This window comes from Aquarana catesbeiana, linkage group LG01, assembly GCF_042186555.1.
Source record: "Aquarana catesbeiana isolate 2022-GZ linkage group LG01, ASM4218655v1, whole genome shotgun sequence".
NCBI classification, from domain to species: domain Eukaryota; kingdom Metazoa; phylum Chordata; class Amphibia; order Anura; family Ranidae; genus Aquarana; species Aquarana catesbeiana.
Genome location: NC_133324.1, coordinates 414,181,420 through 414,253,508, shown reverse-complemented (window position 1 = coordinate 414,253,508; position 72,089 = coordinate 414,181,420).

Here is a 72,089-nt window from a genome sequence, read left to right as displayed (position 1 = left end):
TTTTTCGCCATCCAGATAGCCAGACTCACATCGGCTACAGTACTAATACTCACTGCCAGATCCTGTCCTCCCTCCGTGTTCATTTTGTTTTTACAAACCTTTACAAGCAATTACTTGCATAGTCTCAGGTAGGTGATCAATTGATCATCCGAATCTCTTATCTAAGATTATTCTAGGTTTTACTAACCTCCTGACCCTCTCTCCCTTTCATCCCCTCCCCAATTAGCCTAGATGAAACTCTCTCTCTCTCAATCTTGCCCCTGAAGAAGGATTGTACAGATACTTAGTACCCCGAAACGCGTCGGGCTTGAGAAGAGTCTTTTTGCCATTTATTGTGTTTTGTTTGTTCATCATGGCTACTACGTAGTTTTACTGTGTTATTGTATACATTCGTTTTTATCCAATGTACTTTTCAATACTAATAAAACTAAATCTTTTTTATTACATACTTAAACGTCCTTTACACTTTCTTATACACCCCACCCGTATTGTCCTTGCAAGTGCCTGAAAAGTCCATCCAGGGGAACCCTTTTGTCTTGTTTCTTATTTTGTACAGTAAACGTTTATGGGGAACTGTGTCAAATGCTTTTGCAAAATCCAGATACACCACGTCTACGGGCCTTCCTTTATCTAGATGGCAACTCACCTCCTCATAGAAGGTTAATAGATTGGTTTGGCAAGAACGATTCTTCATGAATCCATGCTGATTACTGCTAATGATATCATTCTTATTACTAAAATCTTGTATATAGTCCCTTATCATCCCCTCCAAGAGTTTACATACTATCGATGTTAGGCTAACTGGTCTGTAATTCCCAGGGATGTTTTTTGGGCCCTTTTTAAATATTGGTGCTCCATTGGCTTTTCTCCAATCAGCTGGTACCATTCCAGTCAATAGACTGTCTGCAAAAATTAGGAACAACGGTCAGGCAATCACCTGACTGAGTTCCATAAGTACCCTCGGATGAAAGCCATCTGGTCCCGGTGATTTATTAATGTTAAGTTTCTCAAGTCTAATTTTAATTCTGTCCTCTGTTAACCATGTAGGTGCTTCCTGTGTTGTGTCATGAGGATAAACACTGCAGTTTTGGTTATTGAACCCCCCCCCGATTCACTCGTGAAGACTGAGGAGAAGAATAAATTCAATACCTTTGCCATCTCCCCATCCTTTGTAACCAGATGTCCTTCCTCATTCTTTATGGGGCCGATATGGTCTGTCCCCCCTTTTTTACTGTTTACATACTTAAAGAATTTCTTGGGATTTTTTTGCTCTCCTCCGCTATGTGTCTTTCATGTTCTGTCTTAGCCGTCCTAATTGCACCCTTACATTTCTTATTGCATTCTTTATAAATTCTGAATGCTGAGGATGATCCCTCAACCTTGTATTTTTTGAAGGCCTTCTCCTTTGCTTTTATATGCATTTTTACATTGGAGTTAAGCCATCCAGGATGTTTGTTTGCTCTTTTAAATTTATTACCCAATGGGATACATTGGCTAATGCCCTTATTTAATATGCTCTTAAAGCAAACCCATCTCTCCTCCGTATTCTTTGTTCCTAATATTTTATCCCAATTTATGCCTTTTAGCAAGGTTTGTAGTTTAGGGAAGTTGGCTTTTTTGAAATTCAGTGTCTTTGTGTTCCCTTCATGTTTCCTATTTGTGTGATTTATACTGAAACTAATTGACCTGTGATCGCTGTTACCTAAATTGCCCCGTATTTCCACATCTGTGATCAGGTCTGTATTGTTGGTAATCAGTAGATCTAGTAATGTTTATATTTCTAGTTGGTGCGTCTACCATCTGACCCATAAAATTGTCCTGCAAGACATTAAGGAACTTGCGAGCCTTAAATGAATGCGCGGTTCCCTCCGCCCAGTCTATGTCTGGATAATTAAAATCCCCCATTATGATAACACTTCCCATCCTTGCTGCTAATCCAATTTGTGATGGGAGATCCGTCTCCACTTCCTCCCTCAGGTTAGGGGGCCTATAGCATACTCCCAGTATTATTTTCCCCTTAGCTTCATCCCTTTGGAGCTCTACCCATAAAGATTCCACCTCCTCCCTAGCCCCCTCAGTGATGTCATCTCTCACATTCACTTGTACATTATTCTTGATATATAGGCATACCCCTCCCCCTTTTTTACCCTCTCTATCCTTGCGGTATAGGGTATACCCTTGAATGTTTGCCAGCCAATCATGAGAGCTGTTGAATCAGGTCTCTGAAATTCCCACAAAATCCAAATCCTCCTCGTACAACAGTATCTCTAGTTCACCCATCTTGTCCGCCATGCTCCTGGCATTAGTGAACATGCCACATAGTTTAGACCGGTCGCATGTTGTCCTCGTATTGGGTGTTTCAAGATTGCAACTAGGACTTGCTACTATATTCACCTTGTGTTTTTGTGCTTTGGTTAACCTACCACTAATGCCCCCAATACTACCCTCTGGAATATCTTCCGCGCTGGCTATCACTGTCTCTGGACCCTCCCCCCCATCGCCTAGTTTAAAAACCCCTCTAACTTTTTGGCCATCTTCATTCCCAGCAGATCTGCACCCTCCTCATTTAGGTGCAGTCCGTCCCTTCTATAGTACCGGTTACCGACTGAGAAGTCGGCCCAGTCCTCCAGGAACCCAAACCCCTCCTTACTACACCAGCTCTTCAGCCACTTGTTTACTTCCCTAATCTCCCTCTGCCTTTCTGGTGTGGCTCGATGTACCGGTAGTATTCCTGAGAACACTACCTTGGAGGTCCTTTTCCTCAATTTAGCTCCTAAGTCCCTAAAATTGTTCTTTAGGACACTCCATCTGCCTCTGACATTGTCATTGGTGCCAACATGCACCATGACAGCCGGGTCTTCCCCAGCCCCTCCCAGTAATCTGTCCACAAGATCCGTGATGTGCCGAACCCGAGCGCCCGGTAGACAACATACTGTTCGGCGCTTCAGGTCTTGGTTACAGATTGCCCTCTCTGTCCTTCTAATAATTGAGTCCCCTACCACCAGAATCTGTCTTTCCTTTCCCTTTGCTGCCCCCACTCTCACTGGAGGAGTTCTTCCCGTGGCAGCTAGGAGAGTCCCTCATCTCCAGCAGTGCTGGTCCCTGACTGGTTTCACCAATGTCACTCAATGGAGTGTACTTATTAGGATGCTCCAGTCCTGGATCGGCCTCTCTGGCACTTCCCCCTCTACCCCTCCTGACTGTCACCCATCTACTCTTTGCTAGTGCCTGCACCTCTTTGTCTCCACCCGCCTCTGTGCTGGCCCCTGCCGGCACCTGCCGTGTACGTTCCTGGCTCACCTTTAGTATGGAGGGACTTCTCAGTGCTGACAGTTGCTTCCCCAGATTCAGAACCTGGGCTTCCAGGGAAACAATGTGCTTACATTTTGCACAGCAGTATTCGCCCTCGATCGGATGATCAAGGAACGCATACATGCGGCAAGATGTACAAAGAGTCACCTCTCCACACCCGCCAGGCATCGTATCTATTAAATTTAGTGAGGATTTGGTGATTTTACCCTGTCCAAATTACCTAACAGCTATCTTCCTGGCACTAATACTCAAGACAATACATTTTTAATTATATGTTTAGTAAATGATGAGGACTTTCTAGACAAACATTTCATGAGCACTCTTCCTAGTGTAGCCAACCAAGTATTCCTAGTAAACCGTGCACACATGTCATTTTATAGCACTTCAATGGTCAATTACAGTACTCACGTGAGTACAAACAAAATCTGCATGCTAATAGACTGCAAAAACAAAAGCTGATGTTCATATATTATTTAAATGGCACTGAGAGCATTTAGCAAGTGTGCACATATTTATATTATATACTGCATAAACTATAGGAACAATTAAAAAAAAACTGCAACATTTAAAAATAATTGCCTTAAAATATGAAAACATTAAAAAAAGTGGTCTAAGCTTGAGCGTTTGAATGTCAATAGGCAAGAAGAGATGACTAAATTGATCTACCAAGTTTTACATTCAACTTGGGTCAAACATACTTGTTTGTTTGGTGATCTTACACCATTGCAACATCGTGCCCTTGCAGTACCCGCATACTGTATATACTCCCCCTGTTTCACATCCTATTTGTTGGTATTGTGTCAAAAACACAATCCACTCATTTGCACACTTTACAGATATAAAAATATAGTGGCTGTGGTACACAGACAGATTACTGAGATGTTGACAGTGAACCAAAAATGATAGCCCATGTTTGTTATTAATCAAATTATTAGCAATGATGTAGCAGTTACAATGATGAGACGAATCTGCAGATAAACATTTACCTTTTAGGAGGTAGCAGGGATCTAGAATTATTTTAAAACTCATCTCCGAGTAAATATTGTGCTAATCCGCCCTACCCTCCACTCAATTAAAACATTTTTTGTTTTTACAAAAATGCCCTCAGGAGGCGCATGCACGGTGGCTCCCGAGATGGCGGCCCTCCATGCACACCAGTAAGTGCCCTTATCCTCCCCACAGCCTCTCCTGCATCCATGGAGTCACTTCTGGGCAGATCATTTAATGAGCTCCTGGGATCACCAATTAATAGTCCTGCAGGCCTAACTACACTGCAACAGGCTACTCCCCTCACCCAGGCCAGCTCCCAGACATCACTCAGATCCTCACCAAATTCTCTGAAATGCTGGCAAATGGTTTATCCCAAACTGCAGCACAAATAACTAACTCCATTAAAATGGATCTACAGAGTCTAGGCACACACATAGAAGCCATTGAACAGACTGTAGACCAAACAGTTCTGTGGGCGAACCAGAACACTGCTTGTATTCAAACACTGCAGGAACAACTGGACACAGGGTTGTCTAAAATTGATGACCTAGAAAATAGAAGCAGACGCTATAACTTTCGTTTAACGGGTCTTGATCTTGATATTTAACTGACTTAAATGTCTTTCCAAGACCAGATTTATTATATTTTCTCTGCCTCAAACTTGACTGAAGGGCCTTAGATTCATTCAAAAAGTCTGTATTAGTGCAATTGCATTTGATCCTTAAATGCTGGGTATATGGTATGCTAAAAATAAATGAGGTAGGATGGGAGAAGGTAACATGCAGGATTGTGTTACCCATAGATGGCTTTCAGACTGCTGAACTACAGATTTACACTGGTAAGGCTGTCAATGCTTTTCCTTTTTTTTTTTCCGAGCCTATCCTTAATTTGGGGTACCCATTAAAAATTGTTTTGTTCAATCCAGCGGGCTGAATTAAAAGTACAGATCGCCGTAATAACACAAACGATGTTAGTGCACTGATCTCCCTCCACTGAGACTGCCCCCCCACCAGAACACACTGATTGGATACTGGTTTCCAGAGTGCCCCTTTGCCAGAAGCCAGTCATGAGACTGGCTTCTTTCGCACATGGAGTTGTACACAACAGGCACAAGTCAGCCGGTTCCTGCCGAACTGACCATTTTCGGACAGTTTTGGCCTGTGTTTACCCAGCCTAAACAATGTATGTTGTACCACAAAGTAGCTGTTAATGTAATATGTTGCATTACCAGTGTCATGTGGAGGCATAGATATGTGATCAATATACATTTTTAATTGTATGTTTAGTAGATGATGAGGACTTTCTAGACAAACATTTCATGAGCTCTCTTCCTAGTGGAGCCAACCAAGTATTCCTAGTAAACTGTGCACACATGTCATTTTATAGCACTTCAATTGTCAATTACAGTACTCACGTGAATACAAGGCCTTATATGACACTGTTAAATGATGCTTTTGCAGTACAGTATGTAAAGTTTGACAAGTTTGACCCTGAAGGGTCTGGTATGGAATTTAGGGGGAACCCCACGTCATTTTTTTTTTTAAATTTTGGCCGGGGTTCCCCTTAATATCCATACCAGACCTGAAGGGCCTGGTATGGAATTTAGGGGGACTCCCACGTCATTTTTTTTTTTTATTTTGGTTCGGGGTTCCCCTTTGGGGAATTCCCATGCCGTTTTTATCAATAAACTTCTCTGTGTATTGTCGGCAATGCAATAGCCGCGGGTAGTTTTAAATGAGTTTTTTCCTTCAAAATGTCATTTTGCTGTCAGACTGTTCTAAACACAGAAAACATGCGCCCCTTTACAGGCATACTATAGACACCCCCCAGGTACAAAATTTAAAGGGATATTACACTTTTATTGTTTGACTTTAAGCATTATTAAAATCACTGCTCCTGAAAAAACGGCCGTTTTTAAAACATTTTTTTGCATTGATCCATGTCCCCTGGGGCAGGACCCAGGTCCCCAAACACTTTTTATGACAATAACTTGCATATTAGCCTTTAAAATTAGCACTTTTGATTATTCATGTTCGTGTCCCATAGACTTTAACGGTGTTCGCGTGTTCGAAAGAACTTTTTTCCTGTTTGCATGTTCTGGTGCGAACCGAACAGGGGGGGGTTCGGCTCATCCCTATTTCTGGTGATATATACAGGCCACAGGCCTGTATATATTATAATTTAATATAATATATACATGTTTTCCCCACAGTAATGGTACTTGTGTTCAAAATATTGCTGATCAAACAAAAATTTTTTTTCAAATTTGTACTAGTTTTTCCCCTTAAAATGCAAATAAATTCATAAAATTCTCAGAAGACCTTAAGATCACAAGAAATCCCTGTTTGTCCCCCAAAAATATATAAGTATCAATTCCGTATCATAAGTAATTACAAAGTTATAATAGACTCATGAACAGACACTATAGCTGAAATGTGAAAATATGGCCTGGTCCATAGGGGATAAACAGGTGTGAGAGCTGAAGTGGTTGAATCAGTAACATATGCAAATATGAATGCCACAATTGAGAAATAGCAATCATCGAACCCTTACAAAATGTAGAATCGTATAACAATCAGAAAATAATTAAAATAAAAAGTGGCTCCAATAGAAACAGTTTAAAACTGATTGCTTTATTCAATACAGGTAATCTAGTTGCTTGAAAGAGATAGATCCATTTGGTTTCAAGCAATATCTTGTCTACATCCCCACCCCGCTCAAGGAGAGGTACATGTTTTAAGGGAAAAAAATGTATTTAGGCGAGATCGAAATTGTGGTAAAAGCCCCACATGGCAGTTGGGGTCTCCATATTATTTTTTTAAATTAAAGACACTTAATCCTGAATGCGCAGGAAAGATGCCACATTGGCATTTCACGAGGTATACAATCCCAATGGTCTGGGAATTGGCACTAAATTTGGGTTTGTATATTTGACTGTTATATAGAATTACATGACAATCATACAACATGTACCAACCTATTGATATAATGACTCCATACCCGCTTTTTCCTTATGAGATGTAGATTTCCTTAATGTGATTTCTGGTCATTGCTTAATATATTTAGAAACCACATCATCAGCTAAAAGCAGTGACCAGTATTTACTGAGGATATCTTGAATATACAGTACTTGTGCTGCCCGTAATAACGTATAATTAGTCTAATCGTTTGAGAGTCAGATTTTCTTTTAGGTTTGTAAATTAAATCAGATTGATCTTGATATTTAACTGACTTAAATGTCTTTCCAAGACCAGATTTATTATATTTTCTTTGCCTCAAACTTGACTGAAGGGCCTTAGATTTCTTCAAAAAGTCTGTATTAGTGCAATTGCATTTGATCCTTAAATGCTGGGTATATGGTATGCTAAAAATAAATGAGGTAGGATGGGAGAAGGTAACATGCAGGATTGTGTTACCATTGGATGGCTTTCAGACTGCTGAACTACAGATTTACACTGGTAAGGCTGTCAATGCTTTTCCTTTTTTTTTTTCCGAGCCTATCCTTAATTTGGGGTACCCATTAAAAATTGTTTTGTTCAATCCAGCGGGCTGAATTAAAAGTATTGATCGCCGTAATAACACAAACGATGTTAGTGCACTGATCTCCCTCCACTGAGACTGCCCCCCCACCAGAACACACTGATTGGATACTGGTTTCCAGAGTGCCCCTTTGCCAGAAGCCAGTCATGAGACTGGCTTCTTTCGCACATGGAGTTGTACACAACAGGCACAAGTCAGCTGGTTCCTGCCGAACTGACCATTTTTGGACAGTTTTGGCCTGTGTTTACCCAGCCTAAACAATGTATGTTGTACCACAAAGTAGCTGTTAATGTAATATGTTGCATTACCAGTGTCATGTGGAGGCATAGATATGTGATCAATATACATTTTTAATTGTATGTTTAGTAGATGATGAGGACTTTCTAGACAAACATTTCATGAGCTCTCTTCCTAGTGGAGCCAACCAAATATTCCTAGTAAACTGTGCACACATGTCATTTTATAGCACTTCAATTGTCAATTACAGTACTCACGTGAATACAAGGCCTTATATGACACTGTTAAATGATGCTTTTGCAGTACAGTATGTAAAGTTTGACAAGTTGGAAAGATTTTCTTTTTAAACATTTTTATAACTTTTTTTTAAGTTTGTCTCTTAAAATGCTGTGTAGGTAGGGCTTGAAGTGAGGATCACACACTTTGGAGCAACGGTAGGTTCTGTTTTGCAATTTGTGAAAGATGTCCTTGACACCTTGGAAGCATAGAGGGAAATCTCTCCAATAGAGAGATGTTGGAAAACCATTAAGACCATTGTTTGCTGAATGTGATATTTTAGTGATGTGTACAATTCCTATATTGTTATGATAGTGACTGTAACCACAACTTATGATACCATTAAAGTGATTGTAAAGCTACGTTTTTGTATTTTTTAAAATAAAAAACATGTCATACTTACCTCCACTGTGCAGTTCGTTTTGCACAGAGTGCCCCTAATCCTCAACTTCTGGGTTCCCCTAGGGGCGCTGGTATCTCCTCCCCGTATCATATAACCCCCCAGGAGAAGCACTCTTCCAGAGGATTACCTTGTGGGCACGCTCCCAAGTCCAACATTTGCGTCCATAGACGCAGAATGCCGGACTCACCCCCACCCCTGAGCGCCCACGTCATTGGATTTGATTGACAGCACCGGGAGCCAATGTCTGCACTGCTATCAATCTATCCAATCAAGAGCTGAGCCAATGGGCAGAAGGGAAGAGCGCGTCTCTGGCGAGAGAAACTACTCTGCCAAAAAAAAGTTTTGGCTAGATTTGGGCTTTAAGGGGTTTTCTAATCTATAAATTTTGCTTTACTGAACAAGTTCAGCTTTTGCCAAGGGAAATTATCTGCAGTTAAAAATTGCAAAATTCAGCTTTTAGCAATTAAGTATATTTATAGTAATAATATATTTTCTGATCTCTTGGCCTGGGCTACAGTTTCTTGGCTTATTAAATAAAAACCTGTTAGAAAGAAACTTGTATTAGTCTGTACTGTTACATTTACATCAACATTTCTGTGCCTCTTTTCTCAATGGCTTATAAGCTCAATAGCCTAAGAATATTGAATTTTAGGGGAAAAATTGTTTCAGGTGCATTTACAAGTAACAGAGGCTATGACATTTTTTTCATCTTTTTAGCTGATGCAGTTTATTACAAATACATTATTAATGCACAGTATTTGCTGAAGGTGCGTAGATATGTAATTTTCTAGGGACGACTTTTTTGAAATGCAACTTTATTTGCATACTGCAATTTCTTGAGGTTGTAAAACCTTCGTAGTAAGTTGTTAAGATGTAGGTTTTATTTGGAAAACCATAAAATATAATGAGATTACTGTGTTATCAACATAAATATAGAAGATGAGTGCTACACTTTTCAGTCAGTAAGTAGATATGAAATTTGATAGTGAGTACAAACAAAATCTGCATGCTAATAGACTGCAAAAACAAAAGCTGATGTTCATATATTATTTAAATGGCACTGAGAGCATTTAGCAAGTGTGCACATATTTATATTATATACTGCATAAACTATAGGAACAATTTTAAAAAACTGCAACATTTAAAAATAATTGCCTTAAAATATGAAAAGTGGTCTAAGCTTGAGCATTTCAATGTCAATAGGCAAGAAGAGATGACCAAATTGATCTACCAAGTTTTACATTCAACTTGGGTCAAACGTACTTGTTTGTTTGGTGATCTTACACCATTGCAACATCGTGCCCTTGCAGTACCCGCATACTGTATATACTCCCCCTGTTTCACATCCTATTTGTTGGTATTGTGTCAAAAAACACAATCCACTCATTTGCACACTTTACAGATATAAAAATATAGTGGCTGTGGTACACAGACAGATTACTGAGATGTTGACAGTGAACCAAAAATGATAGCCCATGTTTGTTATTAATCAAATTATTAGCAATGATGTAGCAGTTACAATGATGAGACACATCTGCAGATAAACATTTACCTTTTAGGAGGTAGCAGGGATCTAGAATTATTTTAAAACTTATCTCCGAGTAAATATTGTGGTAATCTGCCCTACCCTCCACTCAATTAAAACATTTTTTGTTTTTACAAAAATGCCCTCAGGAGGCGCATGCGCGGTGGCTCCCGAGATGGCGGCCCTCCATGCACACCAGTAAGTGCCCTTATCCTCCCCACAGCCTCTCCTGCATCCATGGAGTCACTTCTGGGCAGATCATTTAATGAGCTCCTGGGATCACCAATTAATAGTCCTGCAGGCCTAACTACACTGCAACAGGCTACTCCCCTCACCCAGGCCAGCTCCCAGACATCACTCAGATCCTCACCAAATTCTCTGAAATGCTGGCAAATGGTTTATCCCAAACTGCAGCACAAATAACTAACTTCATTAAAATGGATCTACAGAGTCTAGGCACACTCGTAGAAGCCATTGAACAGACTGTAGACCAAACAGTTCTGTGGGCGAACCAGAACACTGCTTGTATTCAAACACTGCAGGAACAACTGGACACAGGGTTGTCTAAAATTGATGACCTAGAAAATAGAAGCAGATGCCAAAACTTTCGTTTAACGGGTCTTCCAGAATCAATTTTGGATGTCCAAGGGTCAGTTAAGTCCCTTATTAAGGATCTCATTCCTGATATCCCAGACCACAGATTGGAGCTGGATAGAGCTCACAGAGCTCTCCAACCCCCTCGTCAGGATGGTCTCCCAAGAGACATTGTGGTAAAACCACACTTATTTGCTGTAAAGGAGGAAGTTATGAGGAAGTCTCAGGATTCTGATAATCGCTCTATACAGGGGAACCCGGTTCAAGTTTTTGCGCACTTATCTTCCACAACTATCCAATGCCGGAGGACCCTTAAACCCCTCTTGGTGGTGTTATCCCAAAAATCTGTGAAATATTGGTGGTCTTTCCCCTTCTGTCTACAGTTTCAGAAAAAAACATATGGCTTTGCTTCCTTTCAAGTGGGTGAATGCCTACTGCTTCAACTGGGCATCATCTCCCGAGATACTTCTTTATCTTCATCTTCTTCTTCTTTCTTTGAATAACTTAAGACCCATCTCCCTGCTTCCATTTGCCTCCAAGCTCATCGAACGCCTTGTCCATGACCAAATGAGTCACTACCATACGGACAACAACCTTCTTGACCCCCTACAGTCCGGCTTCCGTCCACAACATTCCACTGAAACTGCCCCTAATAAAACTCACCAATGACCTACTAACTGCTAAAAACAATGGCCATTACTCCATTCTCATACTCTAATCCCCCGTACACACAAGCGGATTTTCCATCAGAAAAAACTTGGATGGTTTTTCCAACGGAAATCCACTCAAGCTTGGCTTGCATACACACGGTCACACAAAAGTTCTCTGAACTTTAGACCGTCAAGAACGCGGTGACGTACAACACTAGGACGAGCTGAGAAAATGAAGTTCAATGCTTCCGAGCATGCGTCGAATTGTTTCCGAGCATGTGTAGGAATTTTGCGCATCGGAATTTGTACAGATGATCGAAATTTCCGATCTGAACTTTTTCTGACCGAAAAATAGAGAACGTGCTCTCAATCTTTTGCTGGCGGGAATTCCACCAGCAAAAGTCTGATAGAGCATACACACGGTCGGAATTTCCGACCAAAAGCTCATATCGGACTTTTGCTGGGGGAATTTCCGATTGTGTGTACGGGGCATTAGACCTCTCTGCTGCCTTCGACTTAGTTGACCACCTGCTCCTCCTCAGCAAACTACACTCCCTTGGCCTCTGTGATTCTGCTTTATCCTGGTTCTCCTCCTAGCTATCCCAGGGCACTTTCAGTGTCACTTACAACTCCATCTCCTCCGCTCCTCTTTCTCTCTCTGTTAGGGTGCCCCAAGGCTCCGTCCTTGGGCCCCTCCTATTATCACTCTATACCTTTTCCCTGGGCCAGTTGATAACCTCCCATGGCTTCCAATACCAACTCTACGCCGATGACACCCAGATCTATCTCTCCACTCCTCAACTTACCCCCTCGATCTCCTCACGGATCTCAAACTTACTGAATGACATATCAGAATGGATGTCACACCACTTTCTCAAACTCAATCTTTCTAAAACTGAGCTCCTTCCTGATCCCCCCCATGACTTTACCATTAAGATCAACAGCACAACCATTGGTTCCTCCACACATGCCAGGGTGTTGGGTGTAATCCTTGACTTTGACCTCTCCTTCAGCCCTCACATCCAATCACTGGCTAAATCCTGCTGCCTTAACCTCCACAACATCTCCAGAATTCGACCCTTCCTGACTAATGACACCACAAATCAACTTTTTCACTCCTTGATTATTTTCCGCCTTGACTACTGCAACTCTCTCCTTAATGGCCTACCCTTACGCAGGCTATCCCCCTTCAGTCTATTATGAATGCTGCTGCTAGACTAATACACCTCACTAATCGATCCGTGACTGCTGCCCCTCTCTGCCAATTCCTTCACTGGCTTCCCCTACCCCACCGTATAAAATTCAAAATGCTAACCACAGCATACAAGGCCATCCACAACATCGCCCCCAGTTACATCACCAACCTCATCTGCAGATATTGCCCAAATCGTCCCCTACACTCCTCCCAGGACCTCCTGCTCTCTAGCTCCCTTGTTACCTCCTCTCATGCTCGCCTTCAGGACTTCTCCAGAGCCTCTCCCATCCTCTGGAACTCCCTGCCCCGGCATATCCAATCAGCCCCTAACCTGTCCACCTTTAGGAGATCCCTGAAAACTCACTTATTTAGGAAAGCCTATCCCATACTCACCTAACAATTGTCCCCTGTGACAGACCTAGCCAGGAGAGAGACTTTTGGAGGGGACTTAATGCTAGCCTCTTGCCGATTGATCGTGGGCCCTGGCATTTGGGGGAACGGTGCTCTTTGTGAGCTGTATGCCTGGGGACCCTTGAGGTGGTATTACTGTGAATTCGGGTCCTGGTCCCCCAGGACACACAGACTCTGGGGACCCTGGATTTGCCATATTAGGAATAGTGGCTGATTCATAATGCTTGGACAAATATTGTTAGGAGATGCTGATGTAAATTCCAGCCACCTGTCTGTCTGTTGCCTGCTAGAATGTGTATTGTAAATAAGTCTCTAGCATGGGATCTAAGAGTCATTAGATCCCCATTGTTGTTTGTGTTAATTAACTCTGCTATTGTGATAATGTTGATTGGGTTTTCTGAGCCAGTCTGGCCTAAAGGTCATGTCTGAGTCATCTAGGCTGTCTAAAGGGATTAGTTAATTAGCTCATGTTAATTAGGTTAATTAGGTCACAGGTGTATGTTCAGAGTAATATGAGCAGGAGGTATAAAAGAGCCTGTATTCTTAAATAAAAGAGATTCCTGGTTGAACTTACATACAGCCTGTCTAGTGTTTGTTCTGAGCTATCACAACTGGATTTGAACGGCACATAGCTGTAGTTCAATTCCCAGAGCATCGGATGACCGAACCATCAGATGTTGCAATCTTATTCTATAGCTGCAGAGGAGTGTCGGGAGAGTGGAACCGAGTGAGCAAGGGGCTCGTTACGTTGGTTGGCAGCCGCGGGATTTGCTCTCCAGTTACTGGGACACTCCAAACCAGCCTGCAGGAGAGCCACGCTGAAAGACTTACTTGAGAGCCGTGGAGGGAATGGTGGGATTGTGCTTCCTTGCCTTGAACACATCCAAACCATCATCTGGATCCAAGGGCCAGATAGCAGGAGAGGAGAGGTACAGATACCAGCCACCATGGAAGAGGAATTCAGAAGGAGGTTGCGAAAGATGTAGATACAGCACAGAGGACCAGTATCAGAGCAGGTCCTGCTAGGATGGTTTGATTCTATCCGCTGCGAACTCTGGAAGGAAGCACTAGCCCGTGAGCAGCAAAACCAGGGAAAAGTTCTCCCCTCCATCCATGTAAGGTACTGGTCACAGTATGAAGTGCAAATGCTGTTATTGGGGGAACAGCCGAACCAGAAGTGGACAGCCGAGTTAAGCAGGCTGATCTGGGCAGAAATGAGGTTGGACGAGAGCTACAGAGCCCTCCGGTGGTATGTAGCCCAACAGCGGATGACAGCCCCACGGAAGGCTTTGACTACGATGGCCTGGGATTGTTATACTGGAGGCTGTCCGAGGACCCTGACTTTGGGAGTGATCGGGAGTGGCGTTTGGAAGAAATAATGGAGCACAGAGAGTGAAGACTGAATGTCTCAGAAGTGCACTGGGAACAGGAAGATTTGGAGTTTCTGGCCGTTTAGGAATGGGAGCTTGAGATGGCCTACAGACAGCTGCTAGACTCCGCTCAGCAGCAGGGTGGGGCTCCCTTTGCCTGGGACTATCAGGAAATACCAGTTGACAACTCTGAAATCCTGGCTGAAGAGTTGACAATGTGGCAGAGTAACAGTGTGCTTTGCCAACCTACCCCCACAGCTAGGGAGGCGGAGGTCTTATGGCGGATGCAGCAAGTGCTGACTGACCTTGATGATCCAGTTTCTGCATGGGATGATCTTGGATGGAGGAATGTGCCTGTCCAGCAGCATGCCAGGGAATCGGCAATGGAAAATCTGAAGATTGCCATCCCCAAACCTGAAGTGCTGACAACAGGGCAGAGCTCTGCTAACCTCTGCCCAGCACTGATAGCATCTTCTGGGTTCCACGGAGAGGAGATGGTGAACCTTTATCCCCAGACACCAGTTGCAGAGACAGGGGATTTGATAGACTTTTCTGCTGAGGAAGAACAACCTGGTGAGTAGGGATGAGCCGAACACCCCCCCCTGTTCGGTTCGCACCAGAACATGCGAACAGGAAAAAAGTTCGTTCGAACACGCGAACACCGTTAAAGTCTATGGGACACGAACATGAATAAACAAAAGTGCTAATTTTAAAGGCTTATATGCAAGTTATTGTCATAAAAAGTGTTTGGGGACCTGGGTCCTGCCCCAGGGGACATGGATCAATGCAAAAAAAAGTTTTAAAAACGGCCGTTTTTTCAGGAGCAGTGATTTTAATAATGCTTAAAGTCAAACAATAAAAGTGTAATATCCCTTTAAATTTCGTACCTGGGGGGTGTCTATAGTATGCCTGTAAAGGGGCGCATGTTTCCTGTGTTTAGAACAGTCTGACAGCAAAATGACATTTTGAAGGAAAAAACCTATTTAAAACTACCCGCGGCTATTGCATTGCCGACAATACACATAGAAGTTTATTGATAAAAACGGCATGGGAATTCCCCAAAGGGGAACCCCAAACCAAAATTTAAAAAAAAAATGACGTGGGAGTCCTCCTAAATTCCATACCAGGCCCTTCAGGTCTGGTATGGATCTTAAGGGGAACCCCGGCCAAAATTAAAAAAAAAAAAATGACGTGGGGTTCCCCCTAAATTCCATACCAGACCCTTCAGGTCTGGTATGGATTTTAAGGGGAACCCCGCGCCAAAAAAAAAAAAAAAAACGGCGTGGGGTCCCCCCAAAAATCCATACCAGACCCTTATCCGAGCACGCAACCTGGCAGGCCGCAGGAAAAGAGGAGGGGACGAGAGTGCGGCCCCCCCTCCCTCCTGAACCGTACCAGGCCACATGCCCTCAACATTGGGAGGGTGCTTTGGGGTAGCCCCCCAAAACACCTTGTCCCCATGTTGATGAGGACAAGGGCCTCATCCCCACAACCCTGGCCGGTGGTTGTGGGGGTCTGCGGGCGGGGGGCTTATCGGAATCTGGAAGCCCCCTTTAACAAGGTGACCCCCAGATCCCGGCCCACCCCCCTGTGTGAAATGGTAAGGGGGTACTTATACCCCTACCATTTCACGAAAAAAGTGTCAAAAATGTTAAAAATGACAAGAGACAGTTTTTGACAATTCCTTTATTTAAATGCTTCTTCTTTCTTCTATCTTCCTTCATCTTCTGGTTCTTCTGGCTCTTCTGGTTCTTCCTCCGGCGTTCTCGTCCAGCATCTCCTCCGCGGCGTCTTCTATCTTCTTCTCCTCGGGCCGCTCCGCACCCATGGCATGGGGGGGAGGCTCCCGCTCTTCTCTTCTTCTTTTCTTCTCTTCTTCTCTTCTTCATTTTCTTCTCCGGGCCGCTCCGCAATCCATGCTGGCATGGAGGGAGGCTCCCGCTGTGTGACGGCGCTCCTCGTCTGACAGTTCTTAAATAACGGGGGGGCGGGGCCACCCGGTGACCCCGCCCCACTCTGACGCACGGTGACTTGACGGGACTTCCCTGTGACGTCACGGGGAATGCCACAGGGAAGTCCCGTCATGTCCCGTGCATCAGAGGGGGCGGGGTCACCGGGTGGCCCCGCCCCCCCGTTATTTAAGAACTGTCAGACGAGGAGCGCCGTCACACAGCGGGAGCCTCCCTCCATGCCAGCATGGATTGCGGAGCGGCCCGGAGAAGAAAATGAAGAAGAGAAGAAGAGAAGAAAAGAAGAAGAGAAGAGCGGGAGCCTCCCCCCCATGCCATGGGTGCGGAGCGGCCCGAGGAGAAGAAGATAGAAGACGCCGCAGAGGAGATGCTGGACGAGAACGCCGGAGGAAGAACCAGAAGAGCCAGAAGAACCAGAAGATGAAGGAAGAAAGAAGAAGCATTTAAATAAAGGAATTGTCAAAAACTGTCTCTTGTCATTTTTAACATTTTTGACACTTTTTTCGTGAAATGGTAGGGGTATAAGTACCCCCTTACCATTTCACACAGGGGGGGGGCGGGATCTGGGGGTCACCTTGTTAAAGGGGGCTTCCAGATTCCGATAAGCCCCCCGCCCGCAGACCCCCACAACCACCGGCCAGGGTTGTGGGGATGAGGCCCTTGTCCTCATCAACATGGGGACAAGGTGTTTTGGGGGGCTACCCCAAAGCACCCTCCCAATGTTGAGGGCATGTGGCCTGGTACGGTTCAGGAGGGAAGGGGGCCGCACTCTCGTCCCCCCCTCTTTTCCTGCGGCCTGCCAGGTTGCGTGCTCGGATAAGGGTCTGGTATGGATTTTTGGGGGGACCCCACGCCGTTTTTTTTTTTTTTTTTGGCCGGGGTTCCCCTTAATATCCATCTCAGACCTGAAGGGCCTGGTATGGAATTTAGGGGGACTCCCACGTCATTTTTTTTTTTTTAATTTTGGTTCGGGGTTCCCCTTTGGGGAATTCCCATGCCGTTTTTATCAATGAACTTCTATGTGTATTGTCGGCAATGCAATAGCCGCGGGTAGTTTTAAATGAGTTTTTTTCCTTCGAAATGTCATTTTGCTGTCAGATTGTTCTAAACACGGGAAACATGCGCCCCTTTACAGGCATACTATAGACACCCCCTAGGTACGAAATTTAAAGGGATATTACACTTTTATTGATTGACTTTAAGCATTATTAAAATCACTGCTCCTGAAAAAACGGCCGTTTTTAAAACTTTTTTTTGCATTGATCCATGTCCCCTGGGGCAGGACCCAGGTCCCCAAACACTTTTTATGACAATAACTTGCATATTAGCCTTTAAAATTAGCACTTTTGATTTCTCCCATAGACTTTTAAAGGGTGTTCCGCGGCATTCGAATTTGCCGCGAACACCCCAAATTGTTCTCTGTTCGGCGAACTTGCGAACAGCCAATGTTTGAGTCGAACATGAGTTCGACTCGAACTCGAAGCTCATCCCTACTGGTGAGCCTCCAGCAGAAGAAGAGCTGTTATTAGGGCCAAACTTCACTGTGCTCTGCCCAGCACCAACAGGAGTATCTGTGAAGTTACAAGGAACTTCCCCAGCTGAAGCGCTGGCAACTGGACAGAGGGTCCAAGATCTCTGCCCTACACCTGCGGTGGTTCCGGAGGCTCAGGGTGAGAAGGTGGTGGTCACTTCCCAGCAGCAGATCAGGATACAGGGGCAGAAGGGAGAGGAGGTTTCCTTCGTCCCTCCCCAACAGTTGGCCAGGGTGGAGGAAGTGGTCTTTCCTCCCCAGCAAAGAACCGTGCACCTGGGAGACAGTACCACAGACATATCGTCCCAACATCCAGATGAGGGAATGGAAAAGGAAGCAGCCAGCTCACCTCCCCAATGGCAGCTACACAGTTTGGGAGTGGAGGAAGCCAGCCTCCTGCCCCAACGGTTAGCTGGAGCGGAGGATGCGGAGTCCCCAGCAGAAGTGCTGGCAACAGGGCAGAGTGCTACCAACCTCTGCTCAGCACCGGCAACAACTACAGAGTTCCAGGGAGGCGGGGCAGTCGGCCTCCCTCCCCAACAGTTAGCCGGAGCAGATGGTGTGGGGTTCCCAGCAGAAGGGCTGGCAACAGGGCCGAGGACTGCTGGACTCTGTCCTCAACTAACAGAGGATGGATTTCCTGTGAAGGTGGATGGGACTTCAGTCTCCACAAGTATACCCCAGGGATGCTGGGCAGTCGGCCCAGATCCCCAACAGCATGACGGAGTGAGCCCAGACACCCTGTCTTCTCTCCAGCGGCAGAAAGGACTCCAGGGAGAAGGGCCAGTCCAGGCCTCTCCCCAGCGGCAGATATGTTCTCTGAGAGAGGCAGAGGTTAGCTGGGTGAGTAATGCTTTGTTTGGAACAATTTGTTTGGGGTACTGTGTGGGTACAGGCATTAGAGGACTGGAACTACTTACTAACTTCGGAGTCAACCCGTCCGGGGTCTCCGCCTGTGTTAGTCTCCTGCCGAAAGGGGAGAAATGTGACAGACCTAGCCGGGAGAGAGACTTTTGGAGGGGACTGAATGCTAGCCTCTTGCCGATCGATCATGGGCCCTGGCATTTGGGGGAACGGTGCTCTTTGTGAGCTGTATGCCTGGGGACCCTTGAGGTGGTATTATTGTGGATTCGGGTCCTGGTCCCCCAGGACACACAGACTCTGGGGACCCTGGATTTGCCATATTAGGAATAGTGGCTGATTCATAATGCTTGGACAAATACTGTTAGGAGATGCTGATGTAAACTCCAGCCACCTGTCTGTCTGTTGCCTGCTAGAATGTATATTGTAAATAAGTCTCTAGTATGGGATCTAGGAGTCATTAGATCCCCATTGTTGTTTGTGTTAATTAACTCTGCTATTGTGATAATGTTGATTGGGTTTTCTGAGCTACAAGACGGCCAGTCTGGCCTAAAGGTCATGTCTGAGTCATCTAGGCTGTCTAAAGGGATTAGTTAATTAGCTCATGTTAATTAGGTTAATTAGGTCACAGGTGTATGTTCAGAGTAATATGAGCAGGAGGTATAAAAGAGCCTGTATTCCTCAATAAAAGAGATTCCTGGTTGAACTTACATACAGCCTGTCTGGTGTTTGTTCTGAGCTATCACAACTGGATTTGAACGGCACATAGCTGTAGTTCAATTCCCGGAGCATCGGATGACCGAACCATCAGACGTTGCAATCTGATTCTATAGCTGCAGAGGAGTGTCGGGAGAGTGGAATCGAGCGAGCAAGGGGCTCGTTACATTGGTGGCAGCCGTGGGATAGGGGCTCGTTACATCCCCAAACCACCCTCATCAAATCATTCCCTGCATCTATTACCTTTTGTACCACCACTCCAACCCATGGTAAATTTGTGAGGGCCGGCCTCAGGCCCTAAAATCCATTATGTATTTTGGATATTTTTTTTGTCATTTCTTATTTTATATAATCGAGGCTTATAGGCTGGAGTGGTTTTAGTACTCCTCCACCTGTTGGGACTCAAGGGCTACAGATCCCTTGGGCGACAGCAGGTTAACACCCTGAGTATATCAGGATGCACAGGTACTTTTATTTTTCTCCCTCTCTCATTAGGTTGACAGGACTAGGCACTGCCAGTCCTGTGTTTAGAGAATTCATAACACCTCCAGGCCTGGATTCTTTTCTCCTCCTCCATTGCAACTTTTCATTCTGTTTATTTTTTTTATTTTATTTTTTTTTCTTTCTCATGCTCTTTCTCATCTTTCAGATACCTCTTTGGGGGCCTTGGTTTCTCTTGAAGGGTAGTGAATTCAAGCCTATTTGAAAGGGCTTCTCCGCAGACTCTTGGCAGGTTGGCTGGGTACGACGTACATATTTATTGATGGAGTACGTCTTCTCCCCTCTCCATGGCTAATTCAGTTCAGCAGGGTGATACTCAGAGTGACATCTCACAACACACAAGGTCTAAATTCTCTGATAAAGATACTCAAGGCATTTCAGCATTACCATTCCCAGGGTCTTGACGTCCTCCTGCTTCAGGAGACCCACTTCTCTGGTAATTTGTGATGTGTTTATACATCACAAATTTACCAAACTTTACTTAGCAAATGCAGAGGTCAAAAAAAAGAGGAGTAGCTATCCTTTTCTCACTCACAAATGATTAAGGACAGGGAAGGTCGCTACATCCTGGTCAAAGGACATATTGATGGCTGCCTATATACGTTCATCTTATATTATGCCACGAATAAGGGTCAGGCAAAATTTTTCTTGGAGATGTTACAAACCCTCTCCCCCCACTTTGAGGTTCGGTTAGTGATGGGTGGTGACTCTAATATTGCATTTGACCAGCTCTTAGATAAAACGGGAACAGGAGCATCCCAGCTAAAAAGGCCTACGTATAGCTTGACTTTTTCACTCTCTGGGTCTGGTAGATATTTGGAGGGAGATGAATCCTTCCTCACGGGACTTCACGCACTTTTACAGCTCCTCATAAAACATACGTGAGGATTGACCATTATTTTAATCCCACCTTAGACATTAGTACAGCATTATTTGCTTACATCCGAGACATACCATGGTCAGATCATTCACTAATTCTGTTAAACCTCTCCATCGGGTCCACACCCATGGAATTGTAGCCTCCCTGACAGTAATCCCGAGTGTGGCTCGGGGTTAAATTTCAGTACCATTAGCAGTAACCCCAAGTCACACTCAGGATTGCATTGCAGGATCCTGGTGCGGTATACTTACCTTGTCCCCAGGATCCTGCGATGTCCCCCCGCTGTGTCCTCCTCCTGAAGCCTCTGTGTTCCGGGCTCCATTCCCTGCGAGCGTTGCGACGCACGGGGGCGGAGCCTGGTGGAAAATTCAAAAGAATTGAAAAATCGCTTTCAGCACCTAAAATCCAACATAATCATACTGCCAGGGAGGTTAACGAATGCCCTTTGAGTGACCCGGTTAGATGCACCATGTTAGACAAGGATCTGCAGGAATTCTCCCTGCTGAATGATGTGGATGACATCTCACCGGGCACTTTATGGGGAGCACATAAGGCGGTGATCTGCGGTAAACATATTCAATTAGCTTCTTAGTTAAAACGGGTCAGGTGGACATAAACAAGCTCAAAAATTAGTTTAAGTCACTCAGCAAAATCTACAAACGTAACCCCACTCCCACTGCTGTAGCTAAACTTGACACAGCTAGACTTTCTCTAAACCTAGACCTTACCTCGGCCACAGAAAAAAGTTTAATATGGCAGGGAGCCCAGTTTTTAATGCAAAAAGGGTGGAAACTCGCTAACAAACTGACCCCTAAATATCGTGTGATCTCCATTTCTAAAATGAGGGCTTTAAAGGGCGACATTACTCAAAATCCCAAGCGTATCATGGAAACTTTCCACTCATTTTATTCCAAACTGTACAGCAAAGATAATGATGAGGACCCTAGAAGCCTCGATGCCTTCCTGGAGGGGATCCCCCTTCCAGCTCTTACAGATAGTCATCACTCCCTTCTTTAAGCCCCTATTTTGGACAAGAAGCTTTTGGATGTTATCAAGGGGCTCCGTACTGGGTCAGCCCCCAGACCTAATGGGTTTTCTAACTGTTATTATAAGGCATTAGCAAACACTCTATCACCTTATATGGTCCAATATTTTAACACTCTAAGGAAAGGTAAACCCTTAGACCCTACCGCTAACCAGGCATCTTTCTCAGTTATACCAAAACCTGGTTAAAGATCATAGTGAAGTGGGCAACTACAGGCCTATCTTACTGGTCAATAATTACTTGAAAATTTTCTCAAAACTCTTATCCAATTGCTTAGCCTCTTTCATAGGTAATTATATACTTAAAGACCAGGTGAGTTTTATACCAGGTAGGCAGGGTCCGGACCAGATAAGGAGAGCGAAAGACTTGATTTCCCTTATAAAGTCGGGTTGGGATGGGGGCTCTCCTCAGGGGGATTACTTACTGTCTTTAGACCTTAGACCTTTAGAAGGCTTTTGAAACAGTTTCTTGGTCCTTCTTATTCTCTATCCCCAACAGATGGGGCTTTGGCCCTAACTTCATCAGAGTGTTAGAAGTTTTCTATTCTCACCCTTCCGCTCAAGTCAGGATGCAGGGCATTAACTCAGAACCTTAATCTATAGCTAGAGGGACTAGACAGGGGTGTCCACTATCCCCTTTAATTTTTGCTATAGCAATAGAGACCTTGGCTGTTGCCATCAGGATCCCCATCGCACTTCGCTTTAGTGCTTCTGTCAGTACACTGCTTCCTCCAGTCTGAACCTTCAGATATCAGATTTTACAACCAAATATTGTAACCAAGAACCAGACAAGACTAGCTCAGTTACAAAGCTGGAACATGACTGTTTATTGAAACACAGGTACACAGATATCCACTCAGGAACAATGCCCCCTCCCTTGGATTCAGGGCGGGGTAAACTGTCCAATCAGCAATAAGGAACACACAGGTATTCAAACATTTGAACAATAGACTTCCTTATTAGCAGGGAAGGCTGTTGGAGGAATTCCCCCCTCCCCTCTTTGCCCTGCCCCCTGGTTTACATGCTAGGAACACAAATACAAATATCTATCCCACAATACACTTCTCACAAGGCAGACACAAACAATAGAACAATGGAATACAGCCACACCCCAAATGGCCCAGCAAACAGTCCACAACAGTATGAGACAATATACTATATATATATATATATATATATATATATATATATATATATATATACAGTCAGGTCCATAAATATTGGGACATCGACACAATTCTAATCTTTTTGGCTCTATACACCACCACAATGGATTTGAAATGAAACGAATAAGATGTGCTTTAACTGCAGACTTTCAGCCTCAATGTCAGGGTATTTACATCCAAATCAGGTGAACGATGTAGGAATAACAACAGTTTGTATATGTGCCTCCCACTTTTTAAGGGACCAAAAGTAATGGGACAGATTAACAATCATCCATCAAACTTTCACTTTTTAATACTTGGTTGCAAATCCTTTGCAGTCAATTACAGCCTGAAGTCTGGAACACATAGACATCACCAGATGCTGGGTTTCATCCCTGGTAATGCTCTGCCAGGCCTCTACTGCAACTGTCTTCAGTTCCTGCTTGTTCTTGGGGCATTTTCCCTTCAGTTTTATCTTCAGCAAGTGAAATGCATGCTCAATCGGATTCAGGTCAGGTGATTGACTTGGCCATTGCATAACATTCCACTTATTTCCCTTAAAAAATTCTTTGGTTGCTTTCGCAGTATGCTTCGGGTCTTTGTCCATCTGCATTGTGAAGCGCCGTCCAATGAGTTCTGAAGCATTTTGCTGACTACGAGCAGATAATATTGCCTGAAACACTTCAGAATTCATCCTGCTGCTTTTGTCAGCAGTCACATCTTCAATAAATACAAGAGGACCAGTTCCATTGGCAGCCATACATGCCCACGCCATGACACTATCACCACCATGCTTCACTGATGAGGTGGTATGCTTTGGATAATGAGCAGTTCCTTTCCTTCTCCATACTCTTCTCTTCCCATCACTCTGGTACAAGTTGATCTTGGTCTCATCTGTCCATAGGATGTTGTTCCAGAACTCTGAAGGCTTTTTTAGATGTTGTTTGGAAAAACTCTAATCTGGCCTTCCTGTTTTTGAGGCTCACCAATGGTTTACATCTTGTGGCGAAGCCTCTGTATTCACTCTGGTGAAGTCTTCTCTTGAATCCGTTGTGGACAGTGTACCCATAAATGTGCCCTGTTTGCGGATGATATCCTCTTATTCGTTACCTCTTCTCTCATTTCAGCTCCTAACATTCTCAAATTGCTAAATGATTTTGGCCAAGTCTCTGGTTTCAAAGTCAATATGTCCAAATCTCAGGCACCAAATGTATCAACCCCCCCCACCCTCCCGCTCTGGTGGATCGCCTGCGGGATCATTTCTCTTTCACTTGGAATAATAAGTCAATCCCATATTTAAGTATTAATTTGGCCTCTTCTATAGACCAGTTATATAGCATTAACTACTCCTCTCTCTTTAAGAAACTCTCTACTGTCCTATCACATTGGTCATCCCTAGGGCTCTCCTGACTAGGCAGAGTCCATGCGATCAAAATGACATTATTGCCCTGAATCCTTTAATTGTTCTGCTCCCTTCCTATTCCAGTAATCAAAACTGCAATTAATCTATAGTCCGATTTGTGACAGGGAAGAGAGGGCACCATTTCTCTAAACCTATGTTATATAGATCCAAGCTTCAGGGTGGCTGGGACTCCCCAATCTCTTGTGGTACTACCAGGCAGCTCAATTAGCTCAAACTTCAATTGTTTATTCTAACGACACCAAACCTAAATTGGGTTGCTATGGAGAGACAATCAATCCCCAACTTCACTAAAGACTATCATTTGGAATTACCCTAAATCCCGACCTCCTATACTCTCCTCTTTGTTTCATTCGATAACCTTATGTCATTCCCTCCATAAGTTAAAATCACATCCGCATGGCATCCACTAGCACATATCTTCAACAATCCGCTCTTTCCCCCAGGGAACGACATACGAGCATTTCAATGGTGGACAGACAAAGGTTTATATAAGCATCAGGCTTTTCATTACCTCTTTAGGTCCACTTTCTTTTGGCTACTGTGTTAGTAAATTAGAGATGCCACTCTCTGAGTAGTTTTGCTTCACCCAGATTTCTAACTTTTTACACTTGATTGGGTTTGTGAAACCAAGCCCATTAACAGTAACACCTTATGAACAGTAGTGCTCTAAAGTCATGGAGATGAGAGGAGATATGGCCTTAACAGAGTCCGCAGAGAAAACCTCTTATATGCTGGGATGGGAACGGGATCTTGATTTTGAATGGGATCTGGACAATTGGCATCTTTGTTTCACGTGTTCCTTTAAGGGCATACATAATATATCTCTGATAGACGCCAACCTGAAAGTCATTTCCTGTTGGTACATGGTACCCACCCACTTGCCTTGAAAAAATATATCCTGCTGTTTCCCCTTTATACTTTAGAGAGTGTGGGCATTTGGGTTCACTGCTGCACTTTTTTTGACCGTGCTCCAGAATCAGAGGGTTCTGGAAATCAATCTTTCATTTAATCTGCAAGATTACTGGAGTTTTGGTGCCCCAGGACCCCAGGACAGCTGTTATCAATCAACGAATAGCTAAAACTTCTAAATTCACTCAAAATTTGATTAGGTTTATTCTACTCAGGGCTAAAATTACGATTGCTTGGGCCTGAAAGAGCTCTTCCATATCATTTATAATGGCAAAACAGAAAATCTCTTGGATAATGTCACAAGAGAAGATGACCAGCATTCTTCAGAACTCTGTTGAGAAATTTGAGCTGACCTGGGAACCCCGGACTACATATAGGAATGTTGCCCTTTGATCTTGCATGGTTTTTTTACTCTTTTGTATCTAGATATTGAATTCTGACCTCCCGCACAGGTATCTTTCCTTTCTGTTGTACACTTATCTTCTCTCTCTACTTCTCCTTTTCTCCCTTGCTATCACTACCCCACTCCCTGAACTCCTTATCCTCTACAGTTCTAATAGAGTATTTGGATCCTTTTCCGGTTTCTCCGGTTAATGAGTAGGTTGTCACTTTCGATGGGATTATGTGACTCTAGTGGAATACTCAATCCTAGCCTAGGTAACAGGCCTCCTACTCTCCTTAGGCTTGGAATTTACAGTTATATTGTGCAATGGTGTCACAATACCCATTGATGGTTATTCTTTATGACTTGTCCCTAAGTTATGGACAAGTATGATGTTTTAGTGTTCAGTTGATCTGGGGTGTATTTTACCAGATGGCATACCTCTGGTGGCAATGAGAAGTTTCAATAACAAAATTCTCTTCACTGTAAATTATTTTGACACTTCTGGAACGCTGTGTTATTTGGTATGTTAGATCTATGGCAATGCAAACGTATCTTACCCCATACGATTCTTTCTGTTTGGTCATTCTTCCATGTTATTACACTGATTTTATACTGTTATTTTGACTATGGCAACCAATCTAATTTCTACTTATATTTTGATTGTCTATATTTTTGCTTTAGATCAATAAAAATATTGAAAATAAAAATGCCCTCAAATACTCTTTTCTGCTAATCTATGTCTGCCATTATGTGTTTATTCCCAGAAACTCTTTCTGAGAGTGGAGACCAGACCAGCATTGCAGTTTGTAGCTGAAATAACTGGTTCCCTTAATAGAAAACAATACATTATCCACCTAAACTGATTACAGTCTGTGCATGTATAAATAATTAATTAATCTAATCAACACTGCTCTTCAAAAATAGATGACTTAAAGAGGAAAAACCCCTAAAACTAAAAGTACACATAAGTAAAAACCTAGTACAAGTGAAAAGTTCATATAGGGAGCTAACAACTATAGGTGTAACATTTGATATATTTGAAATAGGAATATTAAATCTTTTGGCAGTAATGCTATCAGGGAAAGAGCCTCTGACAATCTATGCATTATAATAGCATCAGTAAATATGGAGCACACAGGTATTCTGCATGTTGAAGCACGAGCATTCCTCCAGCTACTTATGCAGTAAGTGCTCCTCCTGACCAGGATATGTGGATAACTTTGTAGTAGAATTGTTAAAATTGTGTTTGCATCTATATAAAAAGTGTTATATACAGCATGGTAGGTAAAACAAATTCTCTTTGCTATAAACATTCAAACAATAATAAACCAAACTATATTTGTGGTTATAGCACTATGACTAGTTTATCCCCACTGCTGGGTATTCAAGGAGGTTGCCTTAGGCTAACTATGTGCCAACAGGCCGTTAAGGCCCAGTGGGCACCACAGAAAAAGTTCCAGGCAACAGTGTGAGGAAATAATGGCCCTGCATCAATGGTATCACTGTAAGGAAAATATGTCCCCGACTCCCTGGGAGTGGTTCAATTGTAAGGAAAACAATGCCGGGGAGGGGAAAAAAAGGTATGCAAGACTTCGGGCACTGTGGGATAGAAGACAGAAATACATTTTGCATCATACATAGTGCACTGCACTGCATGCTGGGTATGTCAATATTGGGAGTGGGTTAAGAGAGGATGTCTAACCACTTCCCACCTGCTGTTTGAAAAATGACAGCCACAGGGTGGTTCTATTATCCTGACTAGGCGTGCCCACGAGGGAGCTCAGCGTTGTGATCGGTGGTGCGATGTGTCGCTCTGACACACCCCATCTCTGATCTTGGTAAATAGCCTAGAGCCTACTTTACCATGTGATCAGCTGTTGTCTCACAGCTGGTCACATCGTAACCAAAAAGGGCCGTTTATCACCTTTTCCTTTATTCCCCTGACAAGGCGCGAGTAGAGGAGAGCCGATCAGTGGCTCTTCTGATAGGGGGGTCTGAGCTGATAATCAGCGCATTGATTATCAATGCAGACCCATCAAGGATGCCCACTAGAGCCCATAAGGGATGCCAAACCGTGCCCACCAGGGATAACAACTCATGCCCACCAGGGATGCCAATCAGTGCCCATCAAGGATGCCAAACAGTGCCCGATAATGATGCCAATCAGTGCCCATCAGTAATGCCTGCCAGTGCCTCCTTATCAGTGCTACCTATCAGTGCCATCTATCAGTGCCCATCAGTGCTGCCCACCAGTGCCCATCATTGCTCATCATTGCCACCCATCAGTGCCCATCAGCACTGCCTATCAGTGCCCATCATTGCCACCTATAAGTGCCCATCAGTGCCGCCTATCAGTGCCCATCAGTGCTGCATATCAGTGCCACCTACCAGTGCCCATGAGTGCTGCATATCAGTGCCACCTCTCAGTGCCCATCAGTGCTGCATATTAGTGCCACATCATCAGTGCCCATTAGTGCCACCTCATTAACGCCACCTCATCAGTTCCCATCAGTGCAGCCTCATCAGTGTTCATCAGTGAAGGAGGAAACCTACTTATTTTCAAAATTCTATAACAGAAACGAAGAAAACCTTTTATTTTTCAAAATTTTCTGTCTTTTTTTATTTGTTTAGCAAAAACTAAAAAACATAGTGGTGATCAAATACCACCAAAAGAAATCTCTATTTGTGGGAAAAAAATGATAAAAATTTTGTTTAGGTACAGTGTTGCATGACAGCGCAATTGTCATTCAAAATGTGACAGCGCTAAAAGCTGAAAATTGGGATGGGTAGGAAGGGGGTAAAAGTGCCCTCTGCCCTGTACTGAAGTGGACAATGGACAATCACCGATGTGGCACAGATGATCACTGATGTGGCATGGATGTGGCACGGATGAGTACTGATGTGGCATGGATGTGGCACGGATAAGTACCAATTTTGCAAACTAGTAATTTGTTGTCATAAATTTGGGCCAAAATGTATACTGCTACATATCTTTGGTAAAAATAACCCACATAAGTGCATATCATTTGGTCTTTGTGAACGTTATAGCATCCACAAGCTATGGTGCCAATCACTGAACATTGATCACACCTGATGTACTGGCAGCCTATTTCATTTCTTGAGGCCCTAAATTGTCAGGAAAGTGCAAATACTCCTCAAAATGCCCCTTTTTGGAAAGTAGACATTTCAAGGTATTTAGTAAGAGTCATGGTGAGTTTTTTGAAGTTGTATTTTTTCCCACAATTCTTTGCAAAATGACACCCTAAAACACATTCTGCTACTCCTCCTGAGTATGGCGATACCACATGTGTGAGACTTTTTCACAGCTTGGCCACATACAGAGGCCCAACATTCAAGGAGCACCATCAGGCATTCTAGGAGCATAAATTACACATCTAATTTCTAGACTACCTCTTACATTTTTGAAGGTCTCGGAGCACCAGGACAGTGGAGACACCCACAAAATGACTACATTTTGGAAAGCAAACACCCCAATGTATATTCTATAAGGCATAATGAGTCTTTTGAACATTTCATTTTTTTCCACAAGTTTTTGGAAAATGTGGAAAGAAAATGAAAACACATTTTTTTATACAAAGTTGTCACTTTATAAAATATTTCTAACACATAGCATGTGCAAAAATTACACCCCAAAATATATTCTGCTACTTCTTTTGAGTATAGCTATACCACATGTGTAATTGTAAGACTTTTACACAGCCTGCCCACATACAGAAACCCAACATGCAGGGAGCACCCGCAGGTGTTCTAGGGACATACATTTTAAATCTAATTTGACTACCTATTACACTTTTGTGAGGCACTATAGTGGAACTGATGTGCACTTATGTGACATGGATGTGGCATTGATTAATACTGATGTGGCATGGATGTGGCACGGATGAGTACTGATGTGACATGGATGTGGCACGGATGAGCACTGATGTGGCATGGATGTGGCATGGATGTGGCACAGATGAGTACTGATGTGGCATGACAGAGCACTGATGTGGCATGGATGTGGCATGGATGTGGCACAGATGAGTACTGATGTGGCATGGATGTGGCAGGGATGAGTACTGATTTGGCATGGATGTGGCATGACAGAGCATTGATGTGGCATGGATGTGGCATGATTGAGTGCTGATGTGGCATGGATGTGGCATGAATGAGCACTGATGTGACATGGATGTGGCATGGATGAGTACTGATGTGGCATGGATGTGGCATGGATGAGTACTGATATGGCATAGATGTGTAATGATTTGGCATTGACAATCACCGATGTTGCACAGATGATCACTGATGTGGCATGGATGTGGCACAGATGAGTACTGATGTGGCATGGATGTGGCACAGATAAGTACCAATTTGGCACGGATGATCATGGATGTGGCACGGATGATCACTGATGTGGTACGGATGAGTACTGATGTGGCACTGATGTTGCATGGATGTGGCACGGATGAGTACTGATGTGGCACAGATGTGGCATGGTTGTGGCATGATTGAGTACTGATGTGGCACGGATGTGGCACGGATGAGTACTGATGTGGCACGGATGATCATGGATGTGGCACAGATGAGCAATGAATGAGCCATGGACAGGGATGGATGAGCTATGGATGGGGATGGATGAGCCATGGATGGAGCATGGATGGATAGATGAGCCATGAATGGGGATGGATGTGCATGGATGAACCATGGATGAGACATGTATAGAGCATGAATGAGACATGTAGGAGCACAAATCAGTACTGTGGGCTCTTCATATCCAGCCCACAATGCTGCTGCACTGACTCCCTCCTCTTCTCACATGCTGTACTGATCGGTGCAAGGAGAAGGGAGGAGATGAACTGGACAAACTCTGATTTGTTGACATCTGATTGCTCTGTCATTGGACGGGTGGTTCACGTGGTAAAGGGCCCCTGTCATTGGCCCTTTACACTGATACGTGATTCACTGGGTCTGGAAGACCCCACAGTCACGGACATTCCCGGGTGCGCGCCCCAAGGGGCACGAGGGAGCGCAATTCTGGGAGGGCACCTCCCAGAATTATCCAACCATGCTGTAGACGTTTTTCGGCTATGGCCCAGTTGGCAAGTGGTTAATTTGTCCAGAATTTGGAGGCTGGAAACAAATGGTCATACACAAATTACTACCTACTATCTGACTTATGTGTCAGGGTAAAGGTGTTGTTAGTTATGCAAACACAACAAATATCAGAATCTATAGAAGCAACTTTTTCTGTTTCAATAGTTTTTATTAAATGTTTCTATAAAACAAAGAAAAAGCGAACAATCCTTGCGCGCTCCAAGCACGTATCATAGAGAAACTATTTTTTAAAGGAAAACTCTAAATATTAGTTATGAAGACCTTGGGCAGAGTGAGTGTACTATGTACATCACAATGAATTCCATAAACCCAATAAAGAAATTGCTGTATATTTTGATTGTCTAGACCAAAGACTGTTTCTGCCTTAAAGGGTAACTCCACTTTTGTAGGAAAATAAGCAAATGAAAAAAAAATATATAGTATAGGATTGCGACACAAGTCATATTGTAATTGAATGTTGTTAAAAATTATTTTTCCTTTTCAATCTGCAGTGCTTTAATTGCCTGTAAATTACAATGCAACATGGCAACCTGGAGGCGTTCTGTGCACCACCTGTACACCTTCCCAGATATGTCATTTCCTGCTTGTGTGATTGTGTCACTGATTTTCCCAGACGTCTGCAGTAAGATACAAGTCAGATTTTGGGTACCCCCTGCAACAAAAATAAAATTTTTGGTGAGATACTGTTGAAAGAGAAATCAAGTCTAAAAGGATGCAGACCTTGCTACTTTCCTCATTAGAGAACTGCAAGTGCAGCAGCTGATTAATACCGTATTTATCGGCGTATAACATGCACTTTTTTCCCCTTAAAATGAGGGTAAAATAGTGGGTGCGTGTTATACGCCGATCCCCGCTGATTGTGAGGAGAGGAGCGAGCGGAGCCGACATGCACAAAGCCAAGTGTACTTCGGCTGGACTTGGCTCCTCTCGCAGTCCCTCCCATCTCCACTGATTGCGAGAGGAGAGAAGCGAGTACCGCCGACATACACAAAGCCGAGTGTACTTCGGCTGGACTCGGCTCCTCTCGCAGTCCCGCCCCTGACTGTGAGCAGAGCCGAGTCTAGCCGAAGTACACTCGGCTTTGTGTATTTTGATCGGCGCCAATTTTAAAAGACACAAGGCTGCAAAGACACTGGGAAGGCTGCAATGACACAGGGAAGGCTTCAATAATGACACAGGCTGCAATGACACAGGGAAGGCTGCAATAATGACACAGGCTGCAACGACACAAGGAAGGCCGCAATAAGGACACAAGGTGCAAAGACACTGGGAAGGCTCCAATGTCACAGGCTGCAATGACACAGGGAAGATTGCAATAATGACACAGGGCTGCAAAGACACTGGGGAAGGCTGCAGATGGACACTGATAAGGCTGCATTGATGGGCATTTAGATGTAAGTTTTTTTCCTTAAACTTCCCTCCTAAAAGCTTTTTTTCTTAAAATTCCCTCCTAAACTTGGGGTGCGTATTATACGCTGGCGTTGGGGTTGATTTACTAATGGCAAATCCACTTTGCACTACAAGTGCACTTGAAAGTGCAGTCACTTTAGATCTGAGGGGAAGATCTGAAATGAGGGGAAGCTCTGTTGATTTTATCATCCAATCATGTACAAGCAATGCTGTTTTTTATTTTCCTTGCATGTTCCCCTCAGATCTACAGCGACTGCACTTCCAAGTGCACTTCCAAGTCCACTTGCAGTGCAAAGTGGATTTGCCTTTAGTAAATAAACCCCATTAAATGGGACTTTATAAGGCAACCAAAACAATAACAAATTACCATTTTTTTTGCTTAAAAAAGTTATCCTTTCTTAGGGTTACTTGGTTAAAAAAAAGTGCTTTTCAATAAAAAATATATAATTTTTTGCATGTATCTCTAATTTATACAAAATATATAGCCTGGGCAGTTGTCTCAGTTGCCCCATATATGATACATGTTATGCATAATCAAGTATGAGACAGACAGTGGTATTCCCCAGCTGCTTGCTATCATACTCCACCACCATGGAACACGGTTAATGGTTTCAGAAGTTGGGGAAAGCCAACGCATTTCAATAAATTCAAACAATATCTTCCTCAGGGACTGTATACCACTCTTTAGAACCAGTTTAGCATATACAATTAATTCCATGTCATTCATCATATGTGGAGAAATACACTTACGTAGTATTTGTATCTTGACTATAGTGTCTGTCCCACAGGCACAATGCACCCAACCAGCGCTAAAAACAACACACAAGAAATGCTATATCATCCAGCAATCTGAATCACCACCGCCAAGAAAGAGGGAGCTGAAAATAGATATGTTAGTATAGTTACCCATAAGGTTATACAGAAGAATCTGTGGGGAGGATTAAACAGAGCCTCCCAGGTATATCTATATGTATATATACATCTTTCATCCTCTATAGTCATATCAAAGTTGTTGTTTATTATCATTCAGGCAAGCATCCCCGGTCATAACATCCTCTGCTGGAGACCCACATGCACGTTCATCCACTATCCACCAAAGATAGTGAGGAATGTTGTCCATCACATTCCCCGGAGTCTTGATATACAGCATGTGCCATATCGTGGACGAGCCGCTGACACGGAAAGTTGGCACCTCCCCCATCTTGCACTAGGAGCAATGCACTTCGCTGCGCATGCTCCACCGGGTGCAGAGGCTCCAGTGGTTCAAGACTGGAGTGAGGTCAATGCACCAGAATCGTGCATGCTCCACGAGGCGCCAAGACACAAGGCCCCTGTGAAGATCACATGGGGTCTTTCCATGCCAGTTGTAGTTGCAATTAAATAGGCACTGCAGCACACCATGCCTTGTGCGGTCATTACAATTATTCATTATGCAATATTTAACTTTCATCATTTTACATTAAAAGTAAGTAACAATATTCAATATGCACTAAAACAATAATAAACCCCCCAAGCATTGCATCATTTTATACACCAAAAGGAATCCCTGTAAGAGCAGAGTGGACCCATGTATATGTTAAGCTTCCAATACAGGTTTTAAGTGAAGGTCACATAATCCATCAGTTGTTAATCTCTAAATTAGTTTGTCTTTCCTTAGGAAAAGCCCTCCAGAAAGGGACTACAATGCTCTACTTTAACCACTTAACAACTGGCCCATAGCCGAATGACGGCTACAGGGTGGTTGCATAAGTCTGGGAGGGCGTACTGTGATGGGGCGCGCACCCGGGAACATCCATGACCGCCAGGTCAAGAGGACTCGGCGCATCACGGATCACGCTGATAGTGGCCGTTTACCACATGATCGCTCCGTCAAATGATGGAGCAATCACATGTAAACAAACCGGCATGATCTCCGGTTCCTCTTTCCCCTCTCCGTCCAGTGTGAGCGGAGAGGGGAGAGATCGGTGGCAGCAGCGCTGTGGGCTGCATGTGTAGTGCCCACAGCGCTGATATATGACAAATCCATTCTCAGCCATGCATACCCATCCATTCTCAGCCATGCATACCCATCCATTCTCAGCCATGCATACCCATCCATACTCTGCATACTCAGCCATGCATTCCCATACATACTCTGCATACTTAGCCATGCATACCCTTCCATACTCTGCATACTCAGCCATGCATACCCATCCATACTCTGCATACCCATCAATACTCTGCATACTCAGCCATGCATATCCATGCATACTCTGCATACCCATCCATACTCAGCATACCCATCCATACTCTGCATACCCATCCATCCATCCATACTCTGCATACCCATCCATACTCTGCATACCCATCCATACTCAGCATACTCATCCATCCATGCTCACCCATCCATACTCAGCATACTCATCCATCCATCCATGCCCACCCATCCATACTCAGCATACTCATCCATCCATCTTCATCCATACTCAGCATACTCATCCATCTATTCATGCTCAGCCATCCATCCATCCTCAGCAATACTCATCCATCCATCCATCCATGCTCAGCCATCCCATCCACCCCATCCATAATTAGCCATATCCATCCATACTCAGCCATACCCAGCAATACTCAGCCGTACCCAGCCATATTCAGCCATACCCAGCCATACCCAGCCATACTCAGCCGTACCCAGCCATACCCAGCTGTACTCAGTCATACCCAGCCATACTCAGCCGTACCCAGCCATCCCATCTATACCCAGCCATACTCAGCCGTACCCATCCGTACTCAGCCGTACCCGACCATACTCATTCATGCTCAGCCATCCCCATCCACGGCTCATCCATCCCCATTTATGCTCATCCATGCCACATCAGTTCTCATCCATGCCACATTCATGCCACTACAGTGCCTCACAAAAGTGTAATAGGTAGTCAAATTAGATCTGAAATGTATGCCCCTAGAACACCTGATGGTACTCCCTGCATGTTGGTCCTCTGTATGTGGCCATACTGTGGAAAAGTCTCACACATATGGTATTGCCATACTCAGGAGGAGTAGGAGAATCTATTTTGGGGTGTAATTTTTGAAATGTACATGCTATGTGATAGAAATATTTTGTAAATGGACAACGTTGTGTAAAAAAAATGCGTTTTCATTTTCTTTACACATTTCCAAAAACTTGTAGAAAAAAATGACATGTTCAAAAGACTCAATATGCCTCATAGATTATACATTGGGTTGTTTTATTTCCAAAATGGGGTCATTTTTGGGGCGTTTCCATTGTCCTGGTTCTCCAGGGCCTTCAGAAGTGTAAGAGGTAGTCAAGAAATTATATGTGTAATTTATGCTCCAATAACACCTGATGGTGCTCCCTGCATGTTGCACCTCTGTATGTGGCCACGGTGTGTAAAAGTCTCACACATGTGTTATTGCTATACTCAGGAGGAGTAGTAGAATGTGTTTTGGGGTGTAATTTGTGCTATGCATATGCTGTGTATGAAAAAAAACCTGCTAATATAACAATTTTATGAAAAAAAAGAAAAAAAAATCTTGATTTTTCAAAGAATTGTGGGAAAAAATTACAACTTCAAAAAACTCACAATGCCTCTTACTAAATAACTTGAAATATCTACTTTGCAACAAGGGGTCATTTGGGGGGTATTTGTACTTTCCTGGATTGTTAGGGTCTCAAGAAATGAGATAGGCCGTCAGTACTTCAGGTGTGATCAATTTTCATAGATTGGCACCATAGACTCTATAACTTTCACACAGATCAAATAATATACACCGATTTGGATTATTTTTACCAAAGGTATGTAGCGGTATAAATTTTGGCCAAAATATATAAAGAAAAATTACTAATTTGCAAAATTTTATAACAGAAACAAAGAAAATGCATTTTTTTACAGAATTTTCGGTCTTTTTTCTTTTATAGCACAAAAAATAAAAAACACAGCGATGATTAAATACCACTAAAAGAAAGCTCTATTTGTGTGAAAAAAGGACAAAAATTTCATATAGGTACAGTGTTGCATGACTGAGTAATTGTCATTCAAAATCTGAGAGCACCAAAAGCTGAAAATTGGAAGGGGGAAGGGGGTTTAAGTGCCCAGTAGTCAAGTGGTTAATAAGTCCTGGGGAGATGTGGCATTAAGATGTCTGATCCAGCGCATATAGCAGCTGGAGCAGCGTCTTAGTCCAAGCTCCACCTCCTATTGGAATGTGTACTCTATCCAAAACTGTAAAATTGACCTTTGGCATTTTATATCTGTGAATTTTGACAACATGTCTACCTAAACATAAATCTAGGTTTCCTATGGTCATACTGTACATGTGTTTGCTGACTCTTTTACCTAGTTCCTGTCAAGTTTTACCAACGTAAAATGAAACAGCATTCACATTGCATTATATTTGCAGAAAATTTCTCACCATTTGGGAGAATACATATTTTCCTTTTACTGATCACTGGACATTGGGAACATTCTCCACATGGAAAAGTTCCCATTTGTTTACATGGATCCTTTCTCAGCTCTCCTTTGTACTGAATTTATACTATTGATTCTCTTAGTGGATTCTTATTTCCTATAGGTAATTTAAGGGACAGGAAGTAGGTAAAAGAGTCAGAAAACACATTTACAGTATGACCATAGGAAAGCTATATTTACCTTTAGGTAGACATGTTGCCAAAATTCCCAGCTATAAAATGCCAAAGGTCAATTTTACAGTTTTGGACAGAGTGCACATTCCAATAAGAGATTGGAATAAGACACTGTTCCAGCACAAGATGCACTGGATCAGATGTCTTAATGTCACATCTCCCCCAGGACATAATGAAGTAGAGAGTTTTAGGCCCTTTCTGGAGGGCTTTTCCTCAGGAAAGACAGACTAATTTAGAGATTAACAACTGATGGATTATGCGACCTTCACTTAAACCCTTTATTGGAAGCTTAGCATTAGGGATGAGCTGAACACCCCCCTGTTCAGTTCGCACCAGAACATGCGAACAGGAAAAAAGTTTGTTCGAACACGCGAACACCGTTAAAATCTAAGGGACACGAACATGAATAATCAAAAGTGCTAATTTTAAAGGCTTATATGCAAGTTATTGCCATAAAAAGTGTTTGGGGACCTGGGTCCTGCCCCAGGGGACATGGATCAATGCAATTTTTTCAGGAGCAGTGATTTTAATAATGCTTAAAGTCAAACAATAAAAGTGTAATATCCCTTTAAATTTCGTAACTGGGGGGTGTCTATAGTATGCCTGTAAAGGAGCGCATGTTTCCCATGTTTAGAACAGTCCGAAAAGCAAAATGACATTTCAAAGGAAAAAAAAGTAATTTAAAACTACTCGCGGCTATTGCATTGCCAGTCTGACAATACACATAAAAGTTCATTGATAAAAACGGCATGGGAGGAACATCCACTAGGAAGATGCAGACATGAACGTGTACGTCTGATGGGGGGAGGGGCCTGAAGGTGGCGCCGGAGTGCGGACGAAGGTGTGCAGGACAATGCGGGTCGGTGTATGGAGAGGAAGCGGCGAGGAGAGAGACTGAATCCACTGTCCCCGGGACACTAGAGAGGACGCGGAGCCGCACAGGGGACCTATAGCAATTGGAGGAGGAACAGACGGGCGCACTGTGAGCGGGCGGAGGGGCGGGAGATCGATGCCGCTCCGTCTGTGTATGTAAGGACACGGCTGGCAGAAACAGAAGGAGGAACAGCTCCCCACGTATAGACCCTGGTTGTCAGTATAACGCAAGTATGGAGGGGGGTTTGACCCTTCCCTGAGACGGAATCCAGGGCAAACAAAACGGAATCACAGCCAAGCAACATCTCCCCCTGTCCCATCCCACCACACACCAGAGAGCGTGGATACAATATAACACAGCATATTGCTCAATAAGGAGTTGGTGAGTTTGAGTGTTGAAGAAGATCTCCTCTCCAGGTATGATTTATTTTTTCTTGTTGTTCTCAATATCTCCCTCTATTATGGTATGCTAATGATAATGGACTGACAATGCAGGAGGTATAAATACAGGCGGAGGAAGGCGGGAGTAAATGAGACTTTGCCCCCATTTCCCTGTGCTCTTACCCTAGAAATCACCCACCGAAGCCCTGCAGGCCTCTTTAGCAGGATGGTCATATAGGAAGAAGAGGGGAAGCTTGAAATTAAACTCATAGAACTTTAAACGTATGGTTCGCTCGCCATATACCAGCTTAACAGTGGTGATATAAAAAGCCGTCCGGATAGACCGAAGGGCGGTGGGGAACCCGGACACTCTGATAGGTCAAGGGTCTGGGTATACGGTTAACAACCTTGCTGAAGTATGAGAGGGCGTAACCAGAGAACAGCTGAACCAAAAACTCCTAGAGAGAGTCTTAACACAAGCACAATACAGAAATATTTGAAGGAAGTAAATACCAAAAGTCCGGTTACTGAAATGAAGCAAGCAGGAACAAAGGATAAAAAAACGCAGCTGAAACAAAAAGGGGGACAGGGGGAGAAGGCTAGAGAAGAGATGGAGTTTGAGGGTGCTGCTGCATTGAGTCTCCCTGAGGATATAAGGAATATAACATCTACCATAAGTAAAGAGGAGATGACAGAAATGTTCATGAGGTTAGAAAACGTTATTAGAACAGAAATCTTGAGTGTGCGATTAGATTTGAGTCATTTACTTCACAGAGTGGAAGAAATAGAAGAAACGGTTGACTCACAGGCAAAAGAGATACAAGACCTAAGAGAGCAAATGAAGAAAATGCAATATGATAATCGCCTCATGATGTATAAATTAGAAGAACAGGAAAACCAAAGCAGAAGACAAAATTTGCGCATAAGATCCCTCCCAGAACAACAAAACGAGGATCTGAGAGATAAGATACAGAAATTATTCAATCCAATCCTGGGAAGAAGAGAGGATGAGGCCCTGAGGATAGACAGGATCCACAGGGTCAGAAAACCAGCAAATATGAGTCAAGAAATCCCAAGAGACGTAATAGTTAAGTTTCATGCATATGAGGATAAGGAGAAGAGATGGTCCAATCTCAGGGGGGCTCCACCCCTCAGATACGATAACAAAGAGCTAAAAATCTTTTCAGGGCAGGAGTATACTGAATTAGTCAGAGGAAATAAGATGATGTACAGCTATGGATGATTTAAACTTTTTGTCTTACAATGTCAAGGGATTGAACTCCCCAGGTAAAAGATATAAAATGCTCAGGGAGATACAGCACTATGGAGCGGATGTGGCATTCATACAGGAAACTCACCTGATGCAGGGCTCAAATATTAAATTGTTTGCTTCATGGATGCCTAACTGGATCTATAGTGACACTCCAATAAGTAGATCTAAGGGGGTTGCAATAGGGCTTTCCGGCTCTGTGAAATTCCTAGAATCAGGGAGATTGTCGGACCCGGAGGGCCGTTTTTTATTTCTTAAGGGTACGATCAATAAAAAAAAGCTCACATTGGTGAAAGTTTATTGCCCCAATAAAAATCCGACAACATTTTTAAAGGGTTTGCTCACCAAGTTGACGGAATTTAGGGAGGGAGAGGTAGTTATGGCGGGAGATTTTAATTCCTGTTTAGACCCCGAATACGATAGCACGTCCCGGGCACAGGGGACAAGTAAGGCTCAACTAAACACGATAAAGAAACGGTTAAAGGAAAATCATTTGATGGATGTGTGGAGGTTGAAGCATCAAAAAAACAAAGACTACACCTTCTTCTCCCCTGTGCACGGGACGTACTCGAGGCTAGACTACATAATGTTGGATCATGGTTTGATGGACTCTGTTGAGGAGTCTAGAATTGGGGTGATCTCCCTCAGACCACGCTCCAGTAATATTAAGACTGAAGATTAAAGAAAGACAAAAACAATCCTATTCGTGGAAATTGAATGAAAATTTGCTATCGGACCCTAGAGTGGAAGAAAAGATAAATGAAGAACTAAAATTTTTTTTTAGCACTAATGACACAGAAGGAATCTCACCCAGGGTGCTGTGGGAGGCGCACAAAGCGTTTATAAGAGGAGTATTAATATCTATAGGTGCCGGGTTGAAAAGAAAAAGAAGAGAAGAGAAGGAAAAACTTATGGGGGAAATTCAGAAATTGGAACAGGTACACAAAAAATCTAAAAGCCAGTGTCAGCATAGCTATCGTCAGTTATTAGCAAAAAGAGAAGAGCTAAGAGACAGTTTTGAACAGGATTCAAGCAGAGCTCTCAACAAACTATCAAAGGAGAGATATACCTGGGGAAATAAAATAGGTAAACATCTAGCAAATATACTGAGGAAGAAAAGAGAGAGAAATTACATCATGCAAATACCAAACAAAAAAGGAGAAAAGGTAGGCTCAAGCAGGGAAATAGCAGAAGAATTTAGAAAGTACTACGAAGATCTGTACTCCATTAAACAAACAGGAACAGGTGAAGGAAATAAGGAGGAAAAAATGGAGGAATTTCTAAAAGGAGCAATGGTGGCAAGGATTTCTGAAGAGGAGAGAGATATTCTAGACAGACCAATAGAAGAGGCAGAAATACTGGAGGCCCTCAAGAGTAGTCCCAAGGGAAAAAGTCCAGGCCCAGACGGGTTCACCTCATTATATTTTTCTAAATTTAAACAAATATTGATACCCAGATTAAGAAATTATTGGAACAAATTAGGCCCAGAATGTAAAATGGGGGGAGATGCACTAGTGGCGGCTATAACCCTAATCCATAGATTAGAAGGTAAAAACGGAGAGCTGTGCTCGAGTTATAGACCCATTTCCCTGCTAAATGCGGACATAAAGTTACTTGCCAAAGTTTTGGCAGGGAGGCTAAAAAGTAAAATGACCGCCCTGGTGCACCCAGACCAGGTGGGGTTTGTACCGGGAAGGCAGTGCAGGGATAATGGAGTAAGGTCGGTGCTCTTAACAGAGTCTATCAAACAAGGCGGGCCCCCAGTTCTATTCCTGTCAACGGACGCAGAAAAAGCGTTTGACAGGGTAGACTGGGGGTGGATGTTTAAAACACTGGCAACAATGGGGGTGGGTCAGAGATTTATTGAATGGGTAAAAATACTATACTCCGACCCAACTGCATATGTGAAAGTTAATGGGGTGACTTCTGGGACCTTTCAGATGGACAACGGTACCAGGTAAGGTTGTCCATTGTCCCCTCTTTTGTTTGTTCTAACATTGGAACCTCTGCTATCGTCCATCCGTGGGGACCCAGACTGCAGTGGGGTTAAAATAGGATCTGATGAGCATAAAGTAGCTGCTTTTGCAGATGATATATTGTTTTATATTACAAACCCTAGAATTACTATCCCGAACATACTCAAAAACCTGAAAAAATTTGGGGAGATATCAAATTTTAAAATTAATCTCGGGAAGTCGGAGATCCTTAATTTAAATGTTAGAAAGGAGGAGGAGGAGTGTCTGTCAAAATCCTTCCCCTTCCCCTGGAGGAAAAAAATCGGCTATTTGGGGGTCAAGCTTTCAAATAATTTGAAGGATCTGTATGTCAACAATTATATGCCCCTACTAGATGATATCAGACGAGAAATCGGAAATCTGATCTATCGACCCCTTTCATGGTTTGGGCGCATAAATGCGGTAAAAATGATTCTACTGCCCAAAATTCTATATAGATTCCAGATGCTGCCTGTCCCCCTCCCCCAGGTGTTCTTCCGAGCTTTAAAAGGCCTGGTACTGAGGCTTGTCTGGTGTGGCAAAAAGCCTAGAATCTCTTGCTCGGTCCTGAGTAGGAGGAAAGAAAAAGGGGGACTGTCAATGCCTGATTTTTTTAAATACTACAAAGCGGTGGTTCTGACACGAGTTATTGAGTGGTCAAAGGGGGGGCTAGAAAGGAGATGGGTAAATATTGAGCACAGCATTAGTAATAAGGCACTAGGCCACATAATTTGGAACCCACCTGAATACAGAGCACTAGATACAGAATGGATGCCGACATTAACAAAAAATGCTTTAAAGATATGGGATCAGATTCATATGCAAAATAAGTGGACGTATAATTCACCTTTGATTTCACTGAAAGAAAATAATTTTTTTGCACCGGGGATAAGGGAGGTGGGAGGGAATTGGATTAAAAGGGATAATTTGCAAATAAAAGACGTTATAAGAGATGGGAAAATATGCACGTATACCGAATTAAAAGATAGGAAGTTGGATCTGATATTGGATCCTTGGAGGTATCTACAGCTGTCTATATTCATAGGGAAACTGCCAAAACCCCTGAGGGGGGTAGAAGGATATAGACCTCTGGAAAAGCTCTGTGAGGGGGAGCACCAGAGGGGCATAATATCAAAAGTATATAAAATCCTAAGTGAGAGAGAGGAAGCGGAGGTACCTCATTATATTAAGGCTTGGGAAAGGGAATTGGGATCACGTTGTGACAAACACATTTGTTTAAAGATATGGAAATTAATACATAAATCAGCAGTGGACAGCAAGAGGACCGAGACAAATTATAAATGCCTGGCAAGGTGGTATGCCACACCAGACAAGATAAGAAAGTTCTCTCCAGAGAAATCTGGAGAATGTTGGAGAGGATGCGGGGGAGTGGAGACAATGGCACACATCTGGTGGGAGTGTGCGACCATCAAAACTTACTGGAAAAGGATAATGGAATTGACTGGAATTATTACGGGCAAAAGTGTGGTAGAAGACCCATGGGTATGTCTGTTCCACGGTACAGAGGAGCCAATCAAGCAATATCAAAACTCCGTAGTCCCCATATTGTTGGATGTGGCTAAGATACAGATAGCAAGGAATTGGCTTGAACCAGGGATTCCGAATGTTCGTGACTGGCTCTTCCGTATAAACGAGATATACAACATGGAGGTTGGGAAAGAAGAAGGACTGGAATCAGAGGACGGGGAAACCCGGGGAGATAAATGGTCAGGGTGGCGGATCTATAAAAATTCATGGAGCTACCTGGAGGAGGTGACAAGAGGTGATCGATCTTGAGGTTTAGCGGAAAACCGAGTTATATCAGGCATACTCCAAGCCTGCAGTGGGGCGGGGGGGGTAGAGGGTAAGGATGGGGTAGGGGGGGAAAGGATGGGGGTGGTAACGGGATTGTTGACATTTAAAATGAGATTGTTTTTCTCTGTTGGTGAGAGATACTTATGTCTGTAATTTTGTATTGGAAAATTTATATAAATAAAGAATTAAAAAAAAAAAACGGCATGGGAATTCCCCACAGGGGAACCCCCAACCAAAATTTAAAAAAAAATTACATGAGGGCCCCCCTAAATTCCATACCAGGCCCTTCAGGTCTGGTATGGATATTAAGTGGAACCCCGGCCAAAATTTAAAAAAAAAATGACGTTGGAGTCCCCCTAAATTCCATACCAGACCCCTCAGGTCTGGTATGGATTTTAAGGGGAACCCCGCGCCAAAATTAAAAAAAAAAAAACGGCGTGGGGTACCCCCAAAAATCCATACCAGACCCTTTACAGGCATACTATAGACACCCCCCAGCTACGAAATTTAAAGGGATATTACACTTTTATTGTTTGACTTTAAGCATTATTAAAATCACTGCTCCTGAAAAAACGGCCGTTTTTAAAACTTTTTTTTGCATTGATCCATGTCCCCTGGGGCAGGACCCAGGTCCCCAAACACTTTTTATGACAATAACTTGCATATAAGCCTTTAAAATTAGCACTTTTGATTTCTCCTATAGACTTTTAAAGGGTGTTCCGTGGCATTGGGGTGCCGCGAACACCCCAAATTGTTCGCTGATCGGCGAACTTGCAAACAGCCGATGTTCGAGTCGAACATGAGTTCGACTCGAACTCGAAACTCATCCCTACTTAGCGTCTACATGGGTCCACCCTGCTCCTAGAGGGATTCCTTTTGGTGTATAAAATGATGCAATGCTTGTGGGGTTTGTTATTGTTTTATTGTTAACTATTGCATAATAATTGTAATGGCCGGGGTGTTGTTCCACATAGGGCATGGTGTGCTGCAGCACTGATTTAATTGCAACTACACCTGGCACAGAAAGGCCCCATGTGATCTTCACAGAGATCCAGTGTCTTGGCACCTCATGGAGCATGCACAATTCTGGCGGAATTGTCTTCACTACAGTCTTGAACCATGGGAGCCTCTGCACCCGATGGAGCATGGGCAGAGAAGCGTATTGCTCCTGGTGCAAGATGGGGAGGAGCCAACTTTCAGTGTCAGCATTTCGTCCACAATATGGTGCCCGCCGGTAACCAGGATGGTATCTGCAGAACCCTGGAAGTGACGCGCACATGTGACCTCAATACGACATGCATGTGCAGTATATTTTGATGCCGGGGAATGCGATGGACGCCATTCCTCCCCATCTTTGGTGGATAGACGTCCATGTGGGTCTCCAGCAGAGGATGTTATAACTACGCAAGGTATGCTTGACTCTTCCTTTGGCAGCCTGAATGATAATAAACAACAACCTAGATGTAAGTATAGAGGATGAAAGATGCATATATATGTACAGTGGGGACGGAAAGTATTCAGACCCTTAAATTTTACTCTCTTTGTTATATTGCAGCCATTTGCTAAAATCATTTAAGTTAATTTTTTTTCTCATGAATGTACACACAGCACCCCATATTGACAGAAAAACACAGAATTGTTTACATTTTTGCAGATTTATTAAAAAAGAAAAACTGAAATATCACATGGTCCTAAGTATATTCAGACCCTTTGCTCAGTATTTAGTAGAAGCACCCTTTTGATCTAATACAGCCATGAGTCTTTTTGGGAAAGATGTAACAAGTTTTTCACACCTGGATTTGGGGATCCTCTGCCATTCCTCCTTGCAGATCCTCTCCAGTTCTGTCAATTTGGATGGTAAACATTGGTGGACAGCAATTTTTAGGTCTCTCCAGAGATGCTCAATTGGGTTTAAGTCAGGGCTCTGGCTGGGCCATTCAAGAACAGTCACGGAGTTGTTGTGAAGCCACTCCTTCATTATTTTAGCTGTGTGCTTAGGGTCATTGTCTTGTTGGAAGGTAAACCTTCGGCCCAGTGTCAGGGAAATGGTCGTAGGAGAACTGGCAATAGTGCCAGTTGTCAAGGAACCAACAGCAGGAGAAGAGCTCTAGGACCCAGCACTTATGGCAGGAGAAAGACTTTAGGACCCAGCATCTCTGGCAGGAGAAGGACTTTAGGACCCAGTATCTCTACCAGCAGGTCACATGGGCCTATATAAGGAAGTCTGCTAGTATCTGCAGTTGCTGGTTTGTCAGTCTTCCTGTGTTCCTGAGCTTCTGTGCAATTACTATTTGGATTCCTGTTGTGACCCGGCTTGTTCCTGACCTGTCTGATCTGCTCTCCTGGTTTGAACCCCTGGCTTGATTTACCGACTTGTTGTTCTCTCCAGTACCTGATCCCAGCTTGTACATGGACTTTGCTACAGTTACCTGTTCCTGCCTGCTTCCTGATACCAGACCTTTGGCTTGTCCCTGTTTCTGTAACCTGCCTCTTCCTCTTGCCGGATCTACTGTGTTTGACCCCTGGCCTGGCTTCCACTACTGTTCCTTGTGCACACCTTGCCAAGTATTACCAAGGATTCTTATAGACTTTAGCCCAGCTGTGTTTCCTGTATTACCCGGTGTCCTTTTGGTGCCCACCAGCTCTTCTCTCTGGAATCCATCTGGCAACCTGTGCTTCTCTGGGCACTACACCCTCTGTACCCAACTTCAGGGGTGTACTGCACTCAGCCGCAAGGGGAGCCCTCTCGGCATTTCGGCCTCCAACCAGGTACGTGACACCCAGTCTGAGGTCCTGAGCACTCTGGAGAAGGTTTTCATCCAGGATATCCCTGTAGTTGGCCGCATTCATTTTTCCCTCGATTACAACCAGTCATCCTGTCCCTGCAGCTGAAAAACACCCCCCAGCATGATGCTGCCACCACCATGGTTCACTGTTGGGACTGTACTGGACAGGTGATGAGCAGTGCCTGGTTTTCTCCACACATACCGCTTAGAAGGCCAAAAAGTTCTATCTTGGTCTCATCAGACCAAAGAATCTTATTTCTCACCATCTTGGAGTCCTTCAGGTGTTTTTTAGCAAACTCCATGTGGGCTTTCATGTGTCTTGCACTGAGTAGAGGCTTCCGTTGGGCCACTCTGCCATAAAGCCCCGACTGATGGAGGGCTGCAGTGATGGTTGGCTTTCTACAACTTTCTCCTATCTCCCCACTGCATCTCTGTAGTTCAGTCACAGTGATCTTTGGATTCTTCTTTGCTTTTCTCACCAAGGCTCTTCTCCCCCTGATAGCTCAGTTTGGCCAGACGCCCAGCTCTAGGAAGGATTCTGGTTGTCCCAAACTTCTTCCATTTAAGGATTATGGAGGCCACTGTGCTCTTAGGAACCTTAAGTGCAGCAGAATTTTTTTTGTAACCTTGACCAGATCTGTGCCTTGCCACAATTCTGTCTCTGAGCTCTTCAGGCAGTTCCTTTGACCTCATGATTCTCATTTGCTCTGACATGCACTTTGAGCTGTAAGGTCTTATATAGACAGGTGTGTGGCTTTTCTAATCAAGTCCAATCAGTATAATCAAACACAGCTGGACTCAAATGAAGGTGTAGAACCATCTCAAGGATGATCAGAAGGAATGGACAGCACCTGAGTTAAATATATGAGTGTCACAGCAAAGGGTCGGAATACTTAGGACCATGTGATATTTCAATTTTTCTTTTTTTAATAAATCTGCAATTCTGTGTTTTTCTGTCAATATGGGGTGCTGTGTGTACATTAATGAGGAATAAAAATAACTTATATTGCAGCCATTTGCTAAAATCATTTAACAAAGTGAAAAATTTAAGGGGGTCTTAATACTTTCCGTCCCCACTGTATATATGTACAGTATATCTATATATATATATATATATATATATATATATATATATATATATATATATGTACCTGGTAGGCTCTGTTTAATTCCCTCCTCTGTATAACCTAATTGGTACATACATAGCTACTTTCAGCTTACCCTTTCTGGGGGGGGGGGTGATTCAGATTGCTGGATGATATAGCATTCCTTGTGTGTTGTTTTTAGAGCTGGTTGGGTGCATTGGGCCTGTGGGACGGACACTCTAGTCAAGCTGCAAATACTATGTAAGTGTACTTCTCCGCATATGATGGATGACATGGAATTAATTGTATAGAAAAAGAGGTCTCTGACAGGGAGTAGTACTAAGCAGAGGGTGTGCCACATCCCAAAAATCCAAAAAGACCAAAACATTCCCCTAGAGCGGGACTTTTGAGGCACTACCATCAATGATGCAATGTAAGTAAAAAATATATAATTTTATTACAAAATTCAAAAGTACAACAAAAAATATATACAAAAATACAAATCAAACACAAACAATATATACAATGGGATACATCAAAAAGCAAGGACATGTAATTTGGACACAACTGCATCACACTGAGAGGAAAACCAAAAGTGGAAATGTAATAAGTCTCACTGAACCGACGCGTTTCAGGGAATCCTTCATCAGGGTTCATTAAGTGAGAGTTACCATCTAAGAAATTACAAAATTAAAAAGAAACATTAACATCACACACAAAAAACAGATAACATTCCCCCCACATCCAGTGAAGGTATGTGTGATAGTCATACTCACTTCCAAAATACATGTGCTATAGAAGTATCCAAGGCATAAAATCAGCTTCACAACGGTCTCCCAGGCCATGTGCATACAAAGAGAGCCAGATCGTGGACCATGTAGAGTAAAATTGTAATGACTGGTGCATATAATGCAATCCCAATGGGTGCTGGAAACCGCCGCGCCTAAGATTTGGCGCGGCGTTTGTGCGCGGGCTGGGGTCCAAAAATTAACCGGACCTGAAAACAAGGACAAGACCCCATAAATAATGATGATTTTGATAATCAATATAGACAATCATATCTCCTGGAATTGAAAATATATCAAATCCCAGGGTGTGTAAAAAACATGAGCACATAGATGTGGGGACTAGCCACAGGAAACATACCTGTAAGCTAGATCCAAATGGGGGAGACCTACACGTTGTGATGTAGGGGGAAGGAGGAGGACTCAGGGTCCGGGCTGACAACCATAAAGCTGCAGATAGTAAGGGAGAGAGAGGGATCTAATTAAAAAAGGGGAAACAAGGTTCTAATATGGATAAACATATTTAAATGGTAAAAGCCAGACACCACTGAGGTTACCTGTATAGTCAGTCCAACAGCATAGTATCAACGAGGCATCCTCCTCCGATCACAAGATCAGAGTGAATGAACTCGGTATTTATAACACACACCTCACGCTGTCGGCTGATTACAATGGCGAACAGCTGAAGCCAAGATCTGTCCCCTATGTTGATTCCTCCCACCTCCCAACAGCTGACTCATTGTCAGCCTGAAGAGAAACACCCTACGTCAATTTGTTAATTCCCCTATGTTAATACCTCCCAACAGCTGACTCATTGTCAGCCTGAAGGGATACACCCTACGTCAAGTCCTGTTGATGGGCTCCTTGAGCGTGGGCCGCGCCACGCCTCCCCGCAAGCGCCGGCCCCGAGTCTGTACCGCGCATGTGCGCCAGCCAAGCTGGAACACAGGATAGCGGTGGACATCACGGCCGCGCCTCGGAGCTGTGCGCCGCCGTCCACCCCCACCGGCACGGCAAGCCTGAGCTGGAAACAGCCATGCTGAACCAGATCAGGGATGGAGAAGCATCCGAGGATGATCCCCTCAGTATGTCCCACAAAGGGGACATCCTTGCCGTGCCAGGTCCGCGCACTACAAAAACAGCAACCAACAGACTCAGGGACTCCATGCCATTCATAATGAAAAAAAAAAAAAAAAGGAAAAAATGTGATGACAGTCCGCGATGAGAAAACAGTAACAGTGTAATATATATATGCATGATTCTTGCATCAAACACCATTCAGTCAGAATGGCATATGAATTAAAAACAAATGCAATCACTGCATGGGAGACTATTATGAAGCTGTCACATGGAGAGGAAAAGACTGTATAGCAGCCACAAAATGCACCAATGAGTTTTAAAACATGCTCAAATCCCAATCCTGGAGTCTGATCCCATAGATGCCACAGTCCCCATTGGAGGCAGAGGCATAAGATTTAAGCTGGCCCCTTAGAAATTATATAAACCTTTTATTTGTGTCCTGCATGAAAGCTAATGTACCAGCAGGAACAAAAATTAAAAAAATAAAAAAGGCAGGTAAAGGTGCATTGGCCGGGAAACAAACCCAGGCCTCTTGCATGGCAGGCGAAAATTCTACCACTGAACCACAAGGATAGATATGGGGACCAAAATGAAGTATTAGCCTCCTACAATCGACAGTGTAACCTGGGGTGCTCGCCGGAAGATACTGAGAGGCAACACTACCTCTCCATACCCCCGGAGTCAAAACCCTCCAGGAACGGTTTGAAACATGTAGTGTCATTGAGTCCGGGGGGCCTAGTCGCCCGCAAGTTGTAGATCCACCTCAGTTCGAGCTGGAGGAGATCTTTATTCCAATCTCCCCCCCTTGAACTGGGGTGGACTCGATCCAAAATCAAAAATTTGATTCTTGGAAACAGTCCCTGATGTACCAGGGCAGTGTGTCTCCCCAGTGGTAGATCGGGGTCACAGGTCTGCATGCTTCTGATGTGGCGGTATGCCCTATGCCAGAATTCCAACTTGGTTTTCCCGACATAGAAGCATCCGCAATCACACCATAGCATATACACCACTCCCTTAGTCTTGCAATTGGCAAAGTGTTTTGGCCTGAAGGTACTGCCATCGGGTAAGGTGGGATTTTTGGTAGTATACATATACTTACAGTACCCACAGGCCCCACACGTAAATGTGCCCCTATATTTACAGTGCTGGGCAAAATTTCCATCTTTGAATTCGCTCCTCACCAATCTGGAGGATAAGGAAGTAGCCCTCCTGAAAGTAAAGAGCGGACTCTCGGGAAGGAGTCTATTCAAATTTGGGTCCATGGTAAGAATGTGCCAGAACTTGGACACAATTCTTTTAACTTCAGCATGTTGATTGCAGCATTTGGTAATAATGTGCAGATGGTTATCCTGTTTTTTGTTCTTTTGCGAGTAAATCAAAGCCTGTCTGGTATGTGTGGTGGCCCGCCTAAAGGCCTTTTTGAGGGAGGTGTGTGAATAACCTCTCTCAAGGAGTCTTGCACGCAAATTATTTGCTTCGGTTTTAAAGGTCGCTTCGTCAGTGCAAATTCTGCGCACCCTTAGGTACTGGCTGTATGGTATAGACCTAATGAGACTAGGTGGATGGAAACTGGAGGCATGTAAGATGGTGTTCCCAGCAGTGGTCTTGCGATAGAGGCCACTGCTGAGTCCACCATCCTGACCCCTATAGACCATGACATCCAGAAATGCAATCTCACTGCGACTCGATGACATGGTAAAATTCAAATTGAAGCAATTCTTGTTCATGCTCTCTAGGCATGACTGCAAGAGCTCTATGGGACCGTCCCAGATAGCAAAAATGTCGTCGATGTATCTGAACCATAATAAAAAGTGGTTCGTATACATCAACGAGTTTTCATCACTGAGGAATGTGGTTTCCCACTCCCCCAGGTACAGGTTCGCGTATGATGGGGCACAGCAAGTCCCCATCGCCACACCCTGTACCTGGAAAAAGTGGGAACCATCAAAAGTAAAGATATTATGATACAGGATATATTCCAACAACTGTAGGATAAATTCATTGTAGGCCCAGTCTCCATCCCGTCTCTGGTATATAGCCTTCTTAACAGCTCTCAGCCCCCCAGCATGGGGAATGGAGCTGTATAAGGCCTCAACGTCAATTGTTACCAGACATGCATTTTCTGGTATTGTAAGATTTTCAATAATTTTGAGAAAATGTATGGTATCTTTCACAAAAGATCGTAAGCTTGTGACGTGAGGTTTGAGATGTTCATCGATTAAACGGCTTGCGTTTTCACTGATGGACCCTCTACCGGAGATGATCAGTCTCCCAGTTGGATTGTGGCTGTCTTTATGAATCTTAGGTAATGAATAAAAGGTTGGTACAACTGGAAATTTTACTCTGATATAATCCCAGGTGGTTTTGTTGATAACTTTATTGTTGTATGCTGTGTCCACCAAGGTATAGTATTCTTGGTGGAACCTATTTACCAGGTCTCTAGTAATTTTCTTGTACCAATTCCTATTCATTAGGATTCTCTGGCACATTGAAACATATTGAGCATTGTCCATCAGGACAATGTTACCCCCCTTATCAGAGGGTTTGATAACTATTGACTTGTTGTCACTAAGTTCCTTGAGTGCCTGTCTATCAGCCGTATTGGTGTTAATTACTTTGGGGGTATGAATGTGTAGTCTATCAATCTCTTTATATACCAATTTGAGAAATGTGGAAATGTTCGGGTTGGAGCTAGGGGGTGGGAACTGGACCGATTTTTTCTTGAGTTTGGACCCTTGTTTGGACTCCTGGACCTTCCCCTCCTTGTTGTCCAAAGGAAGAGATAGCACTGTGGGCAGGTCAATGCGGTCAATAAGGTCAGCCGTGTCGCTCTCCTCCAGGAGCGACACCAGCTGATCAATGGCCTGATTTTCTTGGGGTGTTAGGTCTATTGACCCCTGGGGTTTTTGATACATATTTTTGAGCATGAGTTTGCATGCAAACATCTAGAGATCTTTGACGACCTCGAATCTGTCCATATTTTCATTTGGGCAGAATCCAAGTCCTCTTTTTAGTATATCTGCTTCCCTGTCTGTGAGGATATGGGAGGAGAGGTTGACAATGCTGAAAGCCCTAATGGTTCGATCAGTACTGTCAAAACCATACACCTCCCTGTCACAGTCTACACTCTGTTCATAAATTTGTTTAAAAGTGTCTCTGCTAAAGGGACCGTTTCCTGTCTGTCCCCTCCCTGATGAGTGGTTCTCGACCTCGTGACTGGGGGTGAATTCGTATTGCCCCCCAAAGGTATTAAAGGGGCAGAGGCAGAACAGCCGCTTGCCCCTCCTGGTGCCCTGCCTGTGGCCGAGGGCATATTGTGTGGACCATCTGTTGCATTCGTATTATGGGTCCTTGTTCCCTGGGATCTATTGTCGCTTTGGTTAGGGCGAGGTGCTTTTTTGGTCTTAGAGGAGACCTGAGAGGAAACAGAAGAGACACTAGAGGAAGAATTGGATATAGAGGAGTAATGATCCCTCCGATTTCTAAACCTATTAAAGTTTTTTGGCTGTGATTGATTCCATTTATAAGCCCTGTTTTCTTCAAAGGCACAACGGTCCCTACTGAGCTTACTTTCCTTTTTAATAAGGATATCCTTATTAAAATCTTCCAAATGTTTCTTAAGTTTGGACTCCCTGTCTATATAGGTTTTATGGGTCTGTAGCGTTTGAAGTTTCGAACAAATGGTCTGTATGTCGCCATCCAGAATGTTCGATCGCTTTTGGTATTCTGTAATGAGGAGTTCCATCATGTCTTTGGAGCATGTGCATAGGATTTTTTCCAAGCGCTTTTGAACTCCAAGCCCTCAAGATTAGGAAAGATTTGGACCCTGAGTCCCAGTGGATTCATGTTATCATTAATGTAATCCCGGAAGGACCTGATGTGCCAATATAAGGACAATTTTTTCTCAAGAATTTTTGTAAGTTTTAAAAATAAACCATTGATTTCAGATTCGACGTGTTCATTCTTACCATACTCATCCAAGTAGCCAGACATGAGGCTGTCCCAGTTACTCCCCGTGTAGTTCGCCATAGTCTACAAAAATTATTATAAATGAACAACAAACAAACGATATGTGTTAACAACAAGAGCAATCAATTATGATATTCGTATTAGCCAAGTAATGTGGGCATGTTAGCCTAATAAAGTATACACAATAATATTGTACTACTAATTGTCAGAAAACAGAGCGGGGACTGGTATCTACTACCAAACTATAAAGAAAAAGAAGTCTCTGACAGGGAGTAGTACTAAGCAGAGGGTGTGCCACATCCCAAAAATCCAAAAAGACCAAAACATTCCCCTAGAGCGGGACTTTTGAGGCACTACCATCAATGATGCAATGTAAGTAAAAAATATATAATTTTATTACAAAATTCAAAAGTACAACAAAAAATATATACAAAAATACAAATCAAACACAAACAATATATACAATGGGATACATCAAAAAGCAAGGACATGTAATTTGGACACAACTGCATCACATTGAGAGGAAAACCAAAAGTGGAAATGTAATAAGTCTCACTGAACCGACGCGTTTCGGGGAATCCTTCATCAGGGTTCATTAAGTGAGAGTTACCATCTAAGAAATTACAAAATTAAAAAGAAACATTAACATCACACACAAAAAACAGATAACATTCCCCCCACATCCAGTGAAGCTATGTGTGATAGTCATACTCACTTCCAAAATACATGTGCTATAGAAGTATCCAAGGCATAAAAGCAGCTTCACAACGGTCTCCCAGGCCATGTGCATACAAAGAGAGCCAGATCGCGGACCATGTAGAGTAAAATTGTAATGACTGGTGAATATAATGCAATCCCAATGGGTGCTGAAAACCGCCGCGCCTGAGATTTGGCGCGGCGTTTGTGCGCAGGCTGGGGTCCAAAAATTAACCGGACCTGAAAACAAGGACAAGACCCCATAAATAATGATGATTTTATAATCAATATAGACAATCATATCTCCTGGGATTGAAAATATATCAAATTCCAGGGTGTGTAAAAAACATGAGCACATAGATGTGGGGACTAGCCACAGGAAACATACCTGTAAGCTAGATCCAAATGGGGGAGACCTACACGTTGTGATGTAGGGGGAAGGAGGAGGACTCAGGGTCCGGGCTGACAACCATAAAGCTGCAGATAGTAAGGGAGAGAGAGGGATCTAATTAAAAAAGGGGAAACAAGGTTCTAATATTAATAAACATATTTAAATGGTAAAAGCCAGACACCACTGAGGTTACCTGTGTAGTCAGTCCAACAGCATAGTATCAACGAGGCATCCTCCTCTGATCACAAGATCAGAGTGAATGAACTCGGTATTTATAACACACACCTCACGCTGTCGGCTGATTACAATGCTGAACAGCTGAAGCCAAGATCTGTCCCCTATGTTGATTCCTCCCACCTCCCAACAGCTGACTCATTGTCAGCCTGAAGGGAAACACCCTACGTCAATTTGTTAATTCCCCTATGTTAATATCTCCCAACAGCTGACTCATTGTCAGCCTGAAGGGATACACCCTACGTCAAGTCCTGTCGATGGGCCCCCTGAGCGTGGACCGTGCCACGCCTCCCCACAAGCGCCGGCCCGAGTCTGTACCGCGCATGTGCGCCAGCCAAGCTGGAACGCAGGATAGCGGCGGACATCACGGCCGCGCCTCGGAGCTGCGCGCCGCCATCCACCCCCACCGGCAAGGCAAGCCTGAGCTGGAAACAGCCATGCTGAACCAGATCAGGGATGGAGGAGCATCCGAGGATGATCCCCCCAGTATGTCCCACAAAGGGGACATCCTTGCCGTGCCGTGTCCGCGCACTACAAAAACAGCAACCAACAGACTCAGGGACTCCATGCCATTCATAATGAAAAAAAAAAAAAAAAAAGAAAAAATGTGATGACAGTCCGCGATGAGAAAACAGTAACAGTGTAATATATATATGCATGATTCTTGCATCAAACACCATTCAGTCAGAATGGCATATGAATTAAAAACAAATGCAATCACTGCATAGGAGACTATTATGAAGCTGTCACACGGAGAGGAAAAGACTGTATAGCAGCCACAAAATGCACCAATGAGTTTTAAAACATGCTCAAATCCCAATCCTGGAGTCTGATCCCATAGATGCCACAGTCCCCATTGGAGGCAGAGGCATATTGACCCCAGGGGTCAATAGACCTAACACCCCAAGAAAATCAGGCCATTGATCAGCTGGTGTCGCTCCTGGAGGAGAGCGACACGGCTGACCTTATTGACCGCATTGACCTGCCCACAGTGCTATCTCTTCCTTTGGACAACAAGGAGGGGAAGGTCCAGGAGTCCAAACAAGGGTCCAAACTCAAGAAAAAATCGGTCCAGTTCCCACCCCCTAGCTCCAACCCGAACATTTCTACATTTCTCAAATTGGTATGTAAAGAGATTGATAGACTACACATTCGTACCCCCAAAGTGATTAACACCAATACGGCTGATAGACAGGCACTCAAGGAACTTAGTGACAACAAGTCAATAGTTATCAAACCCTCTGATAAGGGGGGTAACATTGTCCTGATGGACAATACTCAATATGTTTCAATGTGCCAGAGAATCCTAATGAATAGGAATTGGTACAAGAAAATTACTAGAGACCTGGTAAATAGGTTCCACCAAGAATACTATACCTTGGTGGACACAGCATACAACAATAAAGTTATCAACAAAACCACCTGGGATTATATCAGAGTAAAATTTCCGGTTGTACCAACCTTTTATTCATTACCTAAGATTCATATAGACAGCCACAATCCAACTGGGAGACTGATCATCTCCGGTAGAGGGTCCATCAGTGAAAACGCAAGCCGTTTAATTGATGAACATCTCAAACCTCACGTCACAAGCTTACGATCTTTTGTGAAAGATACCATACATTTTCTCAAAATTATTGAAAATCTTACAATACCAGAAAATGCATATCTGGTAACAATTGACGTTGAGGCCTTATACAGCTCCATTCCCCATGCTGGGGGGCTGAGAGCTGTTAAGAAGGCTATATACAAGAGACGGGATGGAGACTGGGCCTACAATGAGTTTATCCTACAGTTGTTGGAATATATCCTGTATCATAATATTTTTACTTTTGATGGTTCCCACTTCCTCCAGGTACAGGGTGTGGCGATGGGGACTTGCTGTGCCCCATCATACGCGAACCTGTACCTGGGGGAGTGGGAAACCACATTCCTCAGTGATGAAAACTCGTTGATGTATACAAACCACTTTTTATTATGGTTCAGATACATCGACGACATTTTTGCCATCTGGGACGGTCCCATAGAGCTCTTGCAGTCATGCCTAGAGAGCATGAACAAGAATTGCTTCAATTTGAATTTTACCATGTCATCAAGTCGCAGTGAGATTGCATTTCCGAGATGTCATGGTCTATAGGGGTCAGGATGGTGGACTCAGCAGTGGCCTCTATCGCAAGGCCACTGCTGGGAACACCATCTTACATGCCTCCAGTTTCCATCCACCTAGTCTCATTAGGTCTATACCATACAGCCAGTACCTAAGGGTGCGCAGAAATTGCACTGACGAGGCGACCTTTAAAACCAAAGCAAATAATTTGCGTGCAAGACTCCTTGAGAGAGGTTATTCACACACCTCCCTCAAAAAGGCCTTTAGGCGGGCCACTACACATACCAGACAGGCTTTGATTTACTCGCAAAAGAACAAAAAACAGGATAACCATCTGCGCATTATTACCAAATACTGCAATCAACATGCTGAAGTTAAAAGAATTGTGTCCAAGTTCTGGCACATTCTTACCATGGACCCAAATTTGAATAGACTCCTCCCCGAGAGTTCGCTCTTTACTTTCAGGAGGGCTACTTCCTTATCCTCCAGATTGGTGAGGAGTGAATTCAAAGATGAAAATTTTGCCCAGCACTGTAAATATAGGGGCACATTTATGTGTGGGGCCTGTGGGTACTGTAAGTATATGTATACTACCAAAAATCCCACCTTACCCGATGGCAGTACCTTCAGGCCAAAACACTTTGCCAATTGCAAGACTAAGGGAGTGGTGTATATGCTATGGTGTGATTGCGGATGCTTCTATGTCGGGAAAACCAAGTTGGAATTCTGGCATAGGGCATACCGCCACATCAGAAGCATGCAGACCTGTGACCCCGATCTACCACTGGGGAGACACACTGCCCTGGTACATCAGGGACTGTTTCCAAGAATCAAATTTTTGATTTTGGATCGAGTCCACCCCAGTTCGAGGGGGGGGATTGGAATAAGGATCTCCTCCAGCTCGAACTGAGGTGGATCTACAACTTGCGGGCGACTAGGCCCCCCGGACTCAATGACACTACATGTTTCAAACCGTTCCTGGAGGGTTTTGACTCCGGGGGTATGGAGAGGTAGTGTTGCCTCTCAGTACCTTCCGGTGAGCACCCCAGGTTACACTCGATTGTAGGAGGCTCATACTTAATTCTGGTCCCCATATCTATCCTTGTGGTTCAGTGGTAGAATTTTCGCCTGCCATATGGGAGGCCTGGGTTCGTTTCCCCGCCAATGCACCTTTACCTGACTTTTTTATTTTTTGAATTTTTGTTCCTGCTGGTACATTAGATATCATGCAGGACACAAATACAAGGTTTATATAATTTCTAAGGGGCCAGCTTAAATCTTATGCCTCTGCCTCCAATGGGGACTGTGGCATCTATGGGATCAGACTCCAAGATTGGGATTTGAGCATGTTTAAAAACTCATTGGTGCATTTTGTGGCTGCAATACAGTCTTTTCCTCTCCGTGTGACAGCTTCATAATAGTCTCCCATGCAGTGATTGCATTTGTTTTTAATTCATATGCCATTCTGACTGAATGGTGTTTGATGCAAGAATCATGCATATATATATATATTACACTGTTACTGTTTTCTTATCGCGGACTGTCATCATATTTTTTCTTTTTTTTTTTTTTTTTTTTCATTATGAATGGCATGGAGTCCCTGAGTCTGTTGGTTGCTGTTTTTGTAGTGCGCGGACCCGGTACGGCAAGGATGTCCCCTTTGTGGGACATACTGAGGGGATCATCCTCGGATGCTCCTCCATCCCTGATCTGGTTCAGCATGGCTGTTTCCAGCTCATGCTTGCCGTGCCGGTGGGGGTGGACAGCGGCGCGCAGCTCCGAGGCGCGGCCGTGATGTCCGCCACTATCCTGCGTTCCTGGTGCACATGGTACGGTATGGACTCGGGGCCAGTGCTTGCAGGGAGGCGTGGCATGGTCCACGCTCAGGGGGCCCATCGACAGGACTTGACATAGGGTGTATCCCTTCAGGCTGACAATGAGTCAGCTGTTGGGAGGTATTAACATAGGGGAATTAACAAATTGACGTAGGGTGTTTCCCTTCAGGCTGACAATGAGTCAGCTGTTGGGAGGTGGGAGGAATCAACATAGGGGAGGGATCTTGGCTTCAGCTGTTCGGCATTGTAATCAGCCGACAGCGTGAGGTGTGTGTTATAAATACCGAGTTCATTCACTCTGATCTTGTGATCGGAGGAGGATGCCTCGTTGATACTATGCTGTTGGACTGACTATACAGGTAACCTCAGTGGTGTCTGGCTTTTACCATTTAAATATGTTTATCCATATTAGAACCTTGTTTCCCCTTTTTTAATTAGGTTACCACATCGCACTGTCACAAGGAGTCAAGGGGCTCCAGATAGCGTCAGTCAAGTGCTGGGTATCTGCCTGTCTCAGGCGGATACCCAGCACTTGACTGACGCTATCTGGAGCCCCTTGACTCCTTGTGACAGTGCGATGTGGCGCTTTGGCCACTGACTACACTAGTCACGTCATTCTGGGTACTAGCAGCTTTTGAGTCTAGGCTTTTATTACAGCTACGATAGTACTACCCCAATCTGCCTCCCTGGCCCGCCCCCGGGAGAACGCCTCTTGAGGGCGTCTCACAGTATCGCTCCAGAGAACCTTCAAGGTTATAATTTGATTATATACTATCAGATGCCTCCTGAAGAAGCGGCTGTGACCGCGAAACTGTAGAGGTCACGTCTGCAAGTATCACACTATATAACCTTTGTCCATGTATCTGTGTGGGCATTAAATATATCAATTTAGTATCAACAATGCTGTAAACAATCACTATTGTTTGTGTATGTTAAATTATGAATATGTACAATATATGTCCTTCATAGGACTTTTTATTATTATTATTTTTGAAATAAAACTATGTATTTTTAAACAAGGTCTTTTCCTTATGGTACCGCAACAGTCCCTTTTTTCCCTGAAAGAGGCAGGACCCTATTGGAGAGGTCCTTGCTCTGGTTCCTCTTTCAACTTCACTTCTTGGTCATACTTCTATAGCACATGTAATTTGGAAGTGAGTATGACTATCACACATACCTTCACTGGATGTGGGGGGAATGTTATCTGTTTTTTGTGTGTGATGTTAATGTTTCTTTTTAATTTTGTAATTTCTTAGATGGTAACTCTCACTTAATGAACCCTGATGAAGGATTCCCCGAAACGCGTCGGTTCAGTGAGACTTATTACATTTCCACTTTTGGTTTTCCTCTCAATGTGATGCAGTTGTGTCCAAATAACATGTCCTTGCTTTTTGATGTATCCCATTGTATATATTGTTTGTGTTTGATTTGTATTTTTGTATATATTTTTTGTTGTACTTTTGAATTTTGTAATAAAATTATATATTTTTTACTTACATTGCATCATTGATGGTAGTGCCTCAAAAGTCCCGCTCTAGGGGAATGTTTTGGTCTTTTTGGAATTAATTGTATATACTAAAATGGTTCTAAAATAAGATGTTTCTGTTACAGAGTGGTATACAGTCCCTGAGGAAGATATTGTTTCAATTTAATGAAATGCGTTGGATTTCCCCAACTTCTGAAACCATTACCGGTGTTCCATGGTGATGGGGTATGATAGCAAGCACCTGGGGAATACCACTGTCTGTCTCATATATGATACATATTATGCATAATCAAGTATAACTGAGCCAACTGCCCAGGCTATGTATTCTGTATAAGTTAGAGATACATGCAAAAACATTTTTTTTTAATTGAAAAGCAATTTCTTTTAACCAAGTAACCCTAAATAAAGAAAGAATAACTTTTTTAAACAAAAAAAATGGTAATTTGTTATTGTTTTTGTTGTCTTATAAAGTCCCATTCAATGTGTGGTCCTTTAACTTATCAATGTCTAATAGGGATGATGGTAACCACACCCTCAGTCACACAAACCTTTTTTCTCAACTGCTTTTTCTGTAGCGTGGTCACCCTTAACTTGACTGCCAGTGCCATCATATCTCACCCTTCTAAGTATTCCTTGTAGAATTTTTAAAGTAAGTGTCTCAGTCGCTGTTTTTTGGCGCTGTCAGACAAGCTTCCAGGAGTTTCCCAAACTATTCTGCAAATTTGCACCATTTGCTTCTCTATAATATATACTTTTTTAGGAACCTGGTTCAGATTTCCATTGCCTTTAATAGGACTTCTTGTTTGGAAGTTCTGATTTTCATAGCCGCTTAACTTAAGAAAATTTCAACTAAATCACATTTTTCAATTCTCTCTACTATCAAGAATTCTTTTATCCAGTTTGTTAGCATTCCCTATGTGACATGCCTATTAAATGTTAACTTATTTGTAAAGTAACATAAAAGTATATACATAAAATATTTTTAAATAGTCTTCTTGTATCTGTTCATTTTAATGTAGAATTAAAGTGTATGGTAATTCTTCAGAAAATGTCTACCAGCAGTCAGTGCTTTAAACAGTTTGTCAGCTTTTACTCCTAAATCACGATTGTCATAGTGATGCATAAATTATTTTCACACAATGTAAATAGCTCTGTTTAAACATTTAAAATTCAGAAGGTCAGGAACCTTCTTACTCCTCTTGTTATAGACCACATATATAAAAAAATCCAAGTCAAGTAGAAAATTGATTACATCTGCAAATAGATGAGGGTAGAAAATGAAATCTATCAACTACAAATCAACTTTTCCTCTGGAGTACTATGCAAAGATATTTGTACCATAAATTTTTCTTGAGTATTCACCACTTTTTTGTGCAATGGTGTTGCTTTTAAACTGCTTTTTTTATTCATAAACTGCATTGACAGTTTCTATTAGCAATATTTTATGCTCACAAAGTATAAGCCGATGAAGCAGCTTGACGTTTTGACATTAAGTACCATGGAAAAGTTAAGTGATTTGGTTGTTTAACACATCCTTTGTAATCTATGGGACTTTCTCATAGTTTTAATACTTGTCAAGTAAAAATAAAATGTTGTGCCTTGCTGATTGGCAGCAGAAGCTGTTTTATAGCTGTTTTTTTAATAAAGTATCTATATATTTTGTGTATGAAATACATTGTTTTCAAAAATAAACTAAAGCAATATGTCACCACAAAATGATTACATTTTTTTAAAATTAAAATAATACATTTTTACCAGCTATATTGGAGTCCAGAATATAAGCACAATTTTATGAAAAATTTACTCTGACAGCAACCATGTTGAACAATTAACTACAGAGTGAAGCACAATGCAGCATTAAAGTATAATTAAAGACACAACATTTTTTTTTATTTTGGGTAGAGTGGAGAGGGATTAGAACCCTTGTCAGTTTTTTATGCTATCTGTGCCCCCTTTATGGATATTCACCCTCTCTATTTTTCCTGTTTATCATTATCATTGAAAGTGAAAGTAAACGAAAATCTCAAATCTTGGGTGGTCCCCAGAAAAGTAATAGAAGGGAAATCTTCCAATGGGTTCACTAGTTCTAGTGACCTGGGGATAGCCAAATAAATTTCCTTAATTAATAATAATTATAATTAGTTATAACACTCCCTTACTTTAAAAAAGTTTACGTTAAAAAAAAGTTTTGCCTATAGTTCTACTTTAAGACTGCGCTATGATGAGGTTCAGGTTTGCAACGACCATAATCGGAATCCTGCAGGTTCAGGATTTGAAGTTCCAGCATATTTATGTGCAGATTCATCCAGAATCCTTTTTAGGCCATAATACATTGCATGGTCTTTGAACTATGGCCAGCATCTACTGTATGCGGGCTGCTTTTGATGCGTTTTTCAGGCACATTTTGTGGTGCGCTGGCTAGGTGGGTTCCCAGCATGAGGTGATTGTAGCGGTAGTTGTCTGTGACTGGCCAGCCGGGAAATGGGGCTGTGGTCTGTCTATTAGAGTTTAGAATGCTGGGGGATCCAGGTCCAGGTGGCGGCCATTGGAAATAAAGACTGGTGGTCTGATATAATCTTTACATCGCTATTCTGATATTGGGTGAACACTGTTTACATGCTGAGGATTACAGGAGTGACTTGCAGCTCTTACTGAACCTGCCATTTGGATGACATCCTTTGAGTATATCAAGGCTCGTGATATACCTATTGCTGGTGAGTTTGAACCCCTAGGGGAGAGTGACCCATGCGGTGAGGATCTTGGTGTATGGTGCATGCTTATTTAACAACCACTAAGATCACCATCTGCTTTCTGAACTTTCAATCACCATGTGTCATACAACTGTTTCTCATATGACCAAAACATATGAATGCTGCTCACGATAAGGATGGACAGGAGCGCTGCTATAGTATTTGATGGTGCACTAATGTGTGCTTCTGGACTGGATACTATTTGTTTGTTAAACATTTTGTGGACATGTTGGAGCTACAACGGGGGACATTCTAATTTTTAATAAAGGACTTGCCAAAAACCATCTCTTGTTTTTTGTAAAACTACAATGTACCCCATACTCATTCACATGGGGGTTGGGACTCGGGGCCCCTTTCTTAAAGGGAGCTTCCAGATTCCGATAAGTCCCCTGCCCGCAGACCCCCACAACCATCATCCAGGGTTGTCGTGAAGAGACCCTTATCCCCATCAGCACCCCCCTGGGCCCCAAAGCTCCCCCCATGTTGAGGGCATGCAGCTTGGTATGGTTCAGGAGGGGGGCGATCACTCGTCCCCTCCCTTTCTTGACCTGCCAGGCTGCATGTCTGGTATGGATTTTGGGGGACCCCATGCCTTTTTTTTAAAACAATTTGCATGGGGATCCCCTCCAAATCTATACCAGACCCAAAGGACCTGGGGGGGACCCAACACCATTTTTTTTGCAATTATTTTTCTGTCAATTCTTTTTTTTTTACTTTCAGCTGACAGCAGGGAATCCCACTAACAGCTGATGACTCATAGATTGTTAAGGACGCAGCACTCGGCTTCCCAGTCCACTCCTTAGCAACCAGCTATATACAGTGTTCACCAAGTGACGTATCAAAAATTGCATCATAAACACAAGACTTGCATTTTTTGGTGCAACTCCATTGAAGTCTATTACAAGCAAAATGTGGGAAAAATATCTTTGACCCTTTCCAAAAAAGCAGCAGCTGCAATATGCATACATGTGAATGTGTAACATAGGAAACCATGTTAAATGGCTTGTAGTGCATGTCTGCAAACTGCAAAATGCACTAAATAATGCATAAATGTAAACATAGGGTTAGAAGGACCAATAAGGAGGTTTTTTGTTAAGCCAACCCAAACACTATAAAAGGGGGCACAGAGCGGTCATAGCATGTCTCTAAAACTGAAATGTAATTCTGTTGTTTACATAATGTACAGATTGAAAGATTTGCCAATTCCTTGGTGAATCGGATTCAGATAAATTTGTCCATCACTAGAAATCATCAGACATTATGAAATGTCTGCTGTAGTGTTTCATTTTTTTTTTTACTTTGAAAACTTATCAATAGGGCACTTCCAAGCAGGATTCAGAATTTTAGTATTGCCAAGAAGCACAGTGGCTTCTTTAGTGGATTTTTCAAAAGTTGATATTTGTATATACTGTACACATGTAGCAATGACCCACATAAGAGCTGCCAGATTTTAATGGCCTCTCCTATTTTCCTTATTGGCAACCTGGCCTATAGCTGTACTCAAACATTCCTCAGGCCCCAAATATGCATTTACACATACAGTATCTCACAAAAGTGAGTACACCCCTCACATTTTTGTAAATATTTTATTATATCTTTTAATGTGACAACACTGAAGAAATTACATTTTGCTACAATGTAAAGTAGTGAGTGTACAGCGTGTATAGCAGTGTAAATTTGGTGTCCCTTAAAAATAACTCAACACACAGCCATTAATGGCTAAACCGTTGGCAACAAAAGTGAGTACACCCCTAAGTGAAAATGTCCACATTGGGATCAATTAGCCATTTCCCCTCCCCGGTGTCATCTGACTTGTTAGTGTTACAGGTGTGTTAAATTTGGTGTTATAGCTCTCACTCTCTGATACTGGTTACTGGAAGTTCAACATGGCACCTCATGGCAAAGAACTCTCTGAGGATCTGAAAAAAAAGAATTGTTGCTCTACATAAAGATGGCCTAGGCTATAAGAAGATTGCCAAGACCCTGAAACTGAGCTGCAGCACGGTGGCCAAGACAATACATCGGCTTAACAGGACAGGTTCCACTCAGAACAGGCTTTGCCATGGTCGACCAAAGAAGTTGATGCACAAGCTCAGCGTCATATCCAGAGGTTGTCTTTGGGAAATAGACATATGAGTCCTGCCAGCATTGCTGCAGAGATTGAAGAGGTGGGGGGTCAGCCTGTCAGTGCTCAGACCATATGCTGCACACTGCATCAAATTGGTCTGCCTGGCTGTCGTCCCAGCAGGAAGCCTCTTCTAAAGATGATGTACAAGAAAGCCTGCAAACAGTTTGCTGGAGACAAGCAGACTAAGGACATGGATTACTGGAACCAGTGGTCTGATGAGACCAAGATAAATTTATTTGGTTCAGATGGTGTCAAACATGTGTGGTGGCAACCAGGTGACACAAGTGTGTCTTGCCTACAGTCAAGCATGGTGGTGGGAGTGTCATGGTCTGGAACCATGAATGCCAACATGGCAGAGCATGATCCCCTCCCTTCAGAGACTGGGCCGCAGGGCAGTATTCCAGCATGATAATGACCCCAAACACATCTCCAAAGTGACCACTGCCTTGCTAAAGAAGCTGAGGGTAAAGGTGATGGACTGGCCAAGCATGTCTCCAGACCTAATCCCTATTGAGCATCTGTAAAATATTTTATATTATAGAACAGCCGCTAGCTGTATTTTTTTGTGCCACATCCAGTATTGAAGCTAAACCAAAAAGAGATCCCCTAGTGGTGGGCTTTTTAGGCACATATAACAATTTATAATATATTTAAAGTACAAAAAAGTTTATTGAATTTAAACAATAAAAAGTGTAGTAGTATAACATATACTATTAGGAATGCATATCAGACATTTTACATTAATGTACATAACATGTTATAGATGCTCTTGCACCCGACCAGTTTGGGAGTATATCTCCATCCTCAGGGGTGGGTGTGAGCTAAAAAATATATTTGGCCTGGAAAAACATATTGGAAAAAACAGGTATAAGCATTGTTATATCCATATAGATATGGTATTTTTCAAACTAATTTCCACAATTCTCACTTCATTGCAACCATTCTCACTTCATTGCTTCATTGGCTCCTGCCACTGTCAATCAAATCATGTGAGGAGAGAGTGGAGGCAGGGCCAGGGCACTCTATGTGTGTCTATAGATGCACACAGCCTGGCTAGGGAGCAAGCTCACATGTCTGCCCTCATAGCAAGCGGCTGACAGTGCCAGACAGACAGATGAGGAGGAGAGAAGATCACCAGTGGGGGACTTCACTCCAAACCATTACACAAAACAGGTAAATTTAATATGTTTTTCATTTTAGAAAAAAAGTAGGTTTAGAACTGCTTTACCTTAAAAAAATAAGCCTTTTAGTTTTGGCTGCAGCACCTGATGTTATCCGGCTGTAATAGGCCTGAATCTACATGTAAAATTAACAGCCACAACAGAACGTAAAGCCATAGGTACAGTAACTCAAATTTTAAAAAACAAAGCTAAAGGCATCAACTTCATAAAAATTGACCAATGGCACACATTTTTCATAGTATAGGTTGTAAGGTTCTTTTTTGCATTACTGCAGTACATTGTCCTAAAATTTTAAAAAATTGTCACAACACTTCAAAACCACAACATCACATTAACCAAACTTCTTCCCATTTCCATATTCCTAAGTACGCCTAAAATAGTCTAAATATATACTTCAGGTACATGTTTGTTAGAAATTGACTGTGTGTGCACAGTATCTGAGCATGTGAATAGTCAGAAGATTTAAAGAGCCATGTTGTGGTCTACACCCTCTCTCTGCAGCACATTAGCCATGGTAATACCAGCCATTTTGGCACCACATGCAAGCAGAACCACGACTGTGCACCAAAGAACTTAGTGGAAGTAACACTTCAATTAGACTGGTTTAACCCAAAGTACCCAGGCTGATGGTGATAAATAAAGTACACCCCTCACATTTTTATAAATATTTTATTCTCTTTTCATTTGACAATACTGAAGAAATGACACTTTGCTACAATGTAAAGTAGTGAGTGTACAGCTTGTATAACAGTGTAAACTTGCTGTCCCCTCAAAATAGCTCAACACACAGCCATTAATGTCTAAACCGCTGGCAACAAAAGTGAGTACACCCTTAACCACTTAAGGACCGCCTAACGCCGATTTACGTCGGCAAGGCGGCACGGGCAGGCAAAATCACGTACATGTACGTGATTTGCCTCTCGCGGGTGGGGGGTCCGATCGGACCCCCCCCCGGTGCCCGAAGCGGTCCCGTTCTGTTCCCCGGCGATCCGAGATGAGGGGGAGGCCATCCGTTCGTGGCCCCCCCCTCGCGATCGCCGCCGGCCAATGGGAACACTCCTTTGCTGCTGTATGCTAAACAGCAGCAAAGGAAATGATGTCATCTCCCCTCGGCTCGGTATTTTCCGTTCCAGCGCCGAGGGGAGAAGACATCAATGTGAGTGCACAACACACTACACACACAGTAGAACATGCCAGGCATACAAAACACCCCGATCCCCCCCCCGATCGCCCCCCGATCCCCCCCCAATCACCCCCCCCCCCCTGTCACAAACTGACACCAGCAGGTTTTTTTTTTTTTTTTTTTTTTTTCTGATTACTGCATAGTGTCAGTTTGTGACAGTTACAGTGTTGGGACAGTGAGTATTACCCCCCTTTAGGTCTAGGGTACCCCCCTAACCCCCCCTAATAAAGTTTTAACCCCTTGATCACCCCCTGTCACCAGTGTTGCTAAGCGATCATTTTTCTGATCGCTGTATTAGTGTCGCTGGTGACGCTAGTTAGTGAGGTAAATATTTAGGTTCGCCGTCAGCGTTTTATAGTGACAGGGACCCCCATATACTACCTAATAAATGTTTTAACCCCTTGATTGCCCCCTAGTTAACCCTTTCACCACTGATCACCGTATAACCGTTACGGGTGACGCAGGTTAGTTCGTTTATTTTTTATAGTGTCAGGGCACCCGCCGTTTATTACCTAATAAAGGTTTAGCCCCCTGATCGCCCGGCGGTGATATGCGTCGCCCCAGGCAGCGTCAGATTAGCGCCAGTACCGCTAACACCCACGCACGCAGCATGCGCCTCCCTTAGTGGTATAGTATCTGATCGGATCAATATCTGATCTGATCAGATCTATACTAGCGTCCCCAGCAGTTTAGGGTTCCCAAAAACACAGTGTTAGCGGGATCAGCCCAGATACCCGCTAGCACCTGCGTTTTGCCCCTCCGCCCAGCCCACCCAAGTGCAGTATCGATCGATCACTGTCACTTACAAAACACTAAACGCATAACTGCAGCGTTCGCAGAGTCAGGCCTGATCCCTGCGATCGCTAACAGTTTTTTTGGTAGCATTTTGGTGAACTGGCAAGCAAGCACCAGGCAGCGTCAGGTTAGCGCCAGTACCGCTAACACCCACGCACGCACCGTACACCTCCCTTAGTGGTATAGTATCTGATCGGATCAATATCTGATCCGATCAGATCTATACTAGCGTCCCCAGCAGTTTAGGGTTCCCAAAAACGCAGTGTTAGCGGGATCAGCCCAGATACCTGCTAGCACCTGCGTTGTGCCCCTCCGCCCGGCCCAGCCCAGCCCACCCAAGTGCAGTATCGATCGATCACTGACACTTACAAGGCACTAAACGCATAACTGCAGCGTTCGCAGAGTCAGGCCTGATCCCTGCGATCGCTAACAGTTTTTTTGGTAGCATTTTGGTGAACTAGCAAGCACCGGCCCCAGGCAGCGTCAGGTTAGCGCCAGTACCGCTAACACCCACGCACGCAGCATACGCCTCCTTTAGTGGTATAGTATCTGATCGGATCAATATCTGATCTGATCAGATCTATACTAGCGTCCCCAGCAGTTTAGGGTTCCCAAAAACGCAGTGTTAGCGGGATCAACCCAGATACCTGCTAGCACCTGCGTTTTGCCCCTCCGCCCGGCCCAGTCCAGCCCACCCAAGTGCAGTATCGATCGATCACTGTCACTTACAAAACACTAAACGCATAACTGCAGCGTTCGCAGAGTCAGGCCTGATCCCTGCGATCGCTAACAGTTTTTTTGGAAGCTTTTTATTGAACTGGCAAGCACCAGCGGCCTAGTACACCCCGGTCGTAGTCAAACCAGCACTGCAGTAACACTTGGTGACGTGGCGAGTCCCATAAGTGCAGTTCAAGCTGGTGAGGTGACAAGCACAAGTAGTGTCCCGCTGCCACCAAAAAGACAAACACAGGCCCGTCGTGCCCATAGTGCCCTTCCTGCTGCATTCGCCAATCCTAATTGGGAACCCACCACTTCTGCAGCGCCCGTACTTCCCCCATTCACATCCCCCAACGAAATGCAGTCGGCTGCATGAGAGGCATTTTTATGTGCTCCCGAGTACCCCTACCCAACGAACCCCCCCCAAAAAGATGTTGTGTCTGCAGCAAACGCGGATATAGGCGTGACACCCGCTATTATTGTCCCTTCTGTCCTGACAATCCTGGTCTTTGCATTGGTGAATGTTTTGAACGCTACCATACACTAGTTGAGTATTAGCGTAGGGTACAGCATTGCACAGACTAGGCACACTTTCACAGGGTCTCCCAAGATGCCATCGCATTTTGAGAGACCCGAACCTGGAACCGGTTACAGTTATAAAAGTTAGTTACAAAAAAAGTGTAAAAAAAAAAAAAATATATATAAAATAAAAAAAAATAGTTGTCGTTTTATTGTTCTCTCTCTCTATTCTCTCTCTCTATTGTTCTGCTCTTTTTTTACTGTATTCTATTCTGCAGTGTTTTATTGTTATTGTTATTGTTATTGTTATTATGTTTTATCATGTTTGTTTTTCAGGTATGTAATTATTTATACTTTATTGTTTACTGTGCTTTATTGTTAACCATTTTTTTGTCTTCAGGTACGCCATTCACAACTTTGAGTGGTTATACCAGAATGATGCCTGCAGGTTTAGGTATCATCTTGGTATCATTCTTTTCAGCCAGCGGTCGGCTTTCATGTAAAAGCAATCCTAGCGGCTAATTAGCCTCTAGACTGCCTTTACAAGCCGTGGGAGGGAATGCCCCCCCCCCCCACCGTCTTCCGTGTTTTTCTCTGGCTCTCCTGTCTCAACAGGGAACCTGAGAATGCAGCCGGTGATTCAGCCAGCTGACCATAGAGCTGATCAGAGACAAGAGTGGCTCCAAACATCTCTATGGCCTAAGAAACCGGAAGCTACGAGCATTTTATGACTTAGATTTCGCCGGATGTAAATAGCGCCATTGGGAAATTGGGGGAGCATTTTATCACACCGATCTTGGTGTGGTCAGATGCTTTGAGGGCAGAGGAGAGATCTAGGGTCTAATAGACCCCAATTTTTTCAAAAAAGAGTACCTGTCACTACCTATTGCTATCATAGGGGATATTTACATTCCCCGAGATAACAATAAAAATGATTTAAAAAAAAAAAAAAATGAAAGGAACAGTTTAAAAATAAGATAAAAAAGCAAAAAAATAATAAAGAAAAAAAAAAAAAAAAAAAAAGCACCCCTGTCGCCCCCTGCTCTTGCGCTAAGGCGAACGCAAGCGGCGGTCTGTCGTCAAACGTAAACAGCAATTGCACCATGCATGTGAGGTATCGCCGCGAAGGTCAGATTGAGGGCAGTAATTTTTGCAGTAGACCTCCTCTGTAGATCTAAAGTGGTAACCTGTAAAGGCTTTTAAAGGCTTTTAAAAATGTATTTATTTTGTTGCCACTGCACGTTTGTGCGCAATTGTAAAGCATGTCATGTTTGGTATCCATGTACTCGGTCTAAGATCATCTTTTTTATTTCATCAAACATTTGGGCAATATAGTGTGTTTTAGTGCATTAAAATTTAAAAAAGTGTGTTTTTTCCCCAAAAAATGCGTTTGAAAAATCGCTGCGCAAATACTGTGTGAAAAAAAAAAAATGAAACACCCACCATTTTAATCTGTAGGGCATTTGCTTTAAAAAAATATATAATGTTTGGGGGTTCAAAGTAATTTTCTTGCAAAAAAAAAAAAACTTTTTCATGTAAAAAATAAGTGTCAGAAAGGGCTTTGTCTTCAAGTGGTTAGAAGAGTGGGTGATGTGTGACATAAGCTTCTAAATGTTGTGCATAAAATGCCAGGACAGTTCAAAACCCCCCCAAATGACCCCATTTTGGAAAGTAGACACCCCAAGCTATTTGCTGAGAGGCATGTCGAGTCCATGGAATATTTTATATTGCGACACAAGTTGCGGGAAAGAGACAAATTTTTTTTTTTTTTTTTTTTTTTTTGCACAAAGTTGTCACTAAATGATATATTGCTCAAACATGCCATGGGAATATGTGAAATTACACCCCAAAATACATTCTGCTGCTTCTCCTGAGTACGGGGATACCACATGTGTGAGACTTTTTGGGAGCCTAGCCGTGTACGGGACCCCGAAAACCAAGCACCGCCTTCAGGCTTTCTAAGGGGCGTGAATTTTTGATTTCACTCTTCACTGCCTATCACAGTTTCGGAGGCCATGGAATGCCCAGGTGGCACAAAACCCCCCCAAATGACCCCATTTTGGAAAGTAGACACCCCAAGCTATTTGCTGAGAGGTATAGTGAGTATTTTGCAGACCTCACTTTTTGTCACAAAGTTTTGAAATTTGAAAAAAGAAAAAAAAAAAAAGTTTTTTCTTGTCTTTCTTCATTTTCAAAAACAAATGAGAGCTGCAAAATACTCACCATGCCTCTCAGCAAATAGCTTGGGGTGTCTACTTTCCAAAATGGGGTCATTTGGGGGGGGTTTGTGCCACCTGGGCATTCCATGGCCTCCGAAACGGTGTTAGGCAGTGAAGAGTAAAATCAAAAATTCACGCCCTTAAAAACGCTGAAGGCGGTGATTGGTTTTCGGGGCCCCGTACGCGGCTAGGCTCCCAAAAAGTCCCACACATGTGGTATCCCCATACTCAGGAGAAGCAGCTAAATGTATTTTGGGGTGCAATTCCACATAGGCCCATGGCCTGTGTGAGCAATATATCATTTAGTGACAACTTTGTGCAAAAAAAAAAAAAAAAAAAAAAAAAGTGTCACTTTCCCGCAACTTGTGTCAAAATATAAAATATTCCATGGACTCAATATGCCTCTCAGCAAATAGCTTGGGGTGTCTACTTTCCAAAATGGGGTCATTTGGGGGGGGGTTGTGCCACCTGGGCATTCCATGGCCTCCGAAACTGTGATAGGCAGTGAAGAGTGAAATCAAAAAGTTACACCCTTAGAAATCCTGAAGGCGGTGATTGGTTTTCGGGGTCCCATACGCGGCTAGGCTCCCAAAAAGTCCCACACATGTGGTATCCCCGTACTCAGGAGAAGTAGCTGAATATATTTTGGGGTGCAATTCCACATAGGCCCATGGCCTGTGTGAGCAATATATCATTTAGTGACAACTTTTTGTAAATATTTTTTTTTTTTTTTTTTTTTGTCATTATTCAATCACTTGGGACAAAAAAAATAAA